This window comes from Lygodium microphyllum, chromosome 24 (genome assembly GCF_053477565.2).
Source record: "Lygodium microphyllum isolate KBCC chromosome 24, Lygodium_microphyllum_v1.1.10, whole genome shotgun sequence".
Lineage (NCBI taxonomy): Eukaryota > Viridiplantae > Streptophyta > Polypodiopsida > Schizaeales > Lygodiaceae > Lygodium > Lygodium microphyllum.
The window spans coordinates 12,057,350-12,129,438 of record NC_141158.1 but is presented as its reverse complement, the minus strand read 5'-3'; the positions used below and the strand labels follow the sequence as shown (position 1 = coordinate 12,129,438).

Genomic DNA, 72,089 nt, shown 5'->3' with positions numbered 1-72,089 from the left:
GCGTTGTATCTCTCTCTCTCTCTACAAATGTAGTAAGCTTACCTTGATGCCCGATTGAGTTGCTTTCTCTCTCAAACACTCCGATAGCTCCATGATTCTTGATGCAAGCTCAAGCATCCTCAAACCTCCACCTCCAAGCTCCATCCTCCATAGCCGCATGCGAGACAAGAGAAGAGAAGAGAAGAAGAGAGAAGATGGTGGAGAGCTTCACCTCCTTGATCCCTCACCCTTACACACTCACTCCCTCACACTCTCACACTCCCTCCCTCAAGCACACACAATCAAGCAAAGAGAAGAGAAGGAGAGGAGAAGATGAGTCCACTTTGCCACACACCAAAGAATGAGCTCTCATTCATCTTTTGAACTTTATATACAAAGCCCTAAATCCCATTTGGGCGATCATCCCCTTTTTACATGGCCGGTCATAGCGCAGGCCATTTTTTCCATTGTCCTCCTATCTTCCTAGCTTCCTTCCTACTATCCATCTACCTTTACAATTTGCACGGGTGGGAGCCCGGTACTCTTAAAATAAATCATGGCGCGATTTGCGCTTTTTTACAAAATTATTGACTTGGACTTTTTCTTGTGCGCCTTTCTTCTTGATTTAGGACTTTTCTACACTTGTGTTTCCATATTTTTCTTGCCGCGCCTTCATCTTCCATTTCACTTTTGCCTTGGCCTTGTCCTCTACTTTAGATTTTCCCGATGTTCCACCTTGTTCATCTGAGGGTTGACAAAGTGGTAAGTGTAGGTTAATAGTACAAGCCTAGGTGGTGTAAATGCAAGTTTTAGGCGGTTGGTGCAAGTCATGAGGGTACTGCAAGTGGTGCAAGCCTAGTGGTGCATGTGATAAGTGGATTAATGTGATGTATGTGTGGGTTGTGAATTTTGAATGTGAGTGAACACTATTACTAGCAACCTTCAAGACCCTACAGACTGCTTATCAAGTCAAGTGTTTCAAGCTAATGGCAATGGCTACCTCTCATGTAGCTGTAAAAGCTCTTACACAAGGATGTAGTGAGCTTATCATTGAATCCAATCGTTGTAGTTCTCTTCCTTGAATTCTTCAATGCCTCCACGATTCAAGGCGCTAGCTCAAGCAAGCTCCATCTCCATGCTCCAACCTCCAACCTCCATAATGGCACACACGAGAAAAGAGAAGACAAAGGGGAAGAGAGAAGAGGAGAGGAAGAGCTTCTCCACAATCCCTCATTCTCACACACTCACATTCTCCCTCTCTCGTGCACAAGCAAGAAGTAAGAACAAGGACAAGAAGAGAGCTAGTTTGTCCACACACCAAGAATGAGCTTATCCATTCACTTTTTGGCTTTTATACAAGGCTTCTCCCCTTGGGTACCCAACTCATCTCCATGACCAGCCATCCGACCTTGGTCCTCTTTTCCACTCTTTTCCTATTCTTTCCTATTCTCATGGCTCCTTTACATGCACCTTTTCATTTACAACTTGCACAAGAGGGAGCTTAGTAGTCTTTTATAAAAGACTAAAATGCATTTTATCTCTTGTTTGCCCTATTCTTGATTTCTAAAATTTTACTACACTTCTTGGTCTTTTTTTTTCCATTGGGCTATCTTCTTATGATTCTTTTTATTCCTTCTTTGCACCTTGTGTCATTTCGAGGGTTAACATACAATGTGAGTGAAATACAAGGTGACTAAACTTTAGTTAGGATTTGGGGGTGTGAGTGTGTGTGAATAAGCTAGTATGAGTGTGAGTGATTGTTAGTGTGAGTGTGAGTGAATGGTGGTTAGGGTTTATAGGTGTAAGTGTGAGTGATGAGGGTTTATGGATGTGAGTATGAGTGTGAGTGAATGGTAGTGTGAATGAACTATGATTAGGGTTTATGAATGTGAGTGCACTAATGTGATTGCAGAGTAATCTTGGGTGTGAGTATGAGTGATGAGGGTTTATCAATGTGAGTGTGAGTGCACTAATGTGATTGTGAGTAATCCTAGGTGTGAGTATAAGTGATGAGGGTTTATGGATGTGAGTGTGAGTGATTAGATTAGGATTTATAGATGTGAGTGTGAACATGAGTAAATGGTTGTGCGAGTGAACTAGTGTGAGTGATATTAGGTGTGAGTGTGAGTGATCAGATTATGGTTTATGGATGTGTGATTTTTAGTGGACTAATATGACTATGACTAAAGCAAGTATGAGTGAACTTTGAAGAATAGTGAATAGTGTGAGTGATCATTGATGTGATTATGAGTGCATGGTGGTTTAGGATTTGTGGGTGTGAGTGTGAGTGAACTATAATTAGGGTTTATGGGTGTGAGTGTGAGTCTGAATGAACTAATGTGAGTGTGAGTGTGTGTGAGTGATTAAATTAGGGTTTATGGATGTGAGTGTGAATGATTAGATTAGGGTTTATAGATGTGAGTATGAGTGCGCATGAGTGATTAGATATGCGAGTGTGTATGAGTGATTATATTAGGGTTTATGGATGTGAGTGTGAGTGTGAGTGAACTATGAATGTGAGTAAACTTTTAGTGTGAGTATGAACTATGATGATGATGATATTTTAGTGCAAGGAAACTCTAAATTTAGGTGCAAAGGATCCTAACTATCAAATGGCAATAAGCAACAATCAACCAAAATATGAAACAATGGTCATGTACTTGATTTTTGTATTGGGTGTTTTGAGTTTTGATCATTTCCCTTTCTTCAATGCACTTACAACCAAAGAGCTATAATAAGCATGATGCACATTCAATCCACAATAGTGTCACACAACTCGTTCATGTAAGAGAAGCTTGAATTTTGCATTTTTGCTTTGCCTTTTGTGTTTTGTGTTTTTTGAGATTTGAGTTTTTTGAGTCTTTCTCACTCTTCTTCCTTCAATGCTCACACTTCCAATCATCCATACTAAGAAAGTTGCATCTACAAAATTGATGCATTGATTGGTCAAGCAAGAAGAGTTGAGTTTTGTGTTTTGTGTTTTGCATTTTTTGGGTCTTAAGTTTTGTGTCTTTTTATTGTCTTCACTTCAATACACACATAGTCCAACAAGTATGACAAGCAAGATGTATCTTCAATCCATAATAATATCACATGGTTTGTTTAAGCAATAAAAGTTTGAGTTTTGAGTTTTGCATTTTGCATTTTGCATTTTTGTGTTGCTTTTGCTTCAATACACACACAATCCAATAAGTATGACAAGTATGATGTATCTTTAATCCACAAAAATATCACATGGTTTGTTTTAACAAAAAAAGTTTGAGTTTTGAAATTTTCGTTTTGCATTTTTGTGTTGCTTTTGCTTCAATGCACACAGAACCCAACAAGCATAACAAGCATGATGTGTCTTCAATCCACAAAAATGTCAAATGGTTTGTTTAAACAAAAAAAGTTTGAGTTTTGAGTTTTTCGTATCTTCAATTCATAAAAACATCACATGGTTTATTTAAGCAAAAAGCCATCACTTCCCTTGTGAATATCATCATTTGCCTTATCTTTTCTAGTTGAAAGGCTGCAAAAGTATCATTTTCTACTTCTAGCTCAGCAAGCACAACTTTTCTCTCCTCATTCATTTTATCATACTGAATCTGGAGCTCTTTCACTAGCTCATCATACTCCTCTATGTTGCGCACTACTGACAGTACCGAAGTGGTTGATATCTCAAGGTGTGGCACTGTAGGACCTTGGAGGGATTTTGCATTGGCTCTACTATTGGTCTCTTGGCTCCTACCATTGGGACCCCTACTAATGTTGTTGGTGCCAACTCATGCACTTTGCCTAGAAAGCACTACACCCATGCCATCACATTACTTTCATTAACAACTGCTTCTCTGGCTCCTTGAGTTGAGGTGATTGTGATAGCCATGACTGATGGTAATGCATGCATGAGGGCCTTTCCCTTACCCTATACCAATAGTCTATGTTCAGCCTCCTTTATGGCAGCACTTTTTCCAAGCACATCTTTATGTGTTGGGCTCATCATGGCCAATTCTTGGGACCGAGAGGTTTGTTCTACTGATCTTCTAATGGCAATGGCCACATGCTCCTCCTCCTCTCATCTTAACCTTTCTTTCTCCTCCTCTTGTTTATTTTTACATTCCTCTTCAAGATTCATTTACTCTTATTCAACACTCTGTAAATCTCTGCTTTCTTTATTAGTGGTTCTGGTCTTTCTTGATGGGAATCCTCAGCACAATTTTTTACCCCTCTCCTCAACTAGACGGTGTGAGCCTTGCTCCTGTTACTCGCTGACCATTCTCTCGCTTGAGGTTTCTTATTTTTGAGTTTGGTGGTCAGCTCTTCTCTTCTTAGCTGCTTGCTCTGCTTCTTCTTGGGGGGTTGAACTCTATTAGCTTCTTCTTCCCCAAGGTTCCATGTAGAGAAAGAGATGGGAGGGCTCACTATATTGGGTGAATGATGCTCATGGATTGGAGATTGTTCTCGTGTTTCCTCCACTTCCTCTTCTCTGTCCATCTCCCTCATGGCCTCTTGTATTAAGGCTGTTAGCACTCCTCTGAAACCTATATTTGATGCCTTGGATGCAGGTTTTTTTCTTTCTAACTCAACCTTTGTTGCTGGGGATTTTCGACTCCATTGCCCTTGGAACTAATGCGAGTACCTTAGTTGATTCCTAGATTGTCATTTGGACATAGGAGTTCAAATTTTCTTCATCCAGTGCCTTGACTGCAATACTCTCGAGTAGTGGTACCCCTATTTAGTTTGTGAGGGCATTGTATCTCTGACTCAAGAAGAGAGCATGCACCATCTTAGCTTGCAATCTGACAGTGGGCTCGCTAATGTCTGCTATAGGATGATTCCATCATTTGTGTGCACTTGTTGCTTATTCATCCCTAGCATACCATACACGTCTCTTTTTGGCCTCTTTTGTGGCTTGTCCACTAACCCTAAAGCTTTCTCAACAAATTTGAGCTAAGCACAACTTCCATAGTCCTAGTTACATCCCCTTGTTTGACCATCATTGTAACATTGTTCTTCTTGACATCAAAGGATTTAAGAAATTCTATGCACTTGTCATGATTTATTTGCTAGCCAACCTTCTTGAGGTACTTGGCTAGATTGTATTGCTTGACAATCTGCCTGACCGTATCCTCAATTACCACAAGTTCTTCTAGGTTGTGTATACTTTGGTATTGTAACTGGTTGAAAATCTGCATCTCCGTGGTTAAGCAATATTTGTTTCGTCCTTCCTCAGAAAACGGGAGCCCTTCCATTTGCATTCCTATCATAACACAATGACTCACAATGAGTTCCCTTCCAATGAAAAATTTTGCTTAAAATGCAAAGTGGTTAGAAGGAAAATCATCAAATAGTGAAATGTATAAGCCAAGGAATGAAAATTTTTCATATCAATCAATCCATACATTCCATGCAAGAACTTTGTGAAGAATTTTTCACTAAATAAAAATACAATTCATCCTTCCCCTTGGAGTTCAATCATGTTTCGATTCATATTCACCTTTCACCTTACTCCCCTCTTGGAACGACGAGAATCCTTCCTAAGATTGGAGAATGAAGGGATAAGGGCATTTGGTATGCTCTTGGTGTGCTCTCATGTCTCAAGAGCCACTCATAGAAGTTTGGGTTATACTCCAATGTAGCATGGAGGTCTATGTCTTGTGGGTGAATGTCCACATGTGTGATATATGTCAATACATCAGTCAAGAGATCACCTAAGTTCATCTACTAGCAACATGAAGTTCTTCTTGTGTTTTAGGATCCTATCTAAGTATGGATTCAACATGACATTATCTTCTAATGGTCTATTTGGTGTCATGGACAATACTCTAAATGAAGTTGGAGCCATATAAGTGGGGTCATATTAAGAAGTCTAGATGGTGTATCTTTGCTCTACATTGGTCATGATTTGACAACTCTCATGTTCCCATTGGATGTGCTAAGTGTACCATTTCCATAGGAAATTGGATTCAGATTCAACTAGCTTTCTCATCTCATGATAGTTGAACTCAGCTTTTCTTAAAGGATGCAATTAACCGTCGGTCTAAGGCTTGTTCTGAGGAGATTTTAGTGGCAATCGACTATTCTACAATCATGGGAGTTTTTGTGAATATAAAGTCAAATTCCTCCCAACAAGAACAAGGCAAGGAGTGTATGTCATTTGCTATTTGTTCATTAAGCATACCTAGGTCCAAGCGTTCACAGCTTCTAGAAAACAGAGTCAATGTTGAGTCCAATTGTCTGATATAGGTCGCTAAGTTATCTCCCATGTTCATGGCCATATTGGATGCCAAATCGAGAATGGGTCAGTGTTGATAAAAAGGTTTAAGACCTATGGGTGGTTGGGGTTTGACTCAATTGGAATGCTTAACTATGGTTGCCTTCGCTATGAGGGGGTCATTGGAGTGTTTATTATTATCTATCACCTATGATTGAGCTTGCGATTCAGGGGTGGTTCTTTGTTTGTGTAATGGGTGGTGCGTTGGAGGTATTAGGGCAAGGCCTATCAGTAGTGGGTCTAACTTTTGGATGATAGATCCATTGAGTGTTCATGGATTGAGCATCTTTTTGCTCGCTCTCATTTTTACCTCCTACTAGCTTACGAATACATATATGTTGGTTGGGAGGTTGCGGTGGATGGGCAAGTGTGTCATTCGTGGGTTTAGGCAACCATACCAAGGTGTTGCTGTCATAGCAATCTTGGGAACGCAATAGGGCTTTTGGCACCCATCGCGGTTTGGTCCTTTTCCTATTCACATAATGCCAAATTTTTCTTTTAGTTGTGGCATACGAAACACGAGAGCTATGATATCTTGCAAATGTACCCTTGGTAGGCTCTAATTTACATTTGGGAACCCACCTTGTTATTTGGATTGCAACTTTGGTTCGGGCTAGGTGTTTGGGCAGATTCACTACCCTCCTCCTTAGGGTTGACATTGGGTTTCACTATCGGTGGCACTATGGGCTTTGGCAAAGCCACAGTACCCTTACTGAAAGCCTTGACTATCCTAACATTGCCTATGGCAGGGTGGATGCACTAAGAATCATAGTCAATGTTGTAGTGAGTCTATTTCTTGAAAGTGCATCCCATAAGTGATTCCTTGCTAACATCTTTTTTGTTAGGCAATACATAAAAGATGATGGAGAGACTCTCTGTCTCAACAGAAACAATTGCCTTGAACTTTCCTAGTAGTGGATAGGACTACCCCCCAAATGGGCTGAGTTTGGCATTAGTCAGTTGCACTTGGGGGGCTAACCAATGAGGGTCCAATGATCATATGTGAGGATATTGTTGTTAACTCCCTCATTGATTAATACATCAAAGGTGTATGCCTTTTGAGTGGTTACCATTGTTATGTGCAAGTAGGCTGGTGCTATTGTTTCTTCGCCCTCATCCTCTATTCTTGTGATAGTTGCCACTATAACGTTCATAAGTGGTGTTATCATTGGAGGCTTGTGTAGAGGGTGTGATGGAGGTAATACTTCTTGACAATTGCTATTAAAAAAGGCTATACTCTCTCCTTCTAGGGTTTTAAGCTCCACCTTGCCTGTTCTACTAATGTTACAGACTTTAAAAGGTCCCAACCCCCTGAACTTCATCTTTTATTTGTGACCCTTTACAAAGTACAATAACACTAAGTCTCCTTGTTCAAAGTCATGTTGTTTGACATGATTGCCAAACCAACTCTTACATCATGCCTTCTCATAAATGAGGGCATGGGTTGCAATGAGCTAGGTTTCAAATAGGCATTCTAGTTCTACTAGGCGATTTGTCCATGCTTTCTTTGCCATCCCATCTCTCTTGGATCGCTATTCTCAAGCTTGGAACAAAGAACTCAACTAGTAAGATTGCTTTAGTTCCATAGGTCACCTTGAATGGTGTCTATCTTATGGCCATTTTATAGGCTATCATGTAAGCCCATATAATGCTACCATTAGCTTATTGTCCTCATCACTATGTGAGGCAAAGACTAGCTTGGTTAGGACAATCACTAGGATTTTATTTGTGGCTTCAACTTGACCATTGGCTTGAGGATAGAGAGGATTTTCAATGGATTATCAAAAAGGTGGATAACAAGTGGGCAATCACTTCATTGATGAAGTGTGTGCCTTGATCACACTGACTAATTCTATGGGACATATGAACCATAAGATCATTTGCTCCCAAAAAAATTTGGCAGTGGTCCTAGCATCATTTTTTCAAGTTGCCCGAACTTCAACCCACTCGGTGAGATAATTTGTGGCTACAATTATATATCTCACTTGTGAGTATTGCACTGCAAGGTTGATTGGACCACTAGGGTTAACTCCATCTTATCCTTCCGAATAGGGACTTTAGTTCATTGGCACTCATCACAGTGCTTCACGAATTTAGTTGCATCGGGGAATAGTATAATTGAGACTAGAGCATCTTACATGCTGGAGTGTCCCCATTGAAATATCTTTCAACAATTCTGCCATGAGCTTCTACAAGCACATCATGCATCTCATGCATTTTAGCCTGGCCTTCTCAATTGGACATTCATATACTCCATGTTCAAGGATGTGGACTATGACATCTTCCCAATAAGGTGTAAGGTCTGCTCTAAACAAATCTCTTTCGTTTGACATTCTAAACATATGTATCGAGTAGGTCATCTATAATGCCTTGTCCAATTGCTTCTCCTATGGTTATGCGAGACATACCGTTTGCCATGTAATGTTGTTTGCCCTTGCATACTATCACTGAGAAATCAAATTCTAATAGTAGAAGTAACCATCAAGCAATGCATCCTATTGTGTAGGGTTTATTCACAAGAAAAAGCAATGCGTGATGATCAACAAAGAAAGTAAAGAGTGTAACTAGAAGGTACTATTAAAATTTCTTAACATCAAACACCATAGCTAGCCATTCCCCCTATGTTGTAGAGTAGTTTATTTTCGTATCAATGAGTTGTCTGCTTGCAAAACTCACTGGGTAATCCAAGTTATGCTCTCCAAGTTGGCACAAAAGTCCTCTCACAACAAACTTTGATGCAATAATGAACTGATTTGAGGCTCATAGAATAGGTGCGATTATCAAAGCCTTTTTCAATTATTCATAAGTGTGTTGGCACTCCTCAATCCACTCAAATACAATCAATGGCTTGTAAAGTGGTCGTGCAATGAGTGCGTAGTTCAATATAAACTGTCGATAATACCCCTGTGTGACCGAGAAAGCATTGATCTTACTTGTAGTTGGTTGGTGGTAAATCAACAATCACTTCGAGAAAGCATTGAACTTACTTGTAGTTGGTGGTGGTAAATCAACAATCACTCCGAGAACTAGCATTTTAAGGGAATTGGTGAGAGACCATATTGTCTACACCATTCAAAGACTATGTGGAGTTTGTCTAGGTGCTCCTCCCAATTGGGATGAACACACAGATCATCAATGAATACTTCCAGCTACTTTCTAAGCATATCCTTGAAAATAGTACACATAAGATGTTGAAAGGTAGCAAGTACATTAGTTAGCCCAAATGGCATGACTATGTAGGCAAATACACCCCATTTTGTTGCGAATGCCGTTTTATGCGTGTCGTCTGGTGCATTGCACTTGGTTATAGCCGATGAAGCTATCCAGGAAATTGTAGGCTTTCTTCCCTACCACTCCCTCAAAGTATGTGCTCAGTGTACGGTAATGGATAATCATCTCTCTTTATCGCTATGTTAACCTTTTTGTAATCCATGCACACTCGAATATTCCCATTCTTCTTCAAAATAATTACTATGGGTGATACCCAATCCATATGCTTAATCTCATAAATGAATCTAGCATTTAACAACTTGTCTATTTCCTCCTTCATAGCATGAGCATGTTTAGACTCATTGCGTACAGTCTTTGTTTGACTAGTGTTGTGTTGGGGGCCATAGGAATGTTGAGTCACAATACTCGCATTGATTCCTTTCAACTCTTCTAAAGACCAAGCAAATACATCTACATACTCTCATAAGAGATTAGTGAGATTGGCCTTCTCTTGCTTAGTTAAGTTGTTGACTATGTACATAGGTTAAGTCTTATCTCCTTCCCTTTTAACTTTAGTAGGTCCTTCAATGGGTTCACTAACCGTTCCTGCTCATTTGGCTCCTACTAACACCACTATGCAGTTGCCCTTCTTATACTTTTCATCCATCTGTGTCTCATACTCTATAGTCTTGACTTCTTCCTCACTTTCTTGACCATTGGAACAACAATCTTCATACTCATCATCCGGATCCTCATACTCTAACTATTTATCATTCCCATGGTTCTCATTCGTAGGACTTTTCTCATCCACAATGAGGGCCTAGTTGTACAACAGATTTAGGTCATGCACCTTAGTCCATTACCACTCTGGATTCTCTATGAGATCCTTAAGAGATTTAAAGTTTGTAGCTCGGTTACCAGCTAGCTCTCTCATCAAGTACTTAAGAATTCTATGGAGTTCAAGTTTATTAGTCATGGTAGGTGATAGGCATTGGTCGGCTAATGGAACTCTTGGCCATCATGTAGAGAGGTACCGATGATATAGCATCATTATTGGGTAACTCAAAAGATGTGAATCCGTTAGGTTTACTAGTTGCCTCTATAGCTTGTTGCCTATAGTCATCCTACCATCTGAAAATGGCAAGTCGATGGTTGTCAATACATGCATCCAATCACACTGAATATCAACTAATCGGGCTTCAAACTTATCAAAATTTCCATTCACTTTTGCCTTTGTTTTATACATCCATTTACATTTGGTAGGAAATCTTCATCCACCAACATGTATCTTACTTAATTGAATTGTTAACAAAAAGAAACCATGGAACTATCTTTCAACTAAGTAATAATCTATATAAGCATGTGCGCTTACATATAGTAATTATGTTACAACCTACAAAAGGATTGGGTTCTCAAGTGTGGAATGATAATGCATGCTTGCGCATGGCTCTCTACCCATCCCCCAATCCAACAATGTGTCTTGTGTAGGTAAAAGCACACTAGCACTCCCTTAGGTGACAATAATTGACATAGACATGCAACAAAAGACAAACATGTACAAGATGTGGAGGCTCAATCCATATTCTTCTTCTTCATTCTTCATTCTCCATGCACACACACACTATCTCTCAAAGTGAATAGATACTCCTTTGACCTTTAAGTCACTTTACACATAGTCTTACATTATTTCATGCATATATAGGAGGGCTTAATTTATGACATATTTCTCAACACTTCCCCTTCAGCTCAGAGTGAGCTTGCAAACATAATACTCCAAGTGCACTTCTAAAATGCTCAAACTTATTTTTAGTCAATGCTTTGGTAAACATATTTGCAATTTGGTTGTTGGTTTTGATATGTAGTAAATCTATCTCTCCATCCATGACTTTCTCTCTAATAAAATAAAAAAACCATATCCACTAGCACATCTTCTATCCATAATACTTCTTGCCCTACATCTATATATCCAAACAAGGTTGGGGCTTGATTCCTTTCTCATAGAACAAGCCATGACTCACCATGTTCTTTACATAGATCCACTCTTCTTACTATATCCAAGTGTGATTTGCATGGCTTTTGCATACGCTGGCTTATCACTCCAAGTGCATGAGTCAAATATGATCTTGTTATGGTTGGTAGATCAAGCTATCAACCATCTTCTTGAACATAGTAATATCTTCAACATACTTTGCATCATCAACTATATTTGCATTTTAGTCCAATGGTGTATCAACTAGCTTATATGTAGTCATCCCATACGTTTTCAACATCTCCAAAGAGTATTGTCTTTGCACCAACCAAATTTCATTTGGCATATCCATCACTTCTATATCCAAGAGGTATCTTAGCAATCCAAGGTCCATACTATCAAACTCCTTATGTAAGCAATGCTTCACTTTTGCAATTTCTTTCTCAAGAGTGGTTGTTATGATAAGATCATCAATATAGATCATGATAACCACCATACCATCTTCCGAATGTCTAACATAAGAGATTAATCAATCATACTTTGCTAAAAACCCATGGCATATAGAAACTTGCTAATTCTTTCATACCAAGCTCGAGGTGCTTGCTTCAATCCATATAGTGCTTTCTTTAATTTACCTACATAATGCAAATACTTTGGGTGTACATACCCTTCTGGTTGTTCCATGTACACCTCTTCTTTCAAAGTGACATTTAAGAAAACATTTGAAGTACCCATTTGATACAAGTTTCAAACATAAATAAAAGCCAAAGCAATAATTGATCTAATGGTGGTAATTTTTGCAAATATACATTTGATTCATCATGGCTCTAGTAACTTCTACAATAAATTGGTTCTTTCTTTTTGCTACACCATTTTGTTGCAATGTATACCAACATGTAACCTACCTTTTAATCCAATGATCTCTCAAGTAATCATAAAACTCATTGCACATACATTCAGGACCCAAACAACTTTTTAGTCACTGCTTTGAAATTCAAAAACTTCTCAAATACTTCATTTCATGCTTTAAGAAATAAACCCAAGTATTTTGTTGAAATCATCAATGAGAGTAATGTAAACTCTGCATTTCCCACTCAATGACATGCTTTAACATGGAGTCCAAAGGTCATTATGAACCATTTCTAAAGGATACACATTGGTTCTTCCCTTCTTTGGAAATGGGAGTCTAAATTGTTTGGGAATCTAACTCAATGCCTATGAAACCCAAATAATTATTGACGATGGTATATGGCTATCATAAAGGCAGTATGACTTGGATATGCTATCCAAGTATGGTATGACAACACTTTTAAAAATGTCAATGCTGACTATGGTATCTTGGGGAATTATGTTGAGAAGGTCACCATTGTTTGTGGAGTGCTCTGAATGGGTCACCACCATGCAAATGAGGGACCTCCCAAGGGAATCGTGGCCCATTCACGCTTGGTGGTATCCTACGTGTGGTGTGAATCTCGCATGGGTCACCGCTAAGCGAGAGAGCCCCACCGGGCTCACTCTCGTGCAATTCATAATTTAAAAATAGTATGCATTTAAATGCGCTACAAATGTGTAAGTTAGTGTAAGGAGATATATTAATGGGCCAAAAACCCAAGGTTGCAAGTGATGAAAAGATAGGGCATGGTGCCAAGAGTAAGAGGCTATCCAAATGTAAAAGAGTCCAACCATATTTAAGGTGGGAAAAATTAAAGTGAAACCATTCTTGTGATTGCAAACTAAATGTTTCTCCTTCTTCCATCTTCTCTGTGCTTCAATTGTGAGTTCTCTATTGATAACTTGAGAGAAACGGTCACCATTTCCTCTTGGATTGATCGAGAGGAGAGGGCAACTATCGTTCACTCATTAGAAGGCTCATTCATTTTCCTTGTTGCCTTTTATTCTCGAAGAGGTCACTCATGAATATATGTGTGCATCACGTGGGTTCAAAATAAAGTTATTTTAAAATACAATTTTTATATATTTTTTACATATAGTAAGGTATAATATAAAGGGGTTATTTACATATTAAATAGAAAATGATTATATTTTATTCAAGAAAAATTCACAGATAAGGATATTTATAAATAGGCCCTAAACACGCGTGATGTGGAGGACATATATATATATATATATATAGAACCCCCAAGCTTTTATTAAATATTTGTGAGTGTATACACACACACACACACACACACACTATATATATATATATATATATATATATATATATATATATATATATATATATATATATATATATATATATATATATATATATATATATATATATAGAGAGAGAGAGAGAGAGAGAGAGAGAGAGAGAGAGAGAGGATTGTCTTTTATTATTTTTGCTACATGTCTAAAGGACCTTCAACAAACCTTGTGTAACTTAATTAGTGAAGTTGTTTTTATATGTCACCATAGCATGGTAGTTGGGTGTTATTGGGTAGAAAGTGAGTGGATAGTTGTCATGACAATGCTATCCTATGGATAGGTGGAACCAATTAGTCAATCGATTTTTGTTAAAGAAATATAAGAGAAGGGCTAAACATTTGACTACCTAGAGTCGAGTTGTAAAACCTAACTTGCACAATTTTAGGGGATTTGAGTGAGATTATATTGTAGTAGAGGGGTTGATGTTTAGCTCCTCCTCATCTCTCACTCTCTTTGAATTGAATACGATACTATTCTCTTCTTGCAAAGTGACTTTTCTTGATTGGGCATGCTAGATTGTTGATAAATATTAAGAAGTCATATGAACATTAGGTCCTAACCACGACGTTCTACTACAAGATAGACTCGGAAGTCAAGTAACTAGCTAAGTTAGTGAATCCCAAGAAATTTAGATAACACTGCATTAGAGTGACTACCAAATGTCACCTCCCCTGACTTGGCTAGGGGTACATCACATTTTGTAACACCCCAAGCTCACTACCAAGCCATTTTGGTAGCCTAAGAAAAGAAACCTATACTAGGCACTTGTGGAAGAGAACCTCCTTTATTGAAAAACGTGAGCTCCAAGGCATCATCTTTTAATCCACTAAGCAACTCAATATCATATCTCTCTCTTGAGGAGATCCCATTAGTGCTGGATAAAATCAATGATAGACAAAGTGAAACCTTTTATGAGCGGCACGACCTTGGTAGATTTGCAAAAACAACATTGAGAACTTCTCCTCAGAGAGCGACTTCCCATAAAGCATAAATATAGACTTGCAAACAAGAATTTTGCGTATCATTATTTGAGTGGAGGTATGGAAAATGCAACACGTGCTTGGACAATTGATTTGCCTATGGCAAGCTTTGCTTTTCTAGTCTCATTATGTAGAAATCTTGCCTGACCTGCTTCTCAATACTAAGATCAATATCATTGCTTGCAATAGCTTTTCGATAGTCCAAGTCCATCTATTCTCTAGCCTTGGGATGCTTCTTGTCACCCTTAAATACATTTCCCGACTCAGGGGGGGGCCAATTGGTTGCAATAGCTTTCCGATAGTCCAAGTCCATCTATATCCTAGCCTTGGGAGTTAAATACATTTTCCTACTTAGGGGAGCCAATTGGTACTAGGTAAAGTTTTGCATGCATGCAGCTTTGAGATCCCCCAAGTGCAATATCTAAGAGAAGCTTCAATGCTTGCTTGCCACGTGGCCGAGCCTTTAAAGGAAGTTAATGCTCCGGCATGTGTGTTCCGGGTGCTCTCTCTCCCCCACCCCCCCCCGTGACTCTATCTCCTGGAAGAGGTACGTGAAACGAATTTCATCCGTAGTGCATTTGTTGTGATGGCGTAAGGACCAACCATAGGACTCACAAAACCATTTTACCACCATTGCGTACAAGTTAAAGGTATGGTATATAAGGAGACGCGGAACAACAGCGCCAATCAGGCATCTTATAGTTTTTAAAAAGTTTTCCGGCGACCAACAGGCTTCTCCGATCAAGCGAAAAAACACAGAACGCTGCTACCGAAGCCAATAGAATAAGAATAACACCACTCATCTGCCATGGCCTCTCTTCTCTTCTGATGACGATGGCTCTTTCTTCCGCCAAAATGCTCATCTGCCTCTTCCTCGTGGCAGCTCTTCTGGTGAGCTTCGTTTCAATCCGGGCAGCTGCAGATATCGCCGTGATCGAGAACAACACAACTGTCACATTCGAGTCTACAGAGGCTAATTTCGGTAGGTTCTTGTGCTCTCGGTTTACGGCTTCTAATTCGTTAAGTGGTGGTAATGCTGAGTGCTTGCTGCTTGCTGCTGGTTTCTGATTTCACACTTGAACCTAGTTGAGATGGCTAGATTAAGTTCGTCTGATGGTTACACAGGATCTTAGGTTAGGAAATATTGCAGCTCCATCATTTGATGAACTTACATCGCAAGGTCGAGAGGTTTGCCTCTTAAAATCTGTGCATTAGAGAAAAAATTTTAAACCTCTTACCGTGCCTCTGATTCCTAATTAGAGCTTGTCACGATCAGATTATACTAGCGTGACCAAATGTTGCAAGTATGGCAGTATTGATAATATTATTTGCTTTTATTTATTTATCATCATTATTATCGTTTAATGTGATTATTATAATCACTGTAAAGTTTTGTTAATTTGTTTTGTTTTCATTTATTTATCATCATTATTATTGTTTAACGTCTTTATTATAATCATTATAATTTGGAAGTTGGCGAAGATTGATAATGGAAGTTCGTGACGAATATCAACTAAGCTCTCACTGTACTTGCTACAGCACCTCGAGTACATGGTTCAGGTATAATTGGATATCTCGTGTGTGGAAACCCTTCCAATGCTTGCTCATTGCTCGAGTCACCGAATGTCACAGCTGTAGGGTCCATGTATCCATTCTTATTGACAATGAGAGGGAATTGCTCTTTTGAGACAAAAGTTCGTATAGCCCAAGATGCAGGGTTTTCTGCAGTCATAATTTACAATGATGAGTATGGTGCTGATCTAGTTACAAGTAAGTGTGTGCTTTAGATCTTAATTTCCTGAAGGTCTGCTTGTATTTACACTTCGAGTCTTTTAACTTGCTCATCCTTTCTATTTTTGTGATGCACTTTATTTCCAACGTCTTTCAGGCAGTTACTATGCCCAGCTTTTTCTTCGTAGTTTACAAAGGGCCTGTTTCTAGTTTTATTGTCTATGATCTATGAGTCTGCGATAAAGATGATGGATCAGGAAGCTAAAATATGGTTTATGTTATTGTAATGGATCATGAAGTTTTGTGCCTGTGCCCTTTGCACAAAATGCTCTGATATTCAGTTTAATGTTGAAATGATTAGAAAGATCAACTAGCATGATCGAAGCAGCTGCAGACCAATTCTGAAAGTGACTGAGGCATGGGAAAGAGATACATTATAAGTTGCATTGAATTTGAAGTCAGTTTTCTTTAGAACTACATGCATCTGGCAACTGCAAGCCATGAGATGCCAGTAAATGGCACACATACACTTCCCTGATTGTGTGGGTTGTGCTTTCTACATTGGGAGTTGTCATATGGTCCTTTGAGAGCATTTTAGATACCTTTCCATTTTTGCTAAATTGTTTATGTTGGAAGGTAGCCCATTATTTGAGTGCATGTATTTAGCTAATCAAGGTGGAGGTAGTGGAGCAACAGCTGAATGCACCTTTTAACCTTAGCTCAGCAGCCACTTGAGAGATACTGTCTGGATTTCAGCACTTCATTCTGTTAGCATTTATTTCTGCTGTCATCTCCTGTTTCTGAGTCACATCAGAGTCTTACGGAGACATTGGTGCTCTAACAGTGTGCCATCTTCATGCGTTTGCTGTGTGCCATCTTTGCTGCATTCTAGTCAAATTTTCAGCATTTCGGGTGCATTTGGCATGTCTAGCAGCTGGTTGGCAGGTCGGCCAGATTTTGCATGTGTGGCAGTTAGTTGGTGTTGGCAGACATGTTTTCAGCTTTTTTCTTCCGTGCCCATCTCCTGGCTGTCAGCCACTGCCAGAGTTTGGGGAGGACATTGGGAACTTTGGCACTCTCTCTGTCCGTCGGTCCTTTGTGTATTATAGTAGTGCCCATCCTAGGTACATCTGGTGGAGATCTCAGTTTTTTCACTGCATTCTTTGACTTGTCCATGGCCTTTCCAGGGCTTCCCGCTATGTGATCAGCATACCATGTGGTACTCCAGCAACAGTCATCCCTCTTCCTCTGCATTTCGTAGCAGTGCAGGCTTGGTGGTCCTTGCTTTTGATGAAAACCTTGCACTACAAGGCAAGCCTTGTACTTTTCTAGAGTCCCATCAGTCTTTAGCTTGGTCCTAAAAATCCACTTCGTCCCGATGACCTTGTGATTAGGACAATCCACCAAGGTCCAAGTCTCATTCCGGTCAATACTATCCAATTCCTTCTCCATGGCCTCATGCCACAGAGGGTCTTGGAGAGCCTCTTGCCAACTGTCCGGCTCGAAATGTGCAAGGTAATCAGCGGCAAAGAATGAAGCATATGAAGCTTGAGGGGCAAGTCAAGCAAATTTTCTAGGGCCCTTCGGAGAGCAATCTGGTGGAAGGATCCCCGAATCCCGCATAGTCTACTAGTACTAGCAAGGTAATGGGTCTCATGGAGGGGGCCTGAGAGCAGAAGAATTTGTAGGAATGTCAAGAACGGGCAATAGACCCGGCTTAGAAGGCACAATGTCTGATGATGTGGGTTGAGGTAAGGACTCAGAGTCCAGTGCATAAGATTGCACTATGTCCCTCTCATCAAAGACGATATCCCTCCTAACGATCACCTTATTTGCTTGAGGATTAAACAAATGATAGGCTTTTGCTTGGGAAGAATAACCCACAAATATCAATAGATCAGCTCGGGGAGTGAGCTTTCCTATTTTGTCGTCAGGGGGGTGTGTGTGTGTATGCAGGACTCCCGAAGACTCTGAAGTGGGAAACAACAGGCCTCTCGCCAAAGAATTCGCTGTAGGGAGTTCGTTGAGGGATTGTTGCAATTAGTTAGGCATCGGTTGAGGATGTACACTGCTGTGCTAACAGCCTTAACCCATAGACGATCGGGAAGCTCTGTTGCAAACAACATAGAGCGTGCCATGTTCAAAACTGTTCGGTTTCTACACTCTACAACTCCATTCTGAGAAGGAGAGTTGGTAGAGGTGAGCTGGCAAGAAATGCCATGCTCCTGTAGAAACTCAAAAAACTTGTGAGAGATAAACTCGCCATTGCTATCACTTCTCATGGTACCTCCTACACAACATCCAGTCTGGTTATGAACCAATAACACTCAAGCATTGAAGTAGGTGAAAGTATCAAACTTATGCTTAAGAAAGTACATCCACATGTATCGAGAGAAATCATTCACTATCAAAAAGAAGTAAAGCACGCCATTTTAAGGTGGTAGTGAGCGTTGGGTCACAAAGATCAATGTGAATCAATCCCAATGGAGCCTCAGCTCTATGAGTGGACTGTTGTGGGAATGGGGTACGGTGCTGCTTACCTAGCTGATATGCTTTACAGACCTCTTGCTGTCAAGATTGTGGGAGAGAAGGAAGGAGTCTCGCTTGAAGCTTTCTTGCTTGCACAATGGGGGAAGACACACAAGGGTGGAGGCTGAAAACAGTTTTCCTCTTCTTAGTTGTGTAAGCCAAAAGAACTCAAGTACAAAGAAAATAGAAGAGCCCTAGATATGGGTCTCAAACCAAACTCAACTAACTAAGGTGGCATACTAACCAAGCCACGAACTAGAGTAGATAAGGATAGCTATCATGTAGCTATTATTCAGGGGCGGTGTACCAACCGCATCTGCAACTGACAAGTCGGTGACATAAATACACAACGGTCACCCTGGCGTATCACGAGTGGAGCTCGATATCTCAACACTCCCCCTCGAGCTCAATCCCAATTCCTGCACACCAAGCAGGTCTCTGAACTTGCGCAGCTTCTCTGCGCCCAATGCCTTCGTGAATATGTCAGCTACCTGATCCTCTGTGCTGACATAAACTAGATCAATAAGACCTAGTAAAACCCTCTCTCGCACATAGTGATAATGCACCTCAATGTGCTTTGTTCTAGCATGATAGACTGGGTTATTTGCCAAGTGTATACTACTCATGTTGTCACAATAAATGACAACTGGCCCATCTGTAGACTGATGCATATCATAAAGTAGCTTATGCAACCAAGCTACCTCACATGCAGCCATTGCTGCACCCCTGTACTCAGCCTCTGTGCTCGACAAGGCAACTGTAGGCTGTTTCTTGCTGCTCCAAGTGACTGCAGCACTCCCAAAAGAGAACACATATCCACTGGTAGATCTTCTATCAGAAATACTACCAGCCCAATCAGCATCAGTGTATCCATGCAACTGTATCTGAACCCCAGTCTCATAAAATAGTCCATACTGCAATGTGGACTTCACATACCTGAGTATGCGTCTAGCCGCATCCAAATGTGGTTTCCTTGGAGCCTGCATAAACTGACTTACCAATCCAACAGCATAGCTCAAATCTGGCCTGGTAATAGTCATATAAATCAAACTTCCTACTATGCGTCTGTACATAGTAGGGTCTTCTAGAAGCTCACCTGCATCTGTGCTCAGCTTCACATTCTGCTCCAAAGGAACTGAAATAGGCTTACAGCCTGTCATCCCATATTTGGACAGCATGTCCAATCCATACTGCCTCTGCAAGAGCTGTATCCCACTTGGTGATCTAATCACCTCAATGCCCAAGAAATAACGCAGCTCTCCCAAATCCTTCATCTCAAACTTCTGTTTCAATAGCATTTTTACATGAAGGATATCTTCATCACTGTCACCTGTCATAATCAAATCATCAACATAAATGACAAGTAGCATAATACCTTTCTCTGTTTTTCTCACATAAAGTGAGAAATCTGCCTTGGAAATCTGAAAGCCAATAGTGACAAGATACTGTCCTATCTTGTCAGACCATGCTCTAGGTGCTTGCTTCAAGCCATACAAGGCTTTCTTCAACCTGCAAACAAACTCAGGATGAACAGCATGCACATAACCTGGTGGCTGCTCCATATAGACCTCTTCTTGCAAATCACCATGCAAGAAGGCATTCTTTACATCCATCTGATGTAAAGACCATCCCTTTGATGCAGCCATAGCAATGACTGCTCTTACGGTTGCCATCCTTGCAACCGGACTGAATGTTTCTTCATAGTCAATGCCATATGTTTGTGCATACCCCTTGACTACTAATCTTGCCTTGTATCTGTTCACAGAACCATCTGCATTGTGCTTCACCTTATAAACCCACTTACAACCAATTGCATTCTTACCTTTAGGCAAAGGTACCAATTCCCATGTAGCATTTGCTTCCAAGGCATCCATTTCTTCATCCATGGTTTTATCCCATTTTTCTTTTCCCATGGCTTCCTCAAAAGAAGTGGGTTCTGGTTCTTGTATCACCTTGACCATATATGCATAGTGAATCGCTGTAAATCCATCATATTTCAGCCTATCCAAAGGATACCTAACTCTCGTAGACCTGCGCAAAGTAGGTTCACTCCCAGGTGCTCTCAAAACATCCCTGGTCTTCCTTACTCCAGGTGTAACAATAGAAGGAATACCCAACTCATCATCAATGCTCTGTTCTGAGCCACTGGATTCACCATCCACATAAGAGTGACCTGCATTCACATCAAACATGGGCTGATCAACCTTCTCTTTTCCTTTTCGTGATACCTGCATACCACTATCTGCATTGCTTTGAGAAGATTCTCCTGATCTCAATCTGCCTGTCCATGGCGAAGAATGTGAACCACTGCTAGAGGACGCTCCAGGTCCACTAATATTTTGTGACTGCTGCTGTGAATTCTGTGCAGCATTACCATTTTGTGTATCTACATCATCAATCACATTTACTGGTTTATACCAGCTACTCATCTCATCAAAAACAACATCTCTGCTCACTGTAAACTTACGAGTAGAAGGGTTATAGCATCTATACCCTTTTTGCTGCAGAGAGTAACCAATAAAGATGCACTTCTCAGCTTTTGGATCCAACTTGGATCTCAGCTCATCTGACACATGTACATAGGCAATGCAACCAAAAATTTTCAAATGAGAAATATCTGGTTTCCTACCAGTATACCTCTCCTCTGGAGTCATTCCATGTATTGCTGCAGTGGGAGTCCTGTTCATTATGTAGACTGCTGTAGCAACTGCTTCAGCCCAATAAAAATCTGGCAAGTCTTTTTCATTGAGCATGGCACGAGATACCTCTCCAATATGTCTGTTTTTCCTTTCTGCAATTCCATTTTGTTGTGGGGTATAACTGCATGAATATTGCTGCTTTATGCCATGCTCCTGCAAGAACTTTGCAAACTCATTTGAGAGGTACTCTCCCCCTCCATCTGACCTTAGGCATTTTATTTGCAGACCTGTTTTTTTTTCAGCCATAGCTTTAAGGGTTTTGAAATGCCCAAAAACTTCACTTTTCTTTTTCATAAAATACACCAAAACTTTTCTGCTATAGTCATCAATAAAAGTGACAAAATAATGACAGCCTCCAAGAGATGCAGCTTTAGTAGTCCACACATCAGAGTGGATTAATTCCAATGGCTTCTCACTCTCTTGAACATGTCTAGGAAATGGTTTCCTTGCCTGTTTTCCAAACTGACAGGCTTCACATACCTTATGCATTTCTGCAACCTTGAATTTTGGCAATCCTGCAACAATATTTTGGGCCTGCATTGATTTAAGTCGCTGTACATTAACATGACCAATGCGTTTATGCCAGATATCAATATCTGCAACTACACCGGTCCCATGTGCAAACATTGCTGCACTCAATTCAGACATGTCTGCATCCAATGTAAACATTCTGCCCTTCTTCTTTCCTTTTGCTATCAAGCGACCTTTATTTTTCATATCCTCAACAAAGCATCCATGAGGATTAAATCTGACCTGCAAGCCCTGCTCAACCATTTGACCAACAGAAACCAGATTCTTGGTGATATTCGGAACATGAAATACATCGGAGAGGTATTTCTTTTTCCCATCCTGCATAGACAAGGGAATTTTTCCAATCTGCACAATAGGATGTGCAGTATCATCACCAGTCTCCTCAAATCCTGGTTTTTCCATTTTCCTTGCATCCTCCATCCATTCTGCATGACCTGTCATGTGGTTTGATGCACCTGAGTCAACATACCATACATCATTGCTTTCTTCTACACTTGTCACAGAATTGTTCATGTGCTGCACCATGAACAAATGCTCATTTCTGTCATCACCTTGTCTACTAGAAGATGCATAATTCCCTTGTTGCAGTTTTCCATTCATGATGTCATTCTGCTTTTTATAGCAGTCTTTAGCCATATGACCCATTTTACCACAGTAGTAGCATTCAACATTACTGTTTGCATTTTGACCTCTTTGCCATCCACCACGACCTCTTTGGCTCCCCCTGCCTCTAGAGTTACCACGTCCTCCTCCATAGGACTGGTTTTCTTGAGTTTGCTGCATATTCTGATTTCTACCACGGCCTCCAAATCGGCCTCCTCTACCTCTGCCTCTACCTCTTCCAGCATTTGAGTAGAAGACAGCTTCTTTTGAAGTTCTTCCTGAAGAAGATGCACCACCATTTCTCTGCTCCTCAGAAATTAGAAGAGCAATCAACTCCTCAAAATCAGGAAATCTTTCACGAACTGAAATGGATGTCCGAAACTGTGCATAATCCTTTCCTAGACCATTCAAGGTCACGGAAACTAAATCATCATCTTCCACTGGCGACCCAATGGAAGCAAGTGCATTTGCAATCTTCTTCACCTTCATGTGGTAGTCGTTGATGCTCATATTTTCTCTTTGCACATTGTGCAACTCTTGCTTGAGCTGCATTTTCCTGGCTTGTGTATTTGTGCTATACATTTTTGACAAAGTATCCCATGCCTCCTTTGGCGTACTTGCATCTTGAATATGCACAATCATAGAGTCTGAAATGCTGATAGACAGCCAGTACATAACTTTCCTGGCTCTCTCATGCCATGTTTTAAATGCCTGCATTTGTTGTTGATTGGGAACATCAGGAAGAACTGGTTCTTTTTCATTTCCTGCAACAAATTCCCAATATCCTTTTCCCATAAGGAAATTCGTCATTCTAAACTTCCATGCCTGGAAGTTGTTCTTGTCAAGCTTTTCAGTGACAATCTGTGAAAGAGAATCAGACGCCATTACAGAATACTGCAAGAAATTCTGTCACTACAAAAAACACAGCTTCACCCTCACAAGGGCAAATCTGCAAAACTGGCGAAAGTGGTATTTGACCACACAGTCACTTCCTAGTGACGATTTTGCATAAACAGGAACCAAGGATGATTCTGAAACTCCCAATGTCTCTGCGCACAAGCATACGATGCAATTTCTACAGTAACTTTTCACCGACCTGTAGAACAGTGGCTGCACAGCATAAAACTGAGCCTTTTCCTGAGTGCGTGCAGAAAACTTCCGTCTGCAAAACAGGCCCCGAAATGGCCTCGAATCAAAAAAACAAGGTCGCCAAGGGCTAAAGCCCTTTCCCGCAGCATATACTGCCCTCTTGCTTCACCGCGAAGGGCGTCTCAACCTGAGACAATGCACTCCTGCAATTTTCGGCTGTGCTACCTGCAGAGATCTGCTCCCAAAACAGAAAATGAAAGCAACACTGCTCCTCTTACCAGACCACCGCGAGCTTGGCTTGCTTTCTTGAGCTCCTTACCACGAACAAGGCTCTGATACCATGTCAAGATTGTGGGAGAGAAGGAAGGAGTCTCGCTTGAAGCTTTCTTGCTTGCACAATGGGGGAAGACACACAAGGGTGGAGGCTGAAAACAGTTTTCCTCTTCTTAGTTGTGTAAGCCAAAAGAACTCAAGTACAAAGAAAATAGAAGAGCCCTAGATATGGGTCTCAAACCAAACTCAACTAACTAAGGTGGCATACTAACCAAGCCACGAACTAGAGTAGATAAGGATAGCTATCATGTAGCTATTATTCAGGGGCGGTGTACCAACCGCATCTGCAACTGACAAGTCGGTGACATAAATACACAACGGTCACCCTGGCGTATCACGAGTGGAGCTCGATATCTCAACACTTGCGATAGCTTCAGGCGGGGAATGCTATCAACCATATGGTGATGTAACAACTCATAAAGAGAGTCGTATCCAAGATGTCCTAAGCAGTAATGCCAGAGACGCTTAGTGCTCGAAGGCTTCCGTGCAGTGGCTAAAGTCTGGAAACGATGGAACTTTGAGTTCTCAATTGTCGGCATGGTAAGAAAGTGCGTTGGGTTATAGAGGCCATTAGGCTGTGCCTTGCCACGAGATCAATGTCTTCGATTGTGGTCGATGTAAAGAAGACTACTCACCCCAATTGATAGAGTTCCTGAACAGACAATAAGTTTACCCCCAGCTTGGGGATCTGATAAACGTTGTCCAGTGTAACACAATCTTGGCCCTCATCAATGGCAAAATTGATGCAACCACAAACCTAGATCTTGATCAAGGAGTTGTTCCCTACTCTAACTCTTATAGTTGTAGGATGTCTGGTGAGAAAAATGTCATCTATAGGGGTCATGTGATGAGTAGCTCCACTATCCACAATCCAAGTAGGAGCACAAGTGCTTGGCTATGACAAGTGGGCCTCTGCGATTGTCTTCTCAGAAGACATCACATATATGGACAAGGCTTGCATTTGAGGTCTCTAAAGAGACCATGTGGGCCTCTCTGTAGACCAATTAGACAAGCCCTCTGGTGTTGAGAATGTTGTTGACTGTGATGGTTAATCGGTGGCAACATGAGACTGAGCTTTCCACAACCCTTAAGATTGGTTGCCACCACTCTGCTTTCCTTGTGGGGGTTATTCTGTTGGGGTGCGGGGGTTTGAGACTTGGATTTTGGTTGTGTTCCTCTTGCCTTTGATCAACACTTGTCAAAATGGCGAGCCTTTTGACAATGTTGACAATACCTATTCTTCTTGGGTACATTCTGCCACCTTGGTTTAAGAGAGGATTGGTTGTTCTCTTGGGTCTCACTAGATGAGGTCTGACTTTCTTACCCTTCCCTTGTTCCTTTTGAGGAGTAGCAACAAGAGCTCCTGTTACAGGAGATGCCCCATGAAATTGATTGAATAGCCTAGCATAACGCAAGATTTGACACTCAAATTCATAGAATGTGGACATAGTGGGCTGTGAGATGACCTATTGCACAAAGTTAAAGTATTTCCTTGGCACTTATTTAGGAACAATGTGACTTGGTCATCATTAGGGGACTTAGGAGCCCCTGTCGTAGAGAACTCAATAAGGAGTCATCAATACTCAGACAACTTGACCTTAAGGTCATCCTTATCGTTAATGGTGGAAATCTGATGCTCATGGTCAAGATTACTGCGAGGGGTCCTATCTCGAGCCGCATAGCGGTCAGTCAAGTGTATCCAACACTCTGATGCTAAGTCGAAATGTTGAAGCTGAGAATGAAACTCGGGTAGTAAGCCTTGCACAGCTCAACCATAGCAGAGGCATACGAGCCTTCCATGAGTAGACGACCTGGTATGGAACAAGTGCAAGATCAGGTTGGGGTTCCAATCCTTGCACAAGATCCCATAGGTTCTGGGAGTCTAAGACATGCCTTATCAAATTAGACCAAGTGGTGTAGTTAGACCCATTGAAATGAGTCTTGCATTGAATGAGTTCTTGGTAGATGAGGAGCTAGAACTATGAGGTGTTGGTGGAGGGTGGTCTAAGACTTTTTGGTGGGAAGAGTTGGTTCCTATGGTCTTGGACCAAGAGGAGCAATTAAAATGGACCAATGCTTCTAAATCTGAGGCTTTGGTTGGTTAGTCCTCTCAGAAAAAGGGAAAGGAGCAAAAGGATAAGAAGGACAAATCCAATAAGGACAAAGAAAAGGAGTCTACTTGTCACATATGTGGCAAAACAGGTCATTGGAAGAAGGATTGTCGTGACAAGGAGAAGAAAGACAAGGAGAAGAAGGAGAAATCTTCAAAGGATTTCAAGGAGCAATGGTTGCTTCCTCATCAGCTGCTTTCCTCTACTTGGAGGTGTTCGAGGATTTGACTCTAACGGCTTTTGATGCTGCGTTGACGGCCCCATACACTCGGGAGTGGATTGTTGACAGTGATGCCTCACGACACATGACTCCTTCAGCTGGTGTTGTTCATTTGCGGCCTTCGCATGGCCAAATTCTCATTGGCGACAGTTCGTCTATTCCTATACAGGGATGGGGAGACATGCATTTTATTCCAGATGGGCGAGGTGGCGCCCATACATCTGAGGTGCTTTATATATCGGCCTTGGGGTACCATCTACTTTCAGTGCACAAGATTTGTGCCCCTTGTTTCTTGGTTGAATTCGATATGGATTCTTTTCGGATTCTTGATCGTGGATAGAGACAGATTCTTTTTTCAAGTTATGAGGAGAATGGACTCTACAAGTTGCGGTCTTCTTTTGCCTCGACTTCTCTTTTTCTTACCTCACAGACTCAGTCTGAGCTTTGGTATGATCAGTTTGGCCATCTCAATTATGATTACCTTCGGAAGGCGTCAAAGGGGTAGCTTATTTGAGGTTTGCTAGAAGGCTTTCTCCAACTTTAAGGATTGGTTGCTCTTTGAGGAGAACCGATTGGGTTGGATGTTGAAGACCTTATGATCGGATAAGGGTGGAGAATTTGTTTCTAATGAGTTTGCTTGTTTTTGTGCAGATCGTGGTATTCACCAGGAGTTATCCAATACAAACACCCCTCAAGAGAATGGCATATTGGAGCAGAAGAATCGCAGTGTGATCGAGATGGCGCGTACCATGATGGAGCATCGTCAAACACCTCAGTGTCTTTGGGCTGAGGCTGTTGTTACTGTAGTTCACATCCTTAATCACTCCCCTACTTTCTTCGTTGTTGATATGACCCCTTATGAGGCGTACTTTGAGTCTAAGCCAGATGTTTCTTATTTCAGGGTTTTGGGGTGTGATGCCTATGTTCACATCCCGAAGATATAGCGTGACAAATTTGAAGTGGCTTCCAAAGATAGGTGTTTGTGGACTATTACTTGCAATCTCAAGGCTACCAATTGTATGATTCGTTAAGCGGGATGTCTACACGAGCTGTGATGTGCGGTTCGTGGAAGTTCCAGCCTACTTCAGCAGACAGAGAGCATCGAGGCGAGATCCGGTCTCCTCGTTGGGCTTGTGACACTCTTTGTGATGCAAGGATTGAGGGGGTCCTTGAGGGGTGGCAACCGCAGGATGGCCCGCGGCGTTCTCGGAGGAACCAAGCACACCATACTGAGCTTGTTTACACTAATTACTATTTGATGACTTGTGTTATGCAGGATCGAGAGTCCACCTCCGTGAAGAAGGCTTTACAGCATGATCATTGGCGGAAAGCGATGGAGCAGGAGCTAGAGTCGATTGAGAGGAATGACACTTGGTATCTTGTGCTGAAGTCTCCTCATCAGAAGATCATTGGAGTCAAGTGGGTCTTAAAGACCAAGTAGTGCAGTGATGGCACGTTGGATAATCACAAGGCACGCCTTGTTGCTAAAGGTTTTGCACAATGCCCAAACATTGATTTCCATGATACTTTTGTCCTTACAACTCGGATGGCTACTAATTGCGTAGTTTTTGCCTTGGCTAGCCATAGGAGATGGCCGGTCTATTAGTTGGATGTAAAGTTTGTTTTCTTGAATGGGGATTTGAAGGAGGAGATCTATGTTGAGCAGCCTCCAGGTTTCAGTTCTTCTGATGGTAAGATATACATATTGAAGAAGGCTCTTTATGGCCTTAAGCAAGCTCCCCGTGCTTGGAATGAGAAGATTGACTCATTCCTTTAGGAGAAATTGGGGTATTGGCATTCCAAAGCCGATCCCCAGCTTTATGTACACACCTCAGGTGGAGGGTGTGTGTTGTTTGTTCTTTATGTGAATGACTTGATTGTGATAGGTGACCATACTTAGATAGTTGAGCAGATGAAAGCAGCACTTCATGAGAAGTTTGAGATGACGGATATGGGACTTATTCACTTCTTTCTAAGTCATGAGATCTATCAGACTTTGAGGGGGATCTTTATTTCCTAGTAGCGGTATGTATTGGAGCTCTTGACTACGTGTGAGATGTAGGGGTGCAAGTCTCTTACGACCCCTATGGACCCAAATTGGAAGGCTATAACTCATTCTGATTCTCCTTTGGCGGATACTACCCATTAAGGTTGGTTGGCTCCTTGATTTGGCTTCTTAATACTCATGTTGACTTATGTTATGCTGTAGGTGTGATGGTTGGGTTCATGAGTGAACCCAAGATGGTGCATTGGCAGGCTACTCAGCGGATTTTGCGGTTCCTACGGGGGACTCTTGATCTTGGGATCTATTATCGAGCGGATACTAGTGCTACAGACTAGGTCGTTACCGAATGGAGTGATTCAGATTGGGTTGGCGATGTGGATCATTGAAGGTCCTCAATAGGTTATTGCTTTACCTTGGGTGCTGGTGCTGTTTCATGGAGCAATAAGAAACAACCCACAGTTGCTCTATCTTCGATTGAGGCGGAGTATCGGGCAGTGTCTTCTACTACCTATGAGACAGTGTGGCTTTGCAGGCTCTTGGAGGAGCTTGGTTGCCCACAGAGAGGTTCTACTGTTCTACAGTGCGATAATGAGAGTTGCATTGCCTTGGCCAGGAACCCTGTGTTTCATGCTCAGACGAAGCATATTGAGATCCAGTACCATTTCATTCGGGAGAAGCTTATGAATGAGACCATTTCCTTAGTCTATTGTAAGACAGAGGACAATCTTGCAGACTTATTTACCAAGGCACTTCCTCAGGCTTTACTTCGCGAGTACTCCAGATCCCTTAGCCTTCTGTTGTGTCTAGGATCTGAGAGGGGGTGTTAGCCTTCTGCTATGTCCAGGATTTGAGAGGGGGTCTTAGAGCTGGACATTCCCCGGACAAGGAGCAGGTACAATAGGCAGCAACTAGTGTAGTAGGAGTGCCACATGGCAGCTGATGCATCATGCGAGGGCAGATTGCAGGTCGGATAGCTTGCTGACAAGTCAACCAACTTGCTATTTTTAGGTATTTTTGGTTGGCCTATTTATTGGCCTCGGTTTTTGCAGACTAGTTCAGTTGTGCTCCCATTTTTCAGGCTTTGTGGAGATTTCCCTCGGGGCTGATGGAGATCGAGATCTTCGAGGTGGAGACATACATAGACATTCTCTTTGCACCCATGCATATTTTTGCATCCTTATATAGCATTCTTCACTGCAGATTTTTTGGGTTTTACCGTCCCTTTCTCTCTCTCTCTCTCTCTCTCTGTTCACTCTTGTCTTGGTCATTCGCTTTTGCATTGCTTCACTCTGACAAGAGATAGTAGGGCTTGCGGGGAGAAACACCGAGTGTGTATGGCAAACATTGAGAAAGAAGAGAAACTAAAAAACACAAGAACATGGTGATGATACGCTAAATCATGCTATGAGAAGAAAAGCCAATATAACGGAGTCAAAGCTCAAAAGATAACTGCATTGTCCTTTTGAACTAGATGGTAGCACTTGTGGGAAATTTACATAGTGAAGGGAGCGAAACGTAGTCCTTCAGGTGCTTGAAGGAGAAGAGGAAGGGTGACCACGAACTGCGATGTCCTCTAGTAGGGGTATGGGTAGCAGTGGAGAGAAGAAGAAAGAGTGTTGGAGTGATGAAGAGTGAAGAATGATTGAAGTGGTGTGTGGTGGTCAATAATGAATGAAGTGTGACTGCCTATCTATAGGCATAAGTTGTCTATGGTGATGCACCACTATGTGGGTGCCCACTGAAAAAGTGGCCAAAATGTGGACACCAGCCCTTTTTGGGGCTGTTAGTGTGAAACCCTAAATGAAATGTGTAAACTGAAGAAGTAGTTTTTCAACACCTATCTCAAGCCCAAAAAGGGACGAAGAAAGAGGAGCGAAGAGAGAAAAGAAGAAGATGAAGAGGATCTCGAGGATCCAAGATTTCCACTTGAAAGGAAACTTGTAGTAAGGAATAGTAGAGGGGATGAATTGTAGAATCCGACTCAACCTCGGGAGAGAAGCCACTAGCTTTGTAACTCCATGCTGGAAGGAATTTGAAGGCCTCATCACCAAGTTGTGGTTGAACCTCCAAGGCCCCAATCTAGGTAGTACTTGAAGATCCTAGGTATCAGTAGGAGAAATTACTGCTCGAAGATAGCCATCTCAAAAGAGTAAATGGTGGGTGATGAACTTCATGATGAGGAGGTGCCTACCCTCATGGTTGAGGTGCAAGGGCTCTTTTTGAAGCCAAAGAAGTAGAAGCCTCCTCTGAGGGCAAAGAGAGTACGTCCCCCTTTGAATCTCCCTCTATGAGAGAGTGGGAATCTAAAAACTCATGGATCACGAACTCCGAATCATTTGATGACGAAGGAAGTGCTGTGGGTTATGCCGGTGAAGGTATCTAGGGTATCAAAGATGTCAAATAACTCCTAGAGGTGGCCTCTTGAACCTGAGTAGTTGAGGGTAGGGGAGGTGAGGCTCAGGTTGAGCTAAGGGTGGGCAACAATCATTGTCTCTCAGGTGAGTGACTGCGAAGTCGAAGTAACGGATGGTGTCGAACAACCATTGGCTCACGAAGGAGTAGACTGCCGAGGGGGCAATATCCAACAATCACTCTCACTCGGTGGAGTGGATTGTAGAATCGCGGGTTGTCGAGGTGGTATTCCTGAAACCGTAGAAGAAGTAGAAGCAACCTTTGTAGCACATTGTGGTGGTCAGGAGGAGGCCTTGGCGCGAGCTAATCCTCCTGTGGCTCGAAAGGGCTTAGCGCGCATCAGATGCATCTTATTGCCTTGAGCATAAACATGTGAAAGCTGGTGCAGAATAAGCTTTGTGGCCAAGAAGGGAGTGGTGGCACAATGAGTGCGTGGGGATAGATATATATACTTCGGTGGGGTAGGGAGCAAAGGTTCATGTTAGAAAGCATCGGTGGGGGTTCCGGTGATACTAGAAGAGGAGCCCCTAGTGGTCTGTCCATTTGCTTGTGAAGAAGCCATAGCACGAGAGTGTCAACTTGTAAAAGGGAGGGTGGGTGGTAGATGAAGAGAAGGGTATCTCTACCTCTTGATGATGTAACCGAAATGAAGGGGGAAATCAATAGATGATGCCGAATCCACAACTTGTCTTTGCCTTCTTTGATGTGGAGGATCTTCGTGGCTCACTGAGTGCCTTTGGCTTTGATACCATGTTAAAATATGACAGAGAGACCCGAGAGACAATAGGGTTTGCGGGGAGAAACATAGTATGTACGGCAAACACTGAGAGAGAAGAGAAACTTAGAAACACAAGAACACGGTGATGATACACTGAATCATGCTATGGAAAGAAAAGCTGATATAGCAGAGCCGAAGCTCAAAAGATAACATCACTGTCTTGTTTGAATCAAGTGGCAGCACCTGCGGGGAATTCGCATAGTGAAGGGAGTAAAACGCAGTCCTTTGGGCAGCGGGCTATCGAAGTAATCATTGGAAGGTAAAAGACAACTATTGAGGGAGCAAACTGTAGTCCTTTGATGCTGTCGAAGATGTGGAAAATGATCACTAGTTGTCGAGGAAGTGAATTGCAGTCCTCAGATGTTGGGGAGATGAGCTACGCTGTAAACGCAAATGTCAAAGCCTAGAATGCTGAAAATGCAAACTGTAGAATGCTGATGTCTATGTAGGAAAGGTTGCTAGGTGTGGAGGCGATGCTCAATGATCGCAAACGTAGACTATAGGGGCCTCCTTTATGCAAAATGCAAGGTAGATGTTGATGCTGATAGGTGGGGAAGACTCAAAACACAAGCAGATTGATGTTGCCTGGTGGAGAAGAGATGTCATTAGCAAGGAAAGAAGGTTGCCAGCTATAGAAGACCTCCAAATGCATACCTATTGATGAGGGAATAGGGTGCTTGAAGGAGAAGAGGATGGGTGACCATGAACCGTGATGTCCTCTAGTAGGGGTATGGGCAGCAGTAGTGGAGAGAAGAGGGAAGAGTGTTGAGGTGATAGAGGAAGAGGGGTGAAGAATGATTGAGGTGGTATGTGGTGGTTAAGAATGAATGAAGTAACTGGCACACCACTATGTGGGTGCCCAATGAGAAAGTGGTCAAAATGTAGACACCAGCTCTTTTTGGGGCTGTCAGAGCGAAACCCCAAATGAAGTGCGTAGATTGAAAGAGTGGTTTCTCAACATTGTTCCCCTCATAACAGCTATGATATCTCTTTGTTGTAGATTCCTCTATTGTGAAGGATCACATCAATGAGAGAGGAGACTCAAGATGTCCTTGCATCTTTAGGGAAGATTGTGGCTTCGGAAGACCTTGTTGTAACACTTCTGCCTTATCTGTTGTCACTGAAGTATGATGTCTTCTATATGAGTCTTCTCTATCAAAATATGATTGCTATGAATGCAAACCAGAGAGATAGTAGGGTTTGTGGGGGGAAACACTTTGAGAAGAGAAACTCAGAAAATATAGAAGAAGAAGATGAATAATGAATTACTGAATCATGCTGGATAAATAAAGCTGATACAATGGAGTTGAAGTTCTGAAGATAACTGCACTGTCCTATCTAAATCAAGCGGCAACACCTATAGGGAATCTACACAATGAAGTGAGCGAAATGTAGTCCTCCAGTAGTAGGATATCGAAGGTAATGCTGAATGGTGAGGGAAAGGACAGCTAACTGTAGAGGGAGTGAAATGCAGTCCTTAGGAGGTGTTAGAGATGAAGGATATGCTGAAATCTCTTTGAGATGGTGGCTTTTATGAAGGGGACTGTTGGGCAGCCCTTCAGGATTGAAGAAACAAAAAAATGCAACTGTCTGATATAGGGATGATAAAGAGGGTGTAACTTGTTGTAAATGGCTTGAATCTGTTGCAAATGAAGCCTGATGATGATGCTAGTTGAGGAGGGCTGACTCCAAATGATGTAGGTTGCAAAACACTATGTGGAGATGGATGTAGAAGCCACGAACCATTATGTCCTCCTCATGGTGTTGGAGCGTGTTTAGTGGAAGGTCAAGCGTTGGGGTACGAGATAGAAGGATGTGTAGGGATTCAGAGATAGGAGCAAATGAAAGAGAAGAGTTTTGGAAGGAAAGAAGATTTAGATGAGACCAATAGAGGTGAATACTGTCATTTTATTTTCATAGAGCTTAGTAGAGCATACATCTTGACATACATGTAATACATCAGCTCATAAACAAATCAAGACAGATACATCCATACGAAGGTGGGATCATAGTTGCACGAAACGCCGTTTCTGGCCCTAAAAAACGGCGTGCTGTTTCTGCTACGTAGAAACACCGTTTCTAACCCCTAGAAACGGCGTATTGTTTCTGCTACGTAGAAACGCCCCCCCCCCCCCCCCCCCCTTCCCCCTTTTTTTTGACTTTTCAACGCATTCTTTGCAGGGCTTTTTAGGCGATTTTGCCCTACGTTTTTGAGCCCCCACGTGAAAAAACGAGAGCCCCGATTTGAAAATTGCTGCAGCCTGTGCATGCGCGTTTCTCGAATGATGCCGACAGCCATGGGCTCTGCACACACCTGTGTTTTGGCCTGCTCTCTCTCTCTTTCTCTCATGAGTCCCTCCCGAGCTCTAGCCTCTCTCTCTCTCTCTCTCTCTCTCTCTCTCTCGACTCACACACACACAGTACATACACAAAATCGTGGGCACTAGAGTCTGGGCCTTGGCACTTGCAAGTTGCTCTCTCTCTCTCTCTCTCTCTCTTTCTCTCTCTCTCTTTCCCAAGTCCCTCTCTCTCTCTCACACACACACACACGCGCGCGCGCGCGACGCAACAAACTCAGGATTTAGGTGGGATTCGGGAATAATCAACATGCCAAAGGATCAAGCATGGAGTCATGTCACAGTGCTTCAAGCTTATGGAGGTGGTGGTGGCTCCAAGCAATGGCAATGCAATTATTGCGGCATTCAAAGAGGAGGGGCAGCCACAAGGATCAAAGATCATCTTGCCCATGTGCCCAATAAAGACATTGGTCCATGTGAACACGTGCCTGCTGATGTTAAGGCTTCCATGGAGCATTGGATGCTCAGCCGCTTGGCTCTTACAGGTGCATCTAGTATAGGAGAGGGAAACCATGGAGATGATGAAATTTCAGCAATAGGAGGTCCTATAAAGAGGAGTAGAGGAGCTTTAGAGACTGACACAATGAGTGGTGCACATATAGGGGGTTCTACTGGTGGAGCACGCGGGACACCTCAGGCAACAAAAGGTTCATTGCAGGGTTCTAGTATCAAAGCGGGTATTCAAAAGCAAGCCATTGCAGAGGCCACTAGAGAGCTCACTCGATTATTCATTCAGTGTGGCATTCCTTTCCATGTCTTGCTCACGCCAAGATGGAAATCAGCCATGAGGGCTGTCAGCCGCATTGGATGTGAGTGGGAAGGGCCATCGTATGAGGGTATTTGGAAATGAGAAAGCCCGCATAGAGGTTTAGTTGCAGCCATTGAAGGTCACTTGGGTGAAGTATGGTTGCACGATCTTGTGTGATGGGTGGTCTGATGTACATAGACGAAGTGTCTATAACATTCTAGTCTCCTCTTGCAAGGGGACAATGTTCTTGAGGGATATTGATGCTTCGGCGGTTGGCACAGCGGTCACTGGCTCATATATTTGGCAGCATATATGCAAGGCAATCATGGAGATAGGGGCAGATAATGTGGTTCAAGTAGTCACAGACAATGAGTCCAATTGTGTTTCCATGGGTTGCATGCTTGAGGCTGAGTTTCCGAAGATAATGTGGACCCCATGTGCTTCTCATTCTTTGGACTTGCTTATGGAGGACTTGGAGAAGTTAGATTGGGTTGACAAGAATTTTTCAACAGCCAAGTCCATGGTGCATTTTGTCACAAAGCGGCCTAAGGTGCAAAGTATCTACCGTTCACACAGTGAGTTAGAGCTACTCAAGCCCTCAAGCACAAGGTTTGCATATATGTTTATTGTTGTGGAGAGGCTTGTGCGAGTGCGCAAGGACTTGATATGCACAGTGGTGTCCCGAGAGTGGTGTGCTTTGGAGGATAGCCAAGATGCAAAACACATATCTTTCTCACGGATGGTAATGGATCAAGGATGGTGGGAGGAGGCTGAAACCTTAGTGAAATCAATCCAGCCCATCTATTCTGTATTGCGCATTACTGATATGGAGGAGAGCACCATGGGGCTACTCTATGAGTACATGGATAAGATTGGAGAGGCCTTGGACAACAATACCTGCCTTCCTCGTAGAAAGTAAGTGATTTTTATGGTTTATGCAAATATGTATTATCATTTATGGTTTGCAAATTTATGTTTATCCACCATAGCTTCAATTGCCCATCTTGAATCCAGGATCGAGGAGCTTCGATGTGTATGGCAGACACGATGGAATTGGTTTCATAGACCAATCCATGCAGTTGCACATGTATTGCATCCCCTATGGCGTAGTGAGGATCAGTTTGCTGATGATGAGCTAGAGAACGGTATTCAGGAGTACTTTGAGAAGTGGGTAGATGGAGATTTGTAGATGGTCATGAGGCTTGAGGATGAGAGTCTCCTGTTTCGTAGCCATAGCCTCTCCTTTGGTCGCTAGACAGCCCAGCTTCGAGAGACACAGTTGCAGCCTGTGTCTTGGTGGGAGAAATATGGGGCATCTGCACCTACCCTAGTAAGTTCTAGGCTTAGGCTCTAGCTTTTAAGTACTTAGTATTCATACATTGCGCATTAGAAATGTTGTACAATCTGAAATTTCTTTTCTTGTGGATCGTGACAGAAACGTCTTGCTATTTGAGTTCTTTCACAGGATTGCAGCTCAAGCCCATGTGAAAGAAATTGGAGCACTTGGGCTTTCTTCCGTACAAAGAAGAGGAATCATTTGAGCACAGCTCAGTTGGAGAGGCTGGTCTTTTGTCACTGCAACCTTCGCCTTCTTGAGCACACCTCTACCTCTCCTGAACCTCGCCAGGTGAATGTCGACAAGGTATACATAGAGAAGGTGAAAGACATACCAAATATTCCTAGTGAGGAGTTGGACATCTACACCATGTTGTATGAGGAGATGTCAGCTCCTACCCATCACACACGAGCTCACAGAGGGCCACTTCGCGACGGGATGGCGCCAGCACTTCAGCAGTTGCAGCCTCACCCTCTTCTAGTAGCTCTCATTCTGAGTTAGATTCTACTTCTTCTAGTACATCTACTAGTGATGCAAAGGCCGAGGATCAGGATGATGAGTAGTCACCCTAGAGTCTAGATTCCAGACACGTTTCAGACATTTCAGCTATTTATGATTGTATCGAGGCTTGAGCCTTAACTCTTTATCTTTTTGTTATTTTTCTTTGATGATCCACTATCCATGCATGATTGCACATGTTCACAGTATCTTGTACTTTTCTTTTTGAAATGATATAGACACACATGGATGGTGGCAAGTGCATGTGTACTGTGTAATCTCTCTTGAACTTTAATTTGATTAGTGTTCTCTGATAATTGATTTATTTTGAACTATAGTTAAGAGTCTATGAACTTATGAAGACTCTAGAGGGCCGAGTGGCCCGTGGGAGAAATCAAATGATATTCATCTTTGCTTTGGATTTGGATGGTCAATTGTATGCAATGGTTAATGAAACTGTTTAGTTTGTTATATTTTACATGTTTTTCCCATTAAATTGTTTTCGCCGTTTCTTGTCGGGACCGAAACTCCGTTTCTGCCATTTCCCGCCTATTTCCGTTTCACTGTGTCGGAAACTCCTGGCAACTATGGGTGGGATGATAGCCCAAGACACAGTGAGGCGATAGTTCAGCTCATATACAATTAGATATCATAATATCTTTTGACTCAATCCATATGCTACTGTAAGTATTCACCTCAACTCCTCATGTAGATATTAAACTAATAGTGGTAGATGGTTAAGATCACTCATTGTAACCAAGACAAGCAACTGGTAAACCAAAAGCACTTGCCAAATCCCTGCCAAGGCTGCCAAAGTCCATCATCCCTGTTATTTCTGTGCATTTACAGCAGTCAATCAAGAGCCATAAGAAGCTCAAACTCTAAGATAAATATGCTCGAAACAATCTAGACTATGTCTAGTACTGTTAGAGACCCCTTTTGGGTCAAAAGCTCTTTAACAAAACCACTTTGATGCATCCAAATCAAAAATCACAGCAAGCTGGCTTGATTTTGATTGTTTATGACAGCCAAGAACAGCCCAAATCAAGTCTATACATGGCCAAAAACTCCTCTTTGGTGAAACCTACAAGTGCCCCTGCTCTTTGGGACCATGAACCGAGCATAATCCACCAGAAAGTGATCAAAAAGAGTGCATGAAACCCATATACAGCATTCACCCCTGTTTTGCCCTGTCATAATAGTCAAAACAGCCCACAAATGGAGCTCTAAGCTCGTAAACCAATCCATCAATGATCAAGGGTCAATCTTCCATTGTTAGAGGCTATGTATCCAGCAGATGATGGCATAGATGGTTCAAAGAGAGGAGGATAATCAAAAGTTTGTCTTCAGCCTTGTATGCTCTGTTGATGACTGTCAAAACAGTCCCAAATCAGTCCACAAATGGTACTCATGACACACAGCACTCTCCTTCCATAAGCAAAAATGAATCTTCTAATGGTAAAGTCCAAGATGCAAGCATAAGAAGCTATGGATAGCTTGGAGAGAGAAGAAGAGAACAAATCTGAGCATTCAGCCATGAAGACCCTGTTCCATACCTGAGAATATAGCAGCACACTCTCTCCAAGAGAGTTTCTTTGCATGAAGAAAAAGTCATTTTACCTTGCTCCAATGGTTGAGAGCTTCCTCCTCACTTGCCACTTGAATTTCATGGCACCCATGAGCTCTCCAACATCCCTTTTTTTTGCACGATTGGTATAGCACCATGGCACCTATCAAAACAGACCGAGAATTGCCTCGAAGATCCTGGCCATACTCCATGACTCCTTATCTACTACTTAACTCTCTAGTGAGTCACTTGAGTGACTGACGAAGGCTTAAGTCAAGCCATGCACTAGCATGACTTGTCAAGTGCTTCCCAAGGCCATAAGATAAGTCAATCTTCAAGTAGACCATCATTACTTGGTGAAATAGACAACAATTCTACTATTGCTACCTTTAGTTAAGTGTCTATTTTCACACTGTGTACAAAAACTCCAACAACGGGGTGTAAATGGCAGTGGAGAGGATGGAGAAAGGAGAGAAGAATATGGAATAGAGTAATAGAGTGTTAGAAGGAACGAATGTGTGGAATGAAGAACAAGGGAAGTCAGTGCCATATTTATAGGCACAGATTGTCTCGAATGGTGCTCCAACTCTCTCGGGTGGTGCCCACTAAAGTCTCTAGGGTGGCGCCCCAGCTTTCTCGAGTGGCACCATTGATACTAGGTAGTGATCCAAATAAAGCCTTTTTGGGGCTATAAATGGAATCCAAAATAGGAATGAAGTAGGGGAAATGTATTGAATGACTTGGTTCTTAACACCCCCTCTCAAGCCTAAAAAGGAGCGAAAAAGAGGAGTGTGAGAGAGAAGAACATCAACCGAGGGAGCCCAGTGTTCCACTTGTAAGGTAACATGTAGTGAAGAATAGGAGACATGATGAGCTAATAGAACTGAAACACAATCGTGGGAGAGAAGCCACAAGCTTCATGACTCCATGCTAGAAGGTATATGTAGGTCTAGCCAGCAAGCCATGGCTAAAACATCCAAAGCTTTGAACTACGAATAACTTGTAGATTGTGGGTGCGAATGGTAAAAAGAGGATGAGTAAATAGATGTGGAAATGGGGGATATGGTAGAGATATTTCAACCACCCAAAGAATGTAAAGGGTTGTTGACGAGGTGACTGGACCATATGAAGAGAGAGCACCCCTTAGAAGTCGAAAAATGGGATTCCTCTTTGAAGAAGAAAGATGCCCCCTCAGAATTCCCAGTTGATTCCCCCTCTGAAAGAGATAGAGAAACAAGAAACTCATGGATCAGGGCCTCTGAAATATCTAAGATGAAGGAAATGCAGATGGCGGTGCCGAGCAAGGTATCTTGGGCTCCACTGGAAGAGAGGCTAGGTAGCCCCTAGAGTTGGCATCTTGAACCTAGGTAGAAGAGGGAGTGGAGGGAGGGGTATCACACAAAATCTCATCAATGCATGCATTGGAGTCCATGTAAGCAAGATATAGAGGAGATGAGGAATAGATAGCTCTTGGGGAGCCAGGGGTGGACAACAATCACTCTCTCTTAGTGGAGCTGTTTGTGGAGCTGAAGGAGAGAAAGGAGTTGAATAGCCTTTGTCTCTCAAAAGAGCGGACTGATGGGAAGATGTTATCCAACAATCACTATCTCTCGGAGGAGCGAACTACAGAACCACAAGCTGTGGACGTGGAGGCCATGGGACTTGAAAATAGATGGAGGAAACCTTTGTAGCTTATTGTGTTGGTCTCTAGGAGGTTGTGGTGCTTAATGATCCTCCTTTTGCTTGTAAGGACTTAGAGTTCATACGATGCGTCTTATTACCTTGAGCGTAATACTCTGATAGCCGATGTAGAGTAATCTTTGTGGCCTAGATGGGAGATGCGGCACAAGGAGTGTTGGGTGGTAGACACGTGCTTTGTTGGTGTGGGGAGCAAAGATCGAAGTTGATAGTTTTCGGTGGTATCATAGTTCTTGCTGTAGGAGTGTGAAGAAAACTGCTAGGGCTTGCACTGAGGACACATAGAGTGTGCGGCCATGACAAAAACACAAAGAGACAGACATAGACATAGAGGGCAAAACTCAAACCCTAAACGCAAAACTCAAAACTCAAACACAAACAGAAGAAGGGAGAGAGAGAACACAACTCTGAAGTGAATGAATGCTGTAAATGAATGTAAGAGTGTATAGTGTGCTCAAGGGCAGAGCAATGTCGGAGTGTGACCTCCACCGGAGACGGATCCCAAGTTTGTGACCACCGGTCGGAGTGTAGGAGTGCTGAATAGTGAATGGCAGCAGGCTGGTCACCAAAACACAGCAGTTTGGAGGCTGGAAACTGGTAAACACAACAGTGTACCACCGATCGGAAGCTGAAAACTGTGCACAAGTGCTGTAAACAGCAGGGCGACAGCTGGAGAAGGTATGTTGGAGAGTGTCAGGGCTTGCAATGCTGACGATGATGGCTGGACAGCAGATGGAGGCGGGCTGCGGGCTGCGGGCTGGAAATTGGGCGCCAACAGTAGTAGAGGGTGTGTGGGCTGGTTTAACCTGCAAACAAGGATGATGGCTGAAAGGTGGGCAACATGTCTATTTATAGATGTGGATTGGAGCCTCCTAAATTAGGGTTTCCATTGAACTCTCTTGAATTGCTCCTCGTTTTAGGGTTTTTACTCTTAAAGAGCATTTTTAAGTGTGTTTTGGGGCTATTTAAGAGGCTAATCAGCAAGTAATGTATATTTTAGCTCAACACCTCTCTTAGACTCAAAACTGAGCCGAAAGGTTAGGCCAACCACTGTGATGTTTATTGACTGCAAGGTGTCCCATCCCAAAGCAGTCAAGGCATCAGACAAAGGGTGCACGTCGGTTGCCCAGTGGCCTACCAAGACTACGAAGGCGATGGTTATCTTACCACAGGAATCCAAGTGGTCACCCCAGAGAGGGCAGAGCATCGGACAAAGGGTGCACGTTGGTTGCCAAGTGGCCTACCAAGATTATAGAGGCGATGGTTATCTTACCACGGAAATCCAAGTAGTCACCTTAGAGAGGATAGGGCATCGGACAAAGGGTGCACGTCGGCTGCCCGGTAGCCTATCAAGTTCTACAAAGGTAGATGGAACCACATTGAACTTTTTTTTTTTTTTGAATAAGGGAGTTAAATTTTATGGGATGTGGTCGATTGAGTAATAGTGACCCAGAAGATGGGAGTAGGGAGAGTACACCCGACACATCATAAAACAAAACAAGCTAACCCAACCACTCAGGGTGTCGATGATGAGGAAAAATAGGTAATGAGGTATCCATGTGATGGAGGATGGTGGTGTGGTAACAACAATCGTTGGTGGAAATAGCTTAGGATCCGCTCAAGTGGTGCTCTGCACAATGAGATGTAAAGTATGCTACATGTTGAAGAATGCTCATGCAGCAGGTGCCAGTTGGATAGTGTCCCTCATGGGAAAATTGTTCACTTGCCTAAGTGTCCTAGTATAAAGATGATAAAATCATGCAATTCAAAGGGTAAGGTTCAATAGGGGGAAGAAGTAGATGTCGAAGACAAAGTGCTGAAGCCTGTAGAATACCAAGAAGGATAGGAATCCCCTCTCAACTTGGATGTAGATGTTGAAGAAGGAAGAGGAGCCTGATGTCGGTCTTCGTATGGTGCCGAGAACCATAAGGAATGAAAGAAGAGGAAGTGGATGAAGCACCTTGCTAGAAGAGCAAGGTAGAAGTCACCGCCATGATAGCATCGAGAAGAGAGATGCTACATGATCCGCCTTGGGAGGGGAAACCGCCATGCTGGAAGAAGAGCAAGCACTTCTAGGATGATGAAACCATGGAAGAAACGGCACGCATCCCCACGTCTCTAGCCCAGGTAGGACCAAAGCAATCTGCAAGTTAGTCCTACACTGAAAGACAAAACCCTGCAAAAGAGATGAGAATCTGCAAACACAAAGGTTAGTGATGAGATGCTCCAAAGCAAAATAGAATAGAAAGAAAATCTAACTCAAAATAAATGCAATGAATGTATATGTGTGAGTAAATGTAGCGGGAGAAAAAAGAATGGAAAAGCTAAGGACAATGAACTCTAAGAGTGTAAAAAATGAATGCTAGACTGACCTAGGGTATTCGAAAGGACCTAGAGACGTGCTAGTCGAAGAAGGTGGCCATCATCGTGTACGTCCAGTAGTAGGGCTCTCCAAAGGGAGCGTCTGATGAGGTGGAGAGGAAGGTGAGATAGATGCATGAAGTGCAACGGGATTGGAACTTGCAGACCAATCAGCTAGTCCCTCAGGGGTAGTGAAAGAGATGGGCTGCTGAGGCTATACTTGAGCCACATGTTCAGCAGCAACAGTGGGTGCTGAAGGAGCAGATAAAGCAGGAGCGGAAGGTGTAGCCCCACTGGACTGTGCAGTTGCAGCAGTGTGCAAAGGCTTTTTAGGTGGAAGACTTGGCCTTGGAGCGACACTTCTTGTCCACATGGCTTGCTCTTTGGCAGTGTGTGTAAAACCGGTTTATCTTAGGGAGTTGCTACCAGACAGGTCTAGATTCTTTGGTTCCATTTGAGGAAGAGGAGTCACTCTTTGATTGGCTTGCCTTCGCATCTTGCAAGTTCTTGCCACTGGTGGTTTTTCCTCTTGAAGAAGAGACAACCAACCCCCTGTGCTCTGAATAAGGCTGTGATGAGGATTTATTGTGGACTTGATCATGTAGCCTTGCATAACGCAAGAACTGGCATTCAACTCGTAGAAGGTTGGCAATCGAGGTTGGGAGATGATGTGTTGAATGAAATTGAAGTATTTTTTGGGTAACTTATTCAAGAAGAATTTAACTTGATCGTCATTTGACTTTGGAGAGCTAGTAGTGGTGAACTCGGCAAGCAACCGCCTATATTCAGCCAGCTTGACTTTCAAATCATCCCCTTCCTTAATAGAGAACTCTTGAAGGTCAAAGTTGAGATTGATGCGCTGAGTACGATCACAAGCCGCATAGTGACCAAGAAGGTGGCTCCAACGATTTGATGCGAGCGGGAAGTGTTGCAATTGAGAGTGAAACTCAGGAAGCAACCCTTGTATCAGCTCAATATTGGCTGTGGCATTGCGGGATCTCCATTGATGGATGTAGTCAGGGTGAGCTAGTCGAGGGTCTGGTATAGGCTCTAGACCAATGACGAGGTCCCAAAGACCCTGAGACTCAAAGAGTCTTATCTCTGCTGTTGGCACACTTGTTGATGATAAGGGTTACTTTGTTTCCTTTGGGGATTCTTCTCGGAGGCACTTGTTGCATGAAATTAGACCAAATGGTGAAATTTGACTATTAAAACATGTCTTATCCGTGGAGGCATTCTTGGTCGTTGCAATAGGAGTGGTAGTGCTCGGAGATAGATAGTGTGAAAAAGTGTAGTGGAGGTAGGGTGGGGGAGTGGAGTACACTTGGGAATGGGCCCCAGAATGCCCACCAGGTATGCGGGTAGTGTGCAAGGTGGATCCATAGGTAGGGATGGATTGACTAGGCATGGGCATGATAGCCACATGAGAAACCCAAGGAGGTGAAATGGGAACATGGGGGGCAGAAGATGGGAATCCCTGCGTAGGTGTAACCCAAGGAGAGTGTGAAAACACACCATAAGCTGAGGATGAAAATCCCTGCGTTTGAGTGGTCATGTGAGATGTGAAGTTGGGGATAGTGAGGGGGATGCCTATCATAGTTGACCGAGGAGTTATGGGTGTGCTCCTTGGCTGAAAGGTGAGAGGCACTATGTTAAAGGGTGGTGTTCCCCCTAACAAAGTACCATGGTGTAAAGAGGTAGAGAATGGGGTGGAGAAGGAAAAGGTGCTAGGAGCAGAGATGGAAGATCCAACCCCTAGGGTGTGTGATGTAGATGTGGAGTGCAATCCAAGGTTTTGGAAAGATGATGAGAGGTAATCAAGGTGTGATATAGAAGAGGGTGGGATGGGAGGGAAGTGAAAAGTGTGCGTGATATGCTCAAATGAAACATAAGCTGTAGATGTACCTGAATTCCGTCTGCTTCGTGAGCCCCCTCTATTGAAGTTCACATACATAAAGCCATCCGGATCCTGTACCTCAAAAGAAGAAACAGACGAGGGTTTGGATTTATGCAACACAAAAGAATTGTACTAACCTGACATTGGACCTAGCTGAGATGATGGAGATGGATTGCTAGACGTTTCGAATGCTGTATGTCCTTCATGATCGGAGAGGTGGCCAACCTCACCAACCGGTCTGAATGTGGTAGCAAAACTGGTAGGAGGGATGTAAACATCACCGTACTTGTTGCGATGGTACTCCTCAAAGTTCTCCTCTGTCATGTTAGTGAAATCTGGAATAGGAGTTGGTGAAGGTGAAGGCAAAAGTGGAGTGTCGTCCTCCTCACCGAGTCCATAATGCTGTCTCACGGCCTCCAATGATGGAGAAGCCTGATAAGACATCATAGGAACTGGAGAAGAAGGTGTCTGGGACATTGTGATTCAATTACAAGTCGTATTGTGTGCCTCGCACAAAGACTAGCTCTCCACAATATCCACAAGATACTCTTTACAAGAGCATCAGCTCTAATACCATGTGAAGAAAACTGCTAGGTTTTGCATTGAGGACACACAGAGTGTACGACTACGACAGAAACACAAAGAGACACACATAGATGCAAAGGGCAAAACTCAAAACTCAAACACAGAAACTCAAACACAAACAGAAGAAGGGAGAGAGAGAGAACATAACTCTGAAGTGAATGAATGCTGCAAATGAATGTAAGAGTGTACATCGTGCTCAAGGGCAGAGCAATGTTGGAGTGTGACCTCCGCCGGAGACGGATCCCAAGTTTGTGACCACCAATCGGAGTGTAGGAGTGCTGAATAGTGAATGGCAGCAGGCTGGTCACCAAAACGCAGCAGCCTGGAGGTTGGAAACTGGTAAACGCAACAGTGTACCACCGATCAGAAGCTGGAAACTGTGCATAGGTGCTATAAAGAGCAGGGCGACAGTTGAAGAAGGTGTGCCGGAGAGTGTCAGGGCCTACAATGCTGTAAATGCAGGTTGGGGATAATGTGGCTGCAGTCGATGATGGCTGGATAGCAGATGGAGGCGGCGGGTTGTGGGCTGGAAACTGGGCGCCAACAGCAACAGAGGGTGTGTGGGCTGGTGTAACCTGCAAACAAGGATGATGACTAAATGGTGGGCAGCATGTCTATTTATAGATGTGGATTGGAGCCTCCCAAATTAGGGTTTTCACTGAATTCTATCAAACCGCACCCCGTTTTAGAGTTTTTACTTTGAAAGAGCATTTTTTAGTGTGTTTTGGGGCTGTTTAAGAGGCTAATCAGCAAGTAATGCATATCTTAGCTCAAGGACCCAGTGGACTGTCCATTAGGAGAAGCCATAGCATTAGAGTGTCAACTTGTAAAAGGAAGGGTGGGAGGGAGAAGATAAGGATAACTCTTGATGATGTAGTGGAAATGGGGGGTAATTAGAAAATGTTGCTGCTTCCGGAACTTGTCTTTGCCTTCTCCAATCTAGAGGTTCTTCTTGGCTTGTTGAGCACCTTTGGCTCTAATACCATGCCAAAATAACAGGTATGCTCTGATACTATGTCAAAATATGTCTGTTGTGAAAGCAAATGTGAGAGATAGTAGGGTTTGCAGGGGGAAACACAGAGTGTGTATGGCAAACACTGAGAGAAAAAAGAAACTTAGGAAACACAAAAGAAGAAGACGAATGATGAATCACTGAACCATGCTAAATAAATCAAGCTGATACAATGGAGTTGAAGCTATGAAGATAATTGCACTATCTTGTTTGAATTAGGCAGTAGCACCTGTAGGGAATTTGCACAATAAAGGTTGTGAAATGCAGTCCTCTAGCAGTAGGATATCGAAGGTAATGTTGAATGGTGAGGGAAAGGACAGCTAGCTGTAGAGGGAGCGAAATGGAGTTCTCAGCAGTTGTTAGAGATGAAGGATATGTTGACATCTCTTTGAGATGATGGCTGCTATTAAGACGGGTGTTGGGACAGCCAGCTGGAGAAGAAAAATGCAAGAATAATCGATGAAGATCTTTGCGTGTATGTGTTTGCAGACAGAGGTGATTGTTGGGCAGCCCTTTAGGAGTGAAGAAACACAAAAACGCAGGTATCTAATGAAGGGCTGATAAAGAGGGTGCAACCTGTTGTAAATGGCCTGACGATGACACCAGGCGAGGAGGACTAATGCTAGGTGATGTAGGATGCAAATACCAGGTGAAGATGGAGGCAAAAGCCGCAAACCATAATGTCCTCCTCACGGGGTGTGAATGATAGTGGAGAGGGTGGAGAAAGGAGAGAAGAATATGAAAAGAGAGTGATAGAGTGTCAGAAGGTATGAATGTGTGGGATGAAGAATGAGGGAAATTGGTGCTATATTTATAGGCATAGACAATCTTGAGTGGTGCTTCAACTCTCTTGGGTGGTGCCCACTGAAATCTCTAGGGTGGCTTCCTCTACCACTAAATAGCAATCCAATAGAGTCTTTTGGGGCTGTAAATGGAAACCAAAATAGGAACAGCTATCAGAGTACTAAGCTCAAGGCAATAAGACGCATCCGATGCGCACTAAGCCCTTTCGAGCACATGGAGGATCGATTGGCGCTACGACCTCCTGGAGATCGTCGCCATGCCAGGAGTAGTCATCTCCCACTTATTTTTAGATACTGTGGCTTCCACCACCTACGGATCTGTAGTCCGCTCCATCGAGAGATAGTGATTGTTTGATATTGTCTTCTTGTCAGTTCACTCCTTGGAGAGAGAGTGGCTGCTCGACTCCTTCCTCTTCTTCGGATACTGAGTTTGCTCCACTAAGAGACAGCGACTGTTGCCCATCTCTTGCTCATTCTGAGTCCCATCCTTTCCCACCCTCGATTGCTTAGGTTCGAGAGGCTACCTTTGGGAGCTCGTCGGCACCCCAGATATCTTCTTTGGCACGACCGGCAACACTTCCTTCGTTATCAGGCATTTCGAAGTCCGTGATCCATGAGTTTTTGGATTCTCTATCTACTTCAGAGGAGGATTCAGAGGGGGATGTGTCAAGATTGTGGGAGAGAAGGAAGGAGTCTCACTTGTAGCTTTCTTGCTTGCACAATGGGGGAATACACACAAAGGTGGAGGCTGAAAACAGTTTTCCTCTTCTTAGTTGTGTAAGCCAAAAAGAACTCTAGTACATAGAAATAGAAGAACCCTATATATGGGTCTCAAACCAAACTCAACTAACTAAGGTGGCATACTAACTGAGCCACGAACTAGAGTAGATAAGGATAGCTGTCATCTAGCTATTATTCATGGGCGGTGTACCAACCGCATCTGCAACTAACACGTCGGTGACATAAATGCACAACGGTCACCCTGGCATATCACGAGTGGAGCTCGATATCTCAACACTTCCCCTCGAGCTCAATTCCAATTCTTGCACACCAAGCAGATCTCTGAACTTGCGCAGCTTCTCTGCGCCGAATGCCTTCGTGAATATGTCAGCTACCTGATCCTCTGTGCTGACATAAACTAGATTAATAAGACCTAGTAAAACCCTCTCTCGAACATAGTGATAATGCACCTCAATGTGCTTTGTTCTAGCATGATAGACTGGGTTATTTGCCAGTGTATACTGCTCATGTTGTCACAATAAATGACAACTGGCCCATCTGTAGGCTGATGCATATCATAAAGTAGCTTATACAACCAAGCTACCTCACATGCAGCCATTGCTGCACCCCTGTACTCAGCCTCTGTGCTCGACAAGGCAATTGTAGGCTGTTTCTTGCTGCTCCAAGTGACTGCAGCACTCCCAAAAGAGAACACATATCCACTGGTAGATCGTCTATCAGAAATACTACCAGCCCAATCAGCATCAGTGTATCCATGCAACTGTATCTGAACCCCAGTCTCATAAAGTAGTCCATATTGCAATGTGGACTTCACATACCTGAGTATGTGTCTGGCCTCATCCAAATGCGGTTTCCTTGGAGCCTGCATAAACTGACTTACGAATCCAACAACATAGCTCAAATCTGGCCTGGTAATAGTCATATAAATCAAACTTCCTACTATGCGTCTGTACATAGTAGGGTCTTCCAGAAGCTCACCTGCATCAGCGCTCAGCTTCACATTCTGCTCCAAAGGAATTGAAATAGGCTTACAGCCTGTCATCCCATATTTGGACAGCATGTCCAATCCATACTGCCTCTGCAAGAGCCGTATCCCACTTGGTGATCTAATCACCTCAATGCCCAAGAAATAACGCAGCTCTCCCAAATTCTTCATCTCAAACTTCTGCTTTAATAGCATTTTCACATGAAGGATATCTTCATCACTGTCACCTGTCATAATCAAATCATCAACATAAATGACAAGTAGCATAATATCTTTCTCTGTTTTTCGCACATAAAGTGAGAAATCTGCCTTGGAAATATGAAAGCTAATAGTGACAAGATACTGTCCTATCTTGTCAGACCATGCTCTAGGTGTTTGCTTCAAGCCATACAAGGCTTTCTTCAACCTGCAAACAAACTCAGGATGAACAATATGCACATAACCTGGTGGCTGCTCCATATAGATCTCTTCTTGCAAATCACCATGCAAGAAGACATTCTTTACATCCATCTGATGTAAAGACCATCCCTTTGATGCAGCCATATCAATGACTGCTCTTACGGTTGCCATCCTTGTAACCGGACTGAATGTTTCTTCATAATCAATGCCATATGTTTGTGCATACCTCTTGACTACTAATCTTGCCTTGTATCTGTTCACAGAACCATCTGCATTGTGCTTCACCTTATAAACCCACTTATAACCAATTGCATTCTTACCTTTAGGCAAAGGTACCAATTTCCATGTAGCATTTGCTTCCAAGGCATCCATTTCTTCATCCATGGCTTTCTCCCATTTTTCTTTTCCCATGGCTTGCTCAAAAGAAGTGGGTTCTGGTTCCTGTATCACTTTGACCATATAGGCATAGTGAATGGCTGTAAATCCATCATATTTCAGCCTATCCACAGGATACCTAGCTCTAGTAGACCTGCGCAAAGTAGGTTCACTTCCAGGTGCTCTCAAAACATCCCTGGTCTTCTTTACTCCAGGTGTAACAATAGAAGGAATACCCAACTTATCATCAATGTTCTGTTCTGAGCCACTGGATTCACCATCCACATAAGAGTGACCTGCATTCACATCAAACATGGGCTGATCTACCTTCTCTTTTCCTTTTCGTGATACCTGAATACCACTATCTGTAGTGCTTTGAGAAGATTCTTCTGATCTCAATCTGCCTGTCCATGGCGAAAAATGTGAACCACTGCTAGAGGACGCTCTAGGTCCATTAATATTTTGTGACTGCTGCTGTGAATTCTGTGCAGCATTACCATTTTGTGCATCCACATCATCAATCACATTTACTGGTTTATACCAGCTACTCATCTCATCAAAAACATCTCTGCTCACTGTAAACTTACGAGTAGAAGGGTTATAGCATCTATACTCTTTCTACTGCAGAGAGTAACCAATAAAGATGCACTTCTCAGCTTTTGGATCCAACTTGGATCTCAACTCATCTCGCACATGAACATAGGCAATGCAACAAAAAATCTTCAAATGAGAAATATCTGGTTTCCTACGAGTATACCTTTCCTCTGGAGTCATCCCATGTATTGTTGCAGTGGGAGCCCTGTTCATTATGTAGACTGCTGTAGCAACTGCTTCAGCCTAGTAAAAATCTGGCAAGTCTTTTTCATTGAGCATGACACGAGATACCTCTCCAATATGCCTGTTTTTCCTTTCTGCAATTCCATTTTGTTGTGGGGTATGACTGCATGAATATTGTTGCTTTATGCCATGCTCCTGTAGGAATCTTGCAAACTCATTTGAGAGGTACTCTCCCTCTCCATCTGACCTTAGGCATTTTATTTGCAGGCCTGTTTCTTTTTCAACCATAGCTTTAAGAGTTTTGAAATGTCCAAAAACTTCACTTTTTTTTTCCATAAAATACACCCAAACTTTTTTGCTATAGTCATCAATAAAAGTGACAAAATGATGACAGCCTCCAAGAGATGCAGCTTTCGTAGTCCACATATCAGAGTGGATTAATTCCAATGGCTTCTTACTCTCTTGAACATGTATAGGAAATGGTTTCCTTGCCTGTTCCAAATTGACAGGCTTCACATACCTTATGCATTTCTGCAACCTTGAATTTAGGCAATCCTGCAACAATATTTTGGACCTGCATTGATTTAAGTCGTTGTACATTAATATGACCAATGCGTTTATGCCAGATATCAATATCTGCAACTACACCGGTCCCATGTGCAAACATTGCTGCACTCAATTCAGGCATGTCTGCATCCAACGTAAACATTCTGCCCTTCTTTTTTCCTTTTGCTATCAAGCGACCTTTATTTTTCATATCCTCAACAAAGCATCCACGAGGATTAAATCTGACCTGCAAGCCTTGCTCAACCATTTGACCAACAGAAACCAGATTCTTGGTGATATTCGGGACATGAAATACATCGGACAGGTATTTCTTTTTCCCATCCTGCATAGACAAAGGAATTTTTCCAATCTGCACAATAGGATGTGCAGTATCATCACCAGTCTCCACAAATCTTGGTTTTTCCATTTTCCTTGCATCCTGCATCCATTCTGTATGACCTATCATGTGGTTTGATGCACCTGAGTCAACATACCACACATCGTTACTTTCTTCTGCACTTGTCACAGAATTGGTCATGTGCTGCACCATAAACAAATGCTCATTTCTGTCATCACCCTGTCTACTAGAAGATGCATAATTCCCTTGTTGCAGTTTTCCATTCATGATGTCATTCTGCTTTTTATAGCAGTCTTTAGCCATATGACCCATTTTACCACAGTAGTAGCATTCAACATTGCTGTTTGCATTTAGCCCTCTTTGCCATCCACCACGATCTCTTTGGCTCCCCCTGTCTCTAGAGTTACCACGTCCTCCTCCATAGGACTGGTTTTCTTGAGTTTGCTGCATATTCTGATTTCTACCACGGCCTCCAGATCGGCCTCCTCTACCTCTTCCAGCATTTGAGTAGAAGACAGCTTCTTTTGAAGTTCTTCCTGAAGAAGATGCACCACCATTTCTCTGCTTCTCAGAAATTAGAAGAGCAATCAACTCCTCAAAATCAGGAAATCTTTCACGGACGGACCTGTAGAACAGTGGTCGCACAGTATAAAACTGGGCCTTTTCCTGAGTGCGTGCAGAAAACTTCCGCCTCCAAAACGAGCCCTGAAATGGCCTCAAATAAAAAAAAACAGAGCAACCAAGGGCTAAAGCCCTTACCCGCAGCATATACTGCCCTTCTGCTACACCGCGAAGGGCGTCTCAATTTGAGACAATGCACTCTTGCACTTTCCGGCTGTGCTACCTGCAGAGACTTGCTCCCAGAACAGAAAAATGAAATCAACACTGGTCCTCTTACCAGAACACCGCGAACTTGGCTTGCTTTCTTGAGCTCCTTATCACGAACAAGGCTCTGATACCATGTCAAGATTGTGGGAGAGAAGGAAGGAGTCTCACTTGTAGCTTTTTTGCTTGCACAATGGGGGAATACACACAAAGATGGAGGCTGAAAACAGTTTTCCTCTTCTTAGTTGTGTAAGCCAAAAAGAACTCTAGTACATAGAAATAGAAGAACCCTATATATGGGTCTCAAACCAAACTCAACTAACTAAGGTGGCATACTAATTGAGCCACGAACTAGAGTAGATAAGGATAGCTGTCATCTAGCTATTATTCATGGGCGGTGTACCAACCGCATCTGCAACTAACACGTCGGTGACATAAATAACGGATTCAAGCCTTGAGCGCTTGCGCGCTTCGAATTAAGTATCGAAGTAGAGTTTTTCCCGAACTGGTGCTTGAAGTAGATAGGTAGGAAGTGAGGGAGTTTGAAGAGGTATTCGATCTCCTTAGCAAGTAGGTTTTTGGTTTTTGGAATTGGAAAAGCATGTTGGAGTAGTGTAGGTATTTCCCTTGTGATTTTTTCTTGCATTTAGGTAAGATAGGAGCAAAACATTGGAGCACGTAGTAGGGTTTTCTGTTGCTATATAACAGGCTGAAATAGGGTAAAGAAGAGCAAAAAATGAAATTTTGGATTAAATATTGGTAAGGGGAATAAGACTAAGGTGAGTACAGGCCTGGGCACGGTGATAACGGGCTAGGAGTGGCAAGGAAGGCCACATTTTGCATTGTAGGGTTTCAAGAGAGTTGGAGAGAGGGAGAGAGCTTCATTGCGTGGACCTACTTCGATCTTGCCATCGAGGAGTTTTTTGCCCACCACAGGTAATTCCATACCTTCCTCTGCATGAGTAGGTTGGATCTGGAGGTTCTCGACTAGTAGGAAGGCCTCGATCGCTCGGCGCGATGAATTCTTTGGAGTCCTGTGAAAAACATGTCGTGCTCGGCCCATCCGAGTAACGGCGATTCTAGACCGAGTCCTAGAATCGGCCCTCGGCCCGCCACCGTCGTGTATTCGGCCCTCGGTCCACTCGAGTCGGACACCCACTACTTGGTCCACTCGGCTTACTCGGCCCACTCGGTCCTCGGACCGGACGAATTCACCCTTCGGACCACTTGCATTAGGCCCATCTAACTCGGCCCTCGGTCCTCAGATGGACCAAATCGGGCATTCGGCCCTTGTAATTCGGACTTGCTCGGTCAAATTTGGAATTGATCAAATTTTTAACTTATAGACCTTGAAACTGATCTAGAGACCACATAAAGCCGAAAGCACATCATAGATCTATCACTGGGTTGAAATCTAGAGCAAGTAGTTCAAAATTTGGCTACGAACGGTCCTTTAAATTGCATATGGTATTCAGCGTAAGGACCCTGCGGCCCGAGGGTCCCCCCCGTAGAGGATGCTCTATCCACTCCGCACCTCTCCCAAGTAGGTTGGAGAGAAAACGCGCGCCGTGACAGGTTCTCCAAATTAGATCCTAGTATAGTAGTGGCTCTACACAAGCATGGATTCTCACTTGCAAAAGAGCAACCAAAAGCCCATGCCCAAACAAAGAACAGAAACCCTAGAACCTCAATGGGCCAATCTAGCCAACAAGGGCACAAAGGCCATACCACAAAAACATGTATAGATTGCGTTTGGAGTGCATTTAGTCAAAGCAAAATGGAACAACATCAAGCTACAACTGCGAGGATGACTAGACATGACAGTCTTAATGATAGATGCACCTTGAACGGCACTGCACAGACGACCCAAGACATCAGTGGAGAATCCACATCTGGTTGTGTAATTGGGGACTCAAGGGCATGTATCGGAAGGCTTGAATTTACAAGCCAAGATTCGAAAGATGAAGACATAGTACCACCTGCTTATCTTAGGGTCAAACTCACCGCAAAAAGGGAGCACTGTGTCGACGCTCTCATTGACGAAGGAGCTGACTTTAATATCTTGACCTATGAAGCATAGATCCTACTAGGTCAACCAGAGCTTACACCCACTAATGCAACTCTTAGTTCTTACGGGGGACACTCCCAAGCACTTATGGGAAAGTACAAAATCCTTGTAACCATTGCAACAGAAAGCTTACCTATCTTATTTCATGTTTCTTCAAATAGTGCTAATTGTGGAAAGGAAACCCTCCTTGGACGACCTTTCAAAAGAGCAACGAAGTGTGAGGCCGACTATGTAGCACAAAGGATACACTTGACACTACTGGGTGTGAGGATAATCACGACCTTTAGTAAGAGTGATCTCATTAAACCTCGTGGGAAAGATAATGAACATTTTGATATACCAGGCAAGCCTAGTAATGAGAGCAAGGACTTGTTGAAAGAGTTGGTACAAGCGCATGTTGAACAGAGAGAACCAGTGAGTGAGGCCATGCTTGGAACAAGAAGATCAGGAGACAATACCAAGGACAGGCTTTGGACTTACAAACATCGTAGAAGACCACAAAAGAAGCCCAAGTCTCACAGACGAAGGCATCGATGGAGAGCCAACTTAATGCCGCGATGGATATCCAAAGCGTTGCCACATGCTCAAGGATATTTCGCAGGTAACCGATGGATTTGGGTACCAAAGTCCCTTGCTAAGGTGATTAGTTGAAGGCTAGATCGTGTCAAAAGCAAAAAAGCAAAGGAGGAAATCTAGACGAAAATCCAAGCCTTCACTCAACAAGGTTGGAGTGATTGAGCCCCTCACGTCGTGGAAAAATGTTGTTGATTTGGCACTAGGGAAATATCCCCACTCCACGAATGGATACAAAAGAATTGCTACCAATGGTGATGGATTCCCCTCTAGAACTCATGTCCTGAAAATAATCTTGTTGATAGGTCATGTGGGAAGAAGCCCCATTATCCACGAGCCAAGTCTTCTTTGTCGTGGAAGAAGTAAAAGCAAAATCCTTCTCCTTGAACAGATGTAGGAAGATGGACTTAGTGGTAGTTGGGGTAGCCTTTGAATCCTTAGACCTCTCCTTGGGCTTCAAAGGGAGGCACTTTTGTCAACATTTCTCCTCCAGATGTGTAAAAGTGAATAGTTGTCGAGGCTTTTCATTTAGAGCCAACTTTGGATTGGGCTTAGTTAGGTATAGTAGAGTAGGGATCGAGAGCATTACGTGATGCTTGAGGGGGAGGTAGCACTTACACTCTCCAATAACGAGAACTCTCGTATACAATGGATCTCGAATACATTCAGCATGCATCCAAGGTACTATGTTGACATTGTGTTTGCCATTAGGTCACTATTCAATGTACTAGTCACTTCAGTTGATATGTATATGAGTATGGTTTTCATTATAGCTATGAAACTATACATTTGCATTAATATACATAGTTTGCATTAGTCTATGGTCATTAGAACTTCATTATCGGTGGGTTTTCAATGGATGATCATTAGTTTTTAGAGGTATGAAGTTGGTTTCATGGATAACAGCATGTTTTATGAATGCCATTGATAGTTCAGCCATGGTTTATGCTCAGTTTTTTCTATGGTTATTTTGCCAAAATAGTTGAGATATGGGAATGAGAAATGCATTCTATGTGTTCTTGGCAGCAGTCTTGAATTCTTTCCGAGTCCTATATTTTATTTACATTGGCTGAAAATTTTCAGCAAGTATTTGGCATTAGCATGGTTAAGCAACAATGGCCAATGTTATTTTCACTATGATACGTTTTGCGAAGTTCCAGTGCAGTATGTTTTACTTCAACACATTGTAGTGCTATCTTGGACGATTGCAAGGATCTAAAGGGGTGGTTTGTCATGAGGACATGAAATTTTATTGCTTTGCTTAGCATTTGATTAAAAGTTAATCAAATGTGCAAATATGACTAACACACGTGAGGTTCATATAAATTATTTTACAGTGTGGAACAATTGGTGCCAAAGGCAAAAGTTGTAATAAGTTATGCTTGATAGATACTAGGTGGTATCGGGTGTTAGAGCTTGGCCTAGAACATTTAATTAGCCATTAGTATCAGTGGTGATAGTAGGGAATTGATATTAATCAATTAATTAATGCTAATTCTGGGCTAATGAGTGCTTAAGATCACTTGGGTGATAAATTGATCTAGCTAATTTAATTGTTGATTGGTTGGATTTTTTTTCTTAGGACATAATAATTATTAAATTAATTTAAATTTTTTTAATTTTGAAAATTAATTTAATGGGCTAGATAATGCAAGAAATTCATTTAAAAAGGTTTTCACTTTGCCAAACTTGCCATGCAAGTTTGGAAAAGATGAATTGAGGCTAAGGGAGAAGGAATTCTCATTTTTGCATTTTGGAGTTGTTGGGAAGAGAGGTTGGGCTGCTGCTATCTGCTTTTGGGGCCATTTGTCAGCCATTGGAGTTTGGAGACCATTTTGGTGAAAGTGGTTGCATATTCTTGACCAATGGAAGCTGATGATTGCAATTGACTTTCTCCTAAAAATTACAATCTCTGATGTTTCCTTTATTGTTGGTGAATCATTGGGGTTGGAAAACTAGGTTAGTAGCTCAAGTTCACCAAATTCTCACAAAAATCTTTGAATTTTCTAGCTACTAAAGACAATTGGTCCTTGGGAAAATCTAGAGGCTTTGATGAAATAGAATTTCAATTGGAATAACGTCCTAGATTTTAGAAGCTACCAATTTTGGATTCTAGTAAACTTCATTATATAGGCTCACGGATTCATGGTTTGTTTCTTTCATCATGAGCATCTAGTTTCACCTTTTGAAACAACTCATTATGCACGCTTCTAGTCTCAATATGACCTCCGAGTGAAAAAGTCTTAGTTATCTAGGCTTTCTAGCCAATCTAATCATGGTTTGTTTCTTTCATCATGAGCATCTGGTTTCACCTTTTGAAACCACTCATTATACGAGCTTCTAGTCAATGTGACCACCCAAGTGAAAAGGGATTAGTTATCTTGGCTTTCTAGTCAATCTGAATACCCGACTAGGCTTTTGGTCCTCCCGATAACCCAATAATAATACAAGCTATTCTGGTCATTGGCCATCCTTGAATAAAAAGATAAGCATTCAATCATAACTTATGAATAGTCAAAGAATATACATATCATATTTCAAGCTCTACAAGAATCAAATTAATTTGAATCATTAGTCAATACATTTCAAGAATAGTTGTTATATAAACAATTGGCTACACAACCTTTGATGGTATCCTCAAGGGGCAAGAGCGGCAAGAAGGGCCATGGCATTCTCATCATAACCAAGCACATACACAAGAGCCTCTACATACTAACTATGGGTTGTTGACTAGTGCCATGTTGGACACAAGTCCCCCATATCCATTAGAGAAGTATTAAATATGAACATTGTTGTTAGGCCATGAAACAAGAGTTGGATCCTATAGATCAGAATGGCACTTTGGAGTTGGTAAAACCCGTCTTCCTTCTCAAATAGAGTGGTAAATAATTTGATTTAGCACTAATTACAACAAGTACATTTGATGCCCCTTGCGGTATTTTTTTAACTTCTATTGCAAATGGATGGAGTACAATAGAGACTCTTCAACCTCCACTAATCCAAGCGCCTCTTGCTGTCATAAATGACTAAGGAGTCTTCAAATAAATTTGCCCCTTGATTTGCTAGGGGATTGATCGTCACCTGTGCTTCTTGGAAAATAAATTAGCATCAAATTCAATGTTGGCTAGCTAGCCTCTTGAATTCTCTTGAAATACACTAATTTCTGCTCTTATAATTCAAGTCTAAAGCCTTCAAATCTAAACACGCTTCCGAGGTGGTTGTCAAACTCTAATTTCTACTCCAAATTAGGATTTACAGCAAAGATTTACCAAAATCTCCACCTCCAATGGTTGGATTATTGTAAAGCTTGGAGCCAAGCTAGGAGATTGCTAAAGAAAGAATAGGATATATGTCATTTTGAAAGCGACAAGTGTCTGAACACTTGCCATTTTTCATAGGCATTGGTCTTTTCTAGCCTCCACTTTCTAGTTTTGGGGAGTCAAGCCTCACACCTATATAAATGAAGATCTCTCTCTTCACTTCCACAAGCTCTAGTGCTGAAATTTCAGCAATGTGCCTTGTACATTCCTATCTAATTCATTCAAAAAGCACTTTCTACGTAGCTTGGTCATATCAAAGCACAAAAGAAAAAAATAAGGTTGCTGCTTGGTGTATGTAGAAATTAAGGTTTCAAAACTCTAATATTCAGATTACAGTAAATCAGCCCCATTGTATATGATTTAGGCACTTTGTGCTTGTGGTTTGTTTCAATAAAATCTTCTAAAGGGGGAGGGGTGTGTTCCCCTCTCATTGTGGTGTCCATTAGTAGTCGTTTGTATCTTGCACAATCATCTCTTGCATGTGAGTTGACGAGGACATTAGGAGCTTTGACATTTTGTCTATCCTATTAGAGGAGGCAACTCTTTCTAGAGCTTGCATTATAGTGCGTTTTTCAATCAGTTTTAGTATATTCGCGTTGGTTGAGAGTTGTTAACCTTTGCATTTCTTTTTTGGTGGTTGGAGGGTATATTTACACAAGATATACAAGGAGTGATTAGCTCATTTAGATGACAACATCATTTTTTCCATTATCTTAGAAAGTTGACTCTCCTCTATCATCCCTTGTTGCCTTTTGTCATAAGCTTGGTCCAGTGCTTTCATTGATGCTTTGGGTTGCATGCACAAACTCTAATAGGGCTCCTACTACAAATTCCCATACGACCATTTTGGTACCATTAGTGCAGGTGCCCGTTCTTTCTTCTTTGCCAAAAGTAGATCACCTTGATAGCTCAAATTGCTCCTTTTGGTTTTTCAAAGTGGAGTGCATCCTTAATGCCTTTGATTTATGAGAAATTTTTATTGCCCCAATTCCCCATCTAGTGGAGGATCCTTGCATTGGTTCTATGATGGACCAAGTCGCTCTTTGGCATCAGGTTACACTAAAGCCCGATCCTTTCTCTTTATGAGTTTTTAGGTTATGTCATTGTGCATGTACATAGACTTTAGATCGCAATGGAGATATTGACATTGTTATTTTCTCTATACCAATTGAAGACCTTTGGTTACCCTATTACCATAGAGAAGAAACTCTAGATGCTTTCAATGGATGATTCTCCTTCCATGAAGGATCACATCAACAAGATGGAGGGATTGTGGGAGGAGCTTGTATTTCTTGGCAGGACGATTTCATTAGAGGACATAGTGATGATTCTTATCACTCATGTTTCATCTCCAGCTTGCTTACCTCCAAAGTTCAAGACACCACTCTGTGGAAGGATTTAGGTTCTTTTGTTTTGGAGTGCAAAGAGTGACTTAAGGAGATTGAAGCCAATGGTTCTAGCTATACTAAAGTGTTTGTTGCAAGTTTTGGAGGGGAAAATAAGAACAACAACAAGAAGATGAAGAACAAGAAGAACCACATAAGCACTTGGAAACTTCTTTGGACTTTGACATATATTTAGAGGGAAAGCCTAATGCACACATTGTGGGAAGGGTACTCATGCAAAGGAGATGTGTTGGAAGAAATGCCCTCACCTTTATATAGGAGCGAAGGATGGAGCTAAATCATATGAGCCTTTCTCTACTTCTACTCTAGTTGTTATTTATGGGTTTATGTTCTTTTACATCCATGAGATGGGAGGAGTCTTTGTCTTGGATTGTTGGAAAAAGTTTAAAGAAGAGAGAGGTTTGAGAGAAAAGGTGTGAGAGGCTTGAGAGAGAGAGAGAGAGAGAGAGAGAGAGAGAGAGAGAGAGAGAGAGAGAGAGAGAGAGAGCGCTTATCCTCAATTTTTGATATCACTCTAGTGAGTCATCGCGGGTTGATGTCTTTCTACATTGCCAGGAGGCTTTTTCACATCCCTCGAGATTATAGGGACTTGTGGGACGACCTTTTAACGACATTGCAACTTGGAGATCCCTTCCTTGCGCTCGATTTTGATTGTCCTTGGTAGGATTGGAACTTTGTAGGTCTATTCCATCTGGAAAAGGCTTTGGCTCATCAAGTGTATCACTTTATGATTAAGGATCCCAACATTGACTGGTTGCTAAGGAAAATATTGTCTTGGACTTGCATAAATCTCGGGATTGGTGGAAAATGACTGTCATGGAGGGTTGGTTCAATAAGATATTATACAAAAATAAAGTCTTCCTTCGGTGTGTCATGGTTGGTGGGTTGCCTCTTGCCGTGACACTTTCAAAATGCCACATTTCCAATGGTAATTTTTTTTTTGTCTCATCTGTGTATAATCTTCTTGCTACCATTTTCTTTTGTGCCGATGTCCTTTTGTGCGGAAAATTTGGTCCCTATTGTTTGCTATTTGGAGGGTTGTGGTTGGCACGTCATTGTGCCCCTTTGATTGGCCCAAATACCCTACTGTGGCACAACCATATGTGAAGATTCTATTTCCATTCCTTTGCTGTTGGGGCTATTGGCACAACTGGACAACTCAGAATGCTTTTGTTTTTGATTCTGTGTTTGCGGTGCAAACGCACCTTGCTAAGTTGAAAAGTCTCCTACATTAACAACTATTCAACGCACTGATCTCCTTTCTAGGGATGACTTGGTCCCTTGGCATATGACAATCTTTGATACTTCTTTGCTATGACTTTTTGTACTCTTTTAGTCATTTGGCCTTCTGTAAAAGAGAGTTGAGTTTATGCACAATGGCCTAGAGCCATCTTGTATCTTGTTATCTTGTAATCCTGTATTTTTTCCATAATTAATACAATTGAGAGAGAGAGAGAGAGAGAGAGAGAGAGAGAGAGAGAGAGAGAGTGTGTGTGTGTGTGTGTGCGCGCGCATTCATCTTTGATGCTTCATTAGGAGTGCAGAGTCATATAGTCCACTTGAAAGGACTCCTTCATTGGCAGCTTGACATGATTGAGTTGGCAGATATTCTCCTTGGATTGGATTTCTTTTTTTGGCACATCGCAGTTTCTTCGACCCCCCTCTAGCCCACCAAGTTTCTTTGTACTTTTGATTGTGATGCCTTAAAGAGTATTTGTTGAGTCTATCATATTTGGTCTATGCACGATGCCCTAGGGCCATTGTGCATCTTGTAATCTTGTACTTTTTTTGTAGTTAACAATTATCTATTACAAAAGAGAGTGAGAGGGGGTTTTTGGAAGGGAGTGTGGCATAAAATGCCCCGTTTTTTCATATAAAACCAGTATTAATATGTACAGTATGGTACCATGAAGATCGTACTGTACATATTAGTCCGTACTACTTACAGAGACAACCTTGAATAGGGATGAGATGATCAAGGTATCCAAAAAATGGCTAAGAGACTAGAGAGACAATAGGGTTGCAGGGAGAAACACAGAGCATGTATGGCAAATATGAGAAGAGAAACTCAAAAACACAAGAACATGGTGATGGTGCACTGAATCATCATATGAGAAAAAAAGTTGATACAATGGAGCCGAAGCTCAAAAGATGATTGCATTGTCGTGTCTGAATCGGGCGGTAGCACCTGTGGGGAATGTGCACAGTGAAGAGAGAGAAACACAGTCCTCTGGGCAGTGAGCTATTGAAGTAATCATTGGAAGGTAAAGGACAGCTGTCAAGGGAGTGAACTGCAGTCCTCTAATGCCATCGAAGATGAGGAAGATGATCACCAGCTGCTGTCGAGGGAGCGAAGCGCAGTCCTCAGACACAGGGAAGATGGCTTGGGTAGCAAATGCAAATCCTAGAGTGTGTCAGAGTTGTCAAACATAGGGAGAGCAGCCCAAATGCTAACGCTAGGTGTTGGATGATGACGCATGGAGAATGTCCCCATGTAGCGAAATGTAAATAGCAGGGGCTCAAGGAGCTCACGCTAGGGGAGAGAAAGCTTACACTAGGTGGAGTGGAAGGATCCTGGCTGAAAACACAAATGTGGACAGCGCTGGAGATGACGCTAGAAGCGTGTAAGAGCGACACTAGGTGGAGAATCCCAAAACGCAAACAGTGTGATGGCCGCTGGGTGGGAGAGGATGTCACTAGCTGTCAGATGATGACGCTAGCAGAGATGGGATCTCCAAATGCAGCTTGAAGGGTGAAGGGGACAGGGTGCTTGAAGCAAAGGTAAAGAAGGTGGAAGGCAGCCTTGAGCCACAAACCGCAATGTTTGCTGGAAGGGGTGTGAGGGCAGTAGAAGGGTTGGAGAGAAGGGAAGGGGGTCTGATGACAAAGGAAGAGTGGTGGAGAATGATTGAAGTGGGTTGTAGAATGAATGAAGTGATGGCCTATTTATAGGCATAAGCTGTCTAGGGTAGCGTACCATTGTGTGGGCGCCCAATGAAAAAATGTGGACACTGGCTCTTTTTGGGGCTACCAAGGAGAAACCCTAAATGAAGTGTGTAAAGTGAAGAAGTGGTTTCTCAACACAAGGTTTAGAAACCCTAATCTCCCCTGGATGTGTTTGAAATGGAGGGATTGGATACACAAGATAGATTGATAGGCTATGATAATGACAGAGCTCCCAATGTCCTCGTTTGACTTTTACTAAGGTTCACAAGTAGGAGGTATACACAAAACAAGACATTGAATAACATCTTTACTAATTGAGCTTGCTGTCTTTGAGCACTGTTTTGATAGTTTAACTTGATATTTGTATTTACTATTGGCCTTGCCACTTGGGCCATGGCCCTTTCATCATATATATTCAGCCGTTAGATGTTTATGACCCTTGATTCTTTCCTTTCCAGAATTTTTATTGGCAGCATCAATTGGTCTTAATATATGATGCACAATTGCATATGTGCATTTTTGAAAGAGGGTGATTACGAGCACTATGGTGGTTGCCATAGCTCATATGACTTGTAGTACACATCTTCTCATGCCCTTATGTATGGATTCCATGGCCCATTTCATCATTCAGTTTGTTCTTGTGTTCTTGCTTTCTTGTTCACCTCTTTAAGTGTTCACAATTGTTTTCTTGCTTCTGCATTGTATCTCGTTCTCACAACCTTCATCTTATGGATTGCTGCAATTTTTCTTGGGAAAATAGCCATTCCTTCTTATAATAAAAATGTTTAGCCAAGGCATCTCTTTTTGTGAGAAAGGAGTTCCCTTCAGGATGACCTGGTCCTTGGTGCGCTCTCTATCTGGGACAAGGGTCTTTGGGGGGTCTACCCGGGGGAAAAAGGTGCATTGGGGTGGCCTATATTGCATGTCATAAGCAAGTACCAAAAGGTTTTGATCCCTTTGAGCTCCACCTATGCGGGTTATAGTGGTTGAACAATGAGCGCTGGGCTATCGCAAGTTCCTCCACTGTAACCGGCACCCAACTCTAAAAATCAAAACAAAACAACAAGGACAGGGAGAAATCCCAAATTTCTTGAATCTTTTGAAGCATACCCTAAGATGTTGCAGATGCCTGTCCTCCAAGACATTCAAATCATGAATGAAAACCCTCATAACATGAGTTAGAAGCAGATCAAAAGTCTTTTGAGCTGGTTCATGAAATTCTGAAGGTCCATTCTGTGGGCTCAGGATTGTGTTGACAAAAGCTTCCCATTCTATGATGAATATTCTCTTGTCCATATCTGAAGGGGAAATCTGATTAGATTTTAGCTTGAAAACCTATCAAAGAAAATGAAAGAAAAATTGGAAGATTTAATTGCTCTTCCTCGTGTGTCATAGATGATCTTGATACCTAAACTTGATAATTTTTATAAACTTTGCATAGATTAGAGAACCTGGTATCTTAAACTGATTTATCTTGTCAATCATGTTCAAGATGTTACTATCTCTTGCAGATTGAATTTGCTAGTGGTTACAACAAAGTAGAGAAAATATTTGGACATTGACTAGTGGCTACGACCAAGAAGATAAAATAGTTGAAAACATGAAAGAACTGATTTCATGTTTTCACTCGTGAATGAAGTCTCACTCATGAAGGAAGTATCTAGTTGGGCAAGGAGATGAAGGATGAATGAAGTAGCTAGTTGGACAAGGTTTAACTATGAATAGTAAAACAAGCCATTGAAAGAGTGGGGTGACATAGTTTTCATAGACAACATACACATCTCCAAAGCAGTGGAGACACACATGGATTCTTTAATACGTGTCCATATTTCTCTGGAATAATGTAGCTCCTGTGGCCACAAAGGAAAGTGCCTGTCTACACATGGATTCTCTTCAGCAGGCACTTTCCTTTGTGGCCACACGAGCTACATTATTCCAGAGAAATATGGACACGTATAAAAGGTACTGTTTTTATTCAATTCACACACCAATTTGAGTCAGCTAGGAGCTCCTACAGCCTATGTTTTGATGTTTTGAACTTTCTAATATGTCATCTTGAAGACCTCATCTAGAATAAACTTTACTGGTTGACTATTTTAAACTATTAATCAAGCATACATTACCTTGTATCAACAATGATTCAGGTGCAAATGTACTGCACTACGTGTGTGCATGATGCAAACATAGGAAGAAAAAATGTGGAGTCTGCTCTGTTATTTGTCACATTTCTATTCTTCTGTACTGATGCTTATCAATCATTTAGCTGTGCGCATACTGGCTTTGGTGTTAATGTTGACAGTTTTCTTTTTGGTAACAGTGGCTGGAAGTTCCCAAGGCATTCATATATATGCTGTGTTTGTGACTAGAGAATCGGGTGAAGCATTATCAGGATATGTTGAGGATGCGAATGCAGAAATTTGGATCTTGTCAACTTATGAGAACACTTTCTGGTCTGTCATAGTTTTTTCTCTAATTGCTGTGCTTGCTGTTGCTGCTGCTTTAGCAACATGGTTCTTTGTAAGGAGGAATAGGCAGAGGCCTTTTGGCATTAGATATATAAAAGTGCAGGAGCCTTCAGTGATGAGCCCTAGAGTTGTTGAAGCTATGACAAGTATTACCTACAAGGCAACGGGCAATCAGAAAGCTGCTCAAGAAGCATGTGCAATATGTCTCGAAGATTACATGGCTGGTGAAAAGCTACGAGTTCTGCCATGCAGTCATAGTATGTGACATTTTTTAATCATATTGTTTTTGAGCAGCATGTTTCTCCCATGAAAAACCTGGCCTTTCCAGTGAGAAGTAACAAATTCTATTCCTATGCAGGATTCCATTCTACTTGTATTGATGCATGGTTGACCATGTGGCGGTCATTGTGCCCGATCTGCAAGCGTGATGCCCGTCTTGATAGTTCTGAACTTCAAGTTTCAGAGCGGACACCATTACTAAGACCGGGTTTCCAGGCAGCAGGAGAAACAGTGGAGACTCCATCAGAAACATCTCCCATACAAATTCCCCCCACACAAGCAGATTCTCTGGCTACGTCCTTTGAAGGTGTATCATGTTCTAGGGATACACCCTGTTCTTCTTCTCACCGGAGTCAATTTTTGGGATCTTCTGTTGCAAGCAGCCCAAATCAATCTACCTATTTGCCATTGCAGTCTTCCCTCGAGGCCTTTCGTGCATCTCCTTACTTTACACCTCCTTCTCTGTCGCATGCCGCCTCTCCACTTCTTCCAAACACATACACAGCTCCATGCATGTTGGATGGTTCACCAGCAGCAGGATCCCTCTCCTCTCTTGCTAGTGGTTCTCGAAGTAGGTCGTACTTAACTCCAAGCAAATCACGCAGTTCTTCAAAGCTGGCAATGGATGCATAGGCTGTCCTATCAGGGTTACTGTGAGTTGAATGACCCCAGTGAAATTTGGCTTGTGTGGCTATCTGCACATGGTGTTGTTTAAGCCTGCATCAAAGTAGCATGTTTGCCTTGTATAAACAAAGTGACTGTAAAATCTATAAAACACTCAGTACAGTTCTCTATTTCCAAGTTTTGTCAAATGTGGAAAAGAGTTTGCTTATAGACGATGTGAGCATTTAGATAGCATAAAATCTATGTGGGAGCACTTTGTCTGCCATGTATGAGTTTGTTGACCTTCTTTTCCATTTATAAGGTGAAAGCTTGTCAGGACAAGGCACTTTTGGGGGAGTCCTGTGCAAAGAATCCGCTTTCAAAGTTTGCTGATTACGAGGATATGATGCCCTAGCATGATGCAGTTGAGCAGTCATTTAGGCTTGTTTAATGGTTGTTGCATGGCCTTTTCTGCCTAAAATACGGTAATTTACACTTTGAGAGGGTAACACTCTACTGTTTCACTTTCCATGAAAATATGTAAGGTATGTGTGTAGGCAGGGAGAGGGAGAGGGATGATGAGCTCTGGAACCAGTGAGCATCCAAAGTAGCAGCAGCGTGAGTGATTGTATCATCGATTCACTTAAGTTGTCTGCCTGTAAGAGGTTTGAATTTATGGCTTCCTGAGCAGCGAGGATTTTGAAAAACCCTAGTGCTATCTCACAGTTTCTAATGGTTCAGGTACTTGCATGTTTGCTGATTGCAGAGCATTTGATATATGAACTCTGAAAACTAGAACAGATTAACCAACAGCAATTTCATTTGTCTCCAAAGTTTTGTAATCTTGTATATCATATTGGAGATTCTTCACAGTCAACTCTCTCCTGAAAAGAATAGGATGTCCAGATTTATACATACATGTATGTGATAGCTGTCATAAGGTTGAGTGTGTTTGCACACTGACATACTTTACTTTTATTGGGTGAGGCCCTACAGAAATTGGGAACAATTGCTTGAGTTCTCGAATACTCTCTTGGAAGAATATGTCGAGTATAACCATCGAGCTATTCCTGCCTGGATTGCCGTGCTTGCCAGGATCTGCTACTGGCTGACATCTATCCTTCAGATTGATTGTGTGGAGGAGATCTTTGTTGGTTTGCATGGATTTTATGAGGAGGTGCTTCTTTCTACTTCGGCCTGGGATTTCTTCCTCCATAAGCAACCCCCTTTCTTTGATAAATAGTTGGTGCATATTGTCTCATGGCGTCCACTGCGAGAATCCCAATGTTTTATTGAAGCGACAATGTCCAATATTGGTGGAAGTGGAGTATTGCTTGACTGTTTATTGGGCCTTTCTTAAGGATGCAATGGCTGCCAAGGGCCATGTGTTGGTACCCAATTGGTTGCACCCCAATTGTACCAGCATGTAGCCTCTTTTGTTCTGGCTCAAGTGGGGTACTTTTGCCAGTCACTGATTTTTGTGAGGTCAATTAGGTCATTTCATGGGCCGAATGTCCACACTGAAAGAACACTTTGGTGGATTAGCCCATGGATGAGGACCAAGACCAAAGCATGGCTCCAATTTTTGCCAGCAAAAGATTGTTCAACCCAGTTAGGCTAAAGGCAAGCAACATGCGTCCTCTTTATATTTGGAAACACAAGGATGGATGGAAGCCCTATGCAACAAAGGAAAAGCAGGGCTGACTTCCTTATCCACAACACCTACTGATCCTTCCTTGCTCTCCCAGGAATCTCTTCACACTTACCCACGCTGCTAGGATAAATCCTCCAATGCACCTATTACTCCAGTCCCCACTCCCACAAGGATCCGCCACCCCCCAAACAGCCACCGCAATAGCAGCAATCGAGCCAGTCCTCGTTGCATGCTCGTGGCCCTCCAGCTTAGTTGGCTTTTACTGATATTGGTAGAGTCATCACCCTAGGGGATTGCACGTATCTAGGTTCCACTGCTTGCCCTACAAATGTGCCTTCTTCCTTATGGGCCGAGTATTAGTGTTCCAATCCCTTTTGTAGTATTGGGTTACTTCTTTGAAGATGGCGTATTGGAGACATTGGCAGCTAAGGCCTAGACCCATGCAACCAAAGCTCATTTCAACTCTTGATCTAGTCCCGGTGTGCTCCTTGCACTCCTATTATGTGCTGAATTCTTCCTGACTTATCTCTTTAAACCCATAAACTGGCAATGCTTGATCATATGTTGTGTGTGTGTGTGTGTTTGAATTTAAAACAAAGGAATTCTACAGGATACATTGTGGTGTCTTGTTGTTTCATCGACTCTTGATCTTGTGTGCATTCTATTTTGTTTGAGGTGCTGTGAGTAAGTAGGGAGTGGGCAGGGTATTAGATAGTAGCAAATTATGCTGATTAAAGTCTAATTGTTTGCGTGACGGGAAAGACTGATATAGAGACTGAAATAGATACTGTATTATGTGTATAGTACTTATTCTTTTTGTCTCCAAACAGTATCGTAATTTTGACTTGTAATCTAAGAAATTGTGATGTGATGTAGCTAGGCTAACTGCAGAGATAGTACTTCTCGAGTCCAGAATAGTTTTGAAATCTTGTGGTGCCAATGCGCGTGACTATGATGAGCTCATCAGGCTTAATGAGATGCCAATTTGGTTTTGTAGTAGGTGGTTGTTGGATGAGCCAGGTCATTCATGGCGATGCCTCCCAAAAGACTCCAACTGTATGGTGCCTTTTTATCATCAAGCCAGTTATGGTAGTTGGAGATGTTGTCATAAGAGAGGGGATGTCTTCAGAAGACAGTCCTCAAAATGATTTGGGTCTGACCGTGGAATACATGCGATGTGTCTGACTAATTTTAGATGAGGAGTGAAACGAGAGATTGATTTGTATGAATAATTCTCGAGGATGAGAGGGCAGTGAACATCTTCTCGATCAGCAGAAAATTTAGGATGCAGAGGCTGAGAATTTGGTGAACGGGGGATGACCTGAGAGTATGGAAAACGCTGCGTCACCACTGATACCTATTACCAGGTATAACTCTGGCAGAAGAGCTGATCGCTCAACTCTCATATCTCCTCATTATTTAGGTGAAGACCTGTCTCGGACTCAACCGAGACCACGGACATCGTTAAAAGTGACCGTTCAGGTGTTTCTGGTGGCTTCGACGTGGCATTTGATTGGGATTGATCAGCTGTGCCAACACGTCATACATGTGACCAAACTGTAAAAATGAAAATGTTCTTATTAGAATTTTGGAAAGAAAATACCTTCGTATCTATCAGATGAAGGTATTATCGTTAATGAGAGAAAAGCTACAAGGACTGTCTTGCAGAGGATTGGGATAGATCCAGCGCGATGTAATCAAAACTTAAAAGTAAGCCTCACATACATGCATGGTTGGTTCAACTACGTGAGAATTATTATTCTCATTCCACTGGATTTATGAACACATTTTATGTGTGTTCCTTTGTGTGTGCGCTTGGCACACGTGTACACATACATAGAGAGGGAGATATATGTAAATATAACTTCAATTATTTTACAACTAAATACATTCCTAAGATGCCAAAGCATCAAACAAACTTTAGTAAGACAGTTTTTAAAAAATCCGGTATTGAAAATATCATTGATTATCTAGGCCATGGAATATGCTAGGTCATATGGAGACTAATGCACTTGAGGGGAGGGTAAAGTTTTAAGTTGGGAAAGTCTCATAAGCTCTTGGTAGGGTAGCAAAGCTATCCACGTGATTTTAGTGATATCTGAGTAGTCTTTGATCGTGAATTTGATATTGTTGAAAGCTATAGTTATAGGATCATGGTCCTTCCATCTAGTGACAGCTTTTACTTAGAACCCTTCTTTGCAATTATTTAGGACACACAAAGACCAGTCTTGCAGTGACTAAATGCTCTTGGAATTCATTTTACAACCAGTTTGCTTGAGTTTTAATACAGTCATCCCAAGAGACTGTGGGAATTTTGAATTTCTCATTGTTGCTTGACCCTAATAAGTTTTTGGCTAAGCTTTCTTGATAGTTTAACCTTGCCTACGAAGGTCTCCAACATGATAGGAAATAGATGGTTGAGGGGATCAATACATGTTTCAATACTACCACTCTTCTTGGAAATGAAAACTATAGCCCTTGGAGGTATGCCAAAATCTATTAGACCTTGTTTAGCACCCAATCCAATCTTTGTTTCATGCTTATCCCAAAGCCTATTGGGATTCCTAACAACTTGAATGTTTGGTCCTCTTCTATTGTTTTACACCCTTCATCCAATAGCCATTGAGGAGGGGGTGTAATTACACTTTTAATTCTAGTTTTGGTCGAGTTTACTACAAATATTGATGCTTGACAAAAGACTTTTATGCAGTTCTAGAAAGAAATAATAGACAAGGGCTCATTATTTATTGTCCCATTGGCATCTCAACAAATTGGTTGGGCACCATATCAAAGTCTTTAGGGAGTTTGATCCCTTTCAACCTTCCTTCCTTGGCTTCATTTTCTATTAGCCATCCCAATGCATACTTTGAAATTGCAAAAGTAAGGGTGCTAAAGGTAGCTTGGTCCCATAGATTTGTACATGGGAAACACAGTTAATAATTCCCCAGTTATTGTAGTTTTTGCACTTGTGTTACCAAATAAGGTGCTAACATACTTGATGAACCTCTTGTCGAGTCCCATATCTTGTAATGACTAAACAATGAAACACCAGCATGGCCTTGTCATATGCCTTATCAAAATCAATTTAAAAAAAAACATGAATGTTGATTCTTCTCATGAGCATATTAAAACCCCTTCCATAGTAATATAATTTGGCATGTACCTTCCTTTAATAAATCCCTTTTGTTCCTTCCTAATCCAATTGTCTAGGTGGGGGCTAAGTCTTCTAGCAGGGTACTTGGCAAAGATCTTGTATGCTATAGACAAATAAGTGATTGGTCTCTAGTTAGACATGTTATCTTTGCCGTCGGTTTTGTGAGTAAGTTTTATAACTTCCTAGTTCAATCCTATTATAAGGGCACCCAATCTAAAAGACTCTTTCCAAACTTGGAGAAGAGGGAAAGTTAATAAATCTTGGAATTTCTTGTAGAATTTATTTGGAAGGCCATCTAGCCTTGGGCTTTTCCCACTTGTTAGATTGTGAATGGTATATTTTCTTTCAAATTCTATTAGATCACTATCCAAAATTTGAGCTAGGGACTATGGTACCACTTTAGGCCAGATTCTAACAATCTTAGCTCTTGCCAGCATAGTTTCATGTGATTGGGTTTTGTTTTGTTTTTATGGGGTGGGTGGGGGACAGAAGGTGTCAGTATGGAACGCCCTAGCTATTTCAAGATTTTCCTATTTAGTTTGGGCAATCGATATATCTTTTTTGACTAGCATGGATATGACCTCTCTTTGCTTTTTCTTCTTGATTGAATTAAGCATTTCCATAGTTGGTCTATCCTTTTTCCTTGCCTACCATTCTCTAGTGTAGAGACTTATGTTTTGGGCTTCTTTTTCCTCAAGTATTTTGAGATCCCTTTTCATTTTAAGGAATTCTTCTTGAAGGTTTATGTTCCCTTTTTTTACCTCCTCTTCAAATTCTATGGCTTTTGCATATTTTCAACCACATTGAAATCTCCCACAACAATGATTGGACATTGGAGAGTCATTAAGGAAGTTCATAGTTGAGCCCTTTTCTAGGCATTACATGGAGCATAGGTTGCTACTACTGCAAATTCCTCTTGTTCTTTAGAGTGAATAGACAACCACTTGTTGTGATTGTCTATGATTATACTAATTAGATGGCCCTACTAGGGTTTGGTAGCACTTTACAGTTTAGTGATAGTATTTTAATGGTCTTAATCATTAAAATGATTATTTCTTAGATTTTTCTTTCCTGCCATTCTCCTTGTTAATGATGAAGGGAGTACTTGCACTATCCGCTATCTTAGAGTATCCTTTTTTTTTTTTGGCATTTTAACTCTTCATATCATTATTTGATGTTTTTGGACCCAAAAGATTGTAGGGTTACAAACTGGTTCTTAGTTTCTTTGTTCTCTTCTACATTCTTTTTTTGTGAGTTGGATGAGGAGTCTTAACTCCTTGAAGTTCTCTTTTGCTAGCTTTGGTCCATATGCCTCATCATGGATCTCTTAGAAAAGGGGGGAATATCTATTATTGATTTGTCTTATTTTCCCTTGATTGTTGTTATGGGGATTGCATTTTTTTCCCCTTTTTCCTATACTATCTTAAACCCATTGTCCACCAATTTTTGATTTATCAGCTTTTCTTGAGTTTCTTTTGGTGTCATATTTGTGCCATCTTTGATGAAATGTACAACTTTCATGCATTTAAAGCAAGCATTAGGTAGATTTCTATAAAATAGTGCCAACTTTACAATGATTTTTCCTTTCACGTCTAAGACGAGAAAGAAGTTAGGAGGAACTTAGATAGCCTTTTGTTTATATCCATCTCAATTAACCCATGTGGGAACCATGTAGGATCGATTAGATTCCTAGGCCTCTACCCTAAAAGCTTTCCCAAGGGCGATGTGAAGGTTTTGATGAAGGGGAAGAGGTTTTGGGGTAGATCAATTAACTCCACCTAGGGAGGTAGCTTTGAGGGCTCATCAATCTTGGGGCTAGAATTGAGTGTTTGTTCGAACAAAGTTAGTGGAGATTTTTTAATCATCCACTATCCTATGCCTAATATATGCAGGAGCATTTCTTCAATTTCAAACATGAAGAAGAAGAAGTTGTTACGTACGTAATTCATCTTAGTGATCTTGTAGCTCAAAGATTCCCAACAATTCATAATTTAAGCTCACATGAACTCTTTGGGGGGACTTGGGCCCCTTTTTCAAAATCTTGATTCCATAAATTAAGAGTAACTATTGGCATAGTGATAGGGTATTCATCCTCACCTAATGGGTTGGT

General features: G+C 42.1%; 1 protein-coding gene and 1 pseudogene across 6 annotated transcripts; both read left to right on the top strand.

Annotated features, from left to right (window-relative positions):
• The first annotated feature begins 15,228 nt into the window (after positions 1 to 15,228).
• LOC148014847 (receptor homology region, transmembrane domain- and RING domain-containing protein 6-like) lies at positions 15,229 to 67,397 on the top strand. 5 transcript variants are annotated; one of them, XM_087665063.1, is made up of 5 exons: positions 15,235 to 15,584; positions 16,142 to 16,372; positions 64,142 to 64,546; positions 64,648 to 65,221; positions 65,501 to 67,397. In XM_087665063.1, exons 1-4 carry the CDS (start codon positions 15,431 to 15,433, stop codon positions 65,199 to 65,201), a joined length of 1,344 nt encoding a protein of 447 aa, XP_087521189.1. In that variant the 5' UTR covers positions 15,235 to 15,430; the 3' UTR covers positions 65,202 to 65,221; positions 65,501 to 67,397. The 5 variants fall into 5 exon arrangements, with proteins under 5 accessions (XP_087521190.1, XP_087521191.1, XP_087521189.1 ...); XM_087665062.1 differs by having other exon boundaries at positions 15,236 to 15,584; positions 65,494 to 67,397; XM_087665064.1 differs by lacking the exon at positions 65,501 to 67,397 and having other exon boundaries at positions 15,229 to 15,584; positions 16,142 to 16,162; positions 64,648 to 65,474.
• Positions 34,975 to 36,832, top strand: LOC148014848 (uncharacterized; annotated as a pseudogene). Its single transcript, XR_015688311.1, has 3 exons — positions 34,975 to 35,663; positions 35,763 to 36,078; positions 36,184 to 36,832. The product of XR_015688311.1 is annotated as an uncharacterized LOC148014848 (transcript).
• Positions 67,398 to 72,089: the final 4,692 nt, after the last annotated feature.

Coding starts and splice junctions, on each gene's coding strand:
- LOC148014847 (XM_087665063.1), top strand. CDS start 15,431: ATGACGATGGCTCTTTCTTCCGCCAAAATGCTCATCTGCCTCTTCCTC. Junction 15,585..16,141: donor GTCTACAGAGGCTAATTTCG/GTAGGTTCTTGT, acceptor TACTTGCTACAG/CACCTCGAGTACATGGTTCA. Junction 64,547..64,647: donor AGTTCTGCCATGCAGTCATA/GTATGTGACATT, acceptor ATTCCTATGCAG/GATTCCATTCTACTTGTATT.